This window comes from Cavia porcellus, unplaced genomic scaffold, assembly GCF_034190915.1.
Source record: "Cavia porcellus strain 051 isolate PalLab524CR breed Dunkin Hartley unplaced genomic scaffold, mCavPor4.1 scaffold_2, whole genome shotgun sequence".
NCBI lineage: Eukaryota > Metazoa > Chordata > Mammalia > Rodentia > Caviidae > Cavia > Cavia porcellus.
In genome coordinates, this window is record NW_026947485.1 from 104,696,705 (window position 1) to 104,763,799 (window position 67,095).

Consider the following 67,095-nt stretch of genomic DNA (forward strand, 5'->3'; position numbering starts at 1 on the left):
GAAGATGGAAGAGGGAAGGTGAGCTTTGGTAAGAGGCCTCTAGACTCGGACTTGGATCTCAAACTTACCAAGCCTCTTTCCTATACTGTATAATCTATCCCAGGCCGCCTCGAGCTACCATAAGTTACCCACACTATCCCCAGGTCATCCCAAGTTCTCTCCAAATACCCCAAGCCATCCTATTATTTCATGCTTTCTAAGTTATCTGAGGTTATCTCAAGTTATAACACCATCATTCCGATTTACCCCAAGTTATGCTAAGCTAACACAGTATTTGAGATTACCCCAAGTCAAAAGCTATCCCAATCAATCCAAACACATTCTGAGTTACCTCAGTTGATCCCAACGTATCCCAAATTATTTCAAGTTATCCTAAGCTTTCCCAAGCCATACCAAGTGATCCCTATCCACGACATCTCATTTCATTCCAATTTACTCCAAGTTATCCCAAAATAGCCCCAGTTATCCTGAGCTATCCCTGCCATCTTAAGTTGTCTAAGATCCTAATTTGGCAAATGAAAAATATAAAGACCTAGAAACAGGTGGGGCAGAGGTATAGCTCAGTTGTACAGCACCTGTCTGGCAAGTGCAAGGTCCTGAGTTCAATTCCTGGTATAAATAAATAAAAAAACTAACAAAAGAAGAAAAAGAGAAGGAGGAGAAGCATTTGGTGCCCAGAGTCACTGACTGGCTGGTTCTGCCAGCACAAAACCCAAGTTCTACAAACCCCCAACACAGCCCTGACCAACCTGGGGCCTATCAGCAGCAAAGATTGGGTGGCAGAGAGAGTCAATATCAGGGGTATTTAATGCCACATGGGCTTTAATACCACTCTCCCCAATACCCCAGTGTCAGCCCACACTCTAGACACTCACATGAGCCACTGTGGCAAGAGATACAGACTATGGCTAGACGCCACATGGAGTGCATGTGAGTTTTTCTTTGCCAAGGGCTTGCAGTGAGGACTTGGAAGGCTCATCCCCCATGGGTAACAGCATTTCAGTGGCTGTGTGAGGTTTTACATGCAAAGACATCTGTGTGGAACTAACCCCCACAGCCAGCCCCTAACAAACCACAGCTATGATAGGAGATACCCGATAAACAGAGGCACTCACCTAAAGCAGAGCTCTTAGGGACCCCCAGTTCTCTTAGTACCACTGGCACCTAAAAGCTCTGCCTTCCTGTTTACCAGGTAATTTTGTGTATGCAAAGCTGTTGGGATTTCCAAAGGCTCTGTTGTTTCAACCCAAGCTGCAGTGGCATGGACACCAGGAAACTGTAATGAAGAGCATGACACATGGAAACACATACAAGGGGTCCCAGAAGCACTGATCCCAGAGTCAAGAGCAAGTGGCACAGTACAGGGTGCCAGAGCGAACTCGGGTAAGTGGGCATGAAACACAGGTACACATGCATGGAGCACTGACATGCCAAAGAGAAGGCCAGAAATGACTTCTGGAAGTTGTAGACTTCCAAAAGTAGACTTTCCAGCTGTCATTAAATAATATACTTACCCTGCCCACGCTGGAGCTCACATTGGTTGGGCAGGGCTGGTTAGTCCAAGGTGGAGGAAATCACGTGTTGCAGAGTCAGTCTACACCCAGGAGGGAGCCTGCTGCACATGTATGGCAACCAGGAGCACGCCCTGTCTAAGACTTGCTGCCAAGACCAGCTTGCCCTGTGTAACACAGGCAGCCTTGGTTTTGCAGGCCTGGTTCATCTCTCTGCATAATCTACTTTGTTTCACAGATAGGCTCAGGGGAGAAATTACCCAGCCTGCTAACACCATAACAGGGGTCTGCCTCCCAGGTGGCCTTCTTCACACATCCAACTATCAGGATGGCAGTACAGGAAGAATGAGGTAAAAGGCCAGGGTGAGCACTCAGCTGTTGAGCCAGGTCAGTACATGATAAGGTGCCTCCAACCTGACGGAGTGAGGTAGGCAGAATGATGGTCGTGAAGGTGTTGTGTCCTCATTTCCAGAACCTCTGACAATGCTACCTGTAGGGATAGGGACTTTTCAGGTGATGTTAAGGATTCTAGATAGGGAAATGGTTCTGGAATACCCAGATTGGTCCTTAACAGAAGAGAAATGGGATCTGAATCCCAGAAGAGATGTGGGAATGGAAGTGGAGGTCACAACAATGTGGGGTCATGATCTAAGCCACACCACAGTGGCTCAAAGCTGGAAATGCAAGGAAGTGGATTACAGTGAGGCCTCCAGAAGGAACCAGGGCTGCTGAGAGCTTGACTTTGCATCTCTGACTGCCAGAACTGTAAGAAAGTGAATCAGTGCCACACAGTAGAAAGCTGTTACAGAGACTGCTTGGATGCAGAGGGACAGGTATACCTGGCCTGGATCTAGATACTTGTTTATTGCTCAAGTATATTCAGGGCAGACTGTGGGAACTATAGAAGAGAGGATCACCACCATGCCTCAATGAGCACCCCATGCATTTCCCTGGGGAATCCCTGCCACTGTCCTGCCAGGAGTTGGGAGCCTCCTCCTTAATGTACAGACAAGTAAATAGAGCAAGGAGGTCCACAAGTTGCCTGACATACCTGCCTGTTCATTTCAAGGCAGAGTTGGGGCCAGAGTCACCCCAGAAGCTATTGCCAGTAACTAGAGAAGACATTCCCAGTGGACCAGCCTCCTCGTGAAACTCTGAAACCTAAAGACTTTTCTAGGTTTTGCTTTGCGATGAACTGGGGATGTTGCTCCACCCCTCCTGACCTCTCCAGCCCTGCTTATGCTTTTCTTGTGTCTGAAACTGATTCCACTGTAGAACTCTCTATCCATAACTGGAAAGTCTGGAGAACACGCACGTGCACATGTGCCTATGTGCATGTGTGTGCATGTGTGACTATAAATGTGAAATGTGAAGTATCATCCTTAGAGGAAGGGAAGGAATTCCCACAGATACCACTCCAGGAGAGGGAGGAAACAGGAGCACCAGAAGGTCAAGACACCCTGCACTTCATTCATAATGTAATATAAATCTTCATAAAATATTACACTCTGACTTTCTTCTTAGTTGGTGCCGGTGGTGGGCATTGTGGGGCTCTATGAGAGTCTGAAATGCCTCAGTGTGGTTAGAACAGGTGTCATTATGCCCCTACCTTGATGGCGTGCCCAGAGGAGACCACTATAGCTCTTTCCACGGAAGGCAATTTGAAGACAGTTGCTCATCTACTCCTATTTAGTTACCTGCTCCCTTGACTTTGGTCTCCTGCACATTAAGATCTCTGCCTTCTAGTGAAGGTTTCTGATGTTAACTAGGACATCATGTCTTGAAAAGTAGTCCTGGTCTAATCCAGGAGCCACACTGCCAAGTATACGGTGAAAGTGGGATCACTGTGTTCTGAAAAAGAAAGTCAAAGGAGTTATCCCAGCCACCTTGGCAGGGCCTTGGCAGTGAGGTGGCAGAGAAGCCAGGCAGCACAGCACCCTGGGTAACTGGGTGGAAAGGGAAGTGAGCACAGACCCTTTCACCACGCTGCCCTAAATGGAGTGAAGCCTAGAGAGTTCAAGGGTTAGGATTCTACTTCTTTCTCCCTGACTTGAGAAAACATCAACAGATGGGTAGAGGCAAGCAATTCACATGCAGAGAGGTCCCACTGATCCCCCACCAACCCTTGCCCCTGCCAGCCTAGGGGCCTGAGCTTCCCTTATTTCCCAAGAGGGTGGGGCTCAAGGAGCCATGGACCAGGCATACGGGGTACCCACTTGACTTCTCTCCACACTAGAGCTGGTGAAGTTTTGTATCCTCTTCCCAAATTCCAGGTCAGCTGTCTGCCTACCTGTGCTCACTCTGATAGCAACCTGCTTTCAATTTCTCTCCAATGTAGGGATACTATCACCCAGCCCCAGGAAGGAAGTAGCCTGGCCACTGGAGCAAAACACCTTAAACAAATGCTTCCACACAACTCATGCTTCCTAGAGCACAGCACGGTTTTTCCTGTGGATTATGTAAATAAACTCTTTATGAAAAGAGAAAAATAAAAATTTAAACACAGCTTCCCAAAGGAAAAGCTGCTCCTAGTGCTACTGTGGCACAAGGAACCCTGCCCAAGTGACAACAGCATTCCATCTGTCACCCGACAGAATGCTGGTTCACACCCACCTGGGACATCTCCCTGAAAAATGCAGAATGCCTCCAAAAGCCTAATATGGTGTTTTTGTTGTTGTTGTTTTGTTGTTTGTTCGGTACCAGGGATCAAATTCGCAACCTTGTGCTTGTCAGGCAGGTTCTTATGCCACTGAGCTAAATCCTTGGCCCCCACCTAATATGTTTTTAAATCCATTCTCAATTCTAACCATTTTTCTTAACTTTGAAGCACCAGTTACCTGCCCTGGGAGGCAGCCCAGGGAAGCCCAGGAGCCAGAACCCTGTGTGCTGTCAGGGGTCTCCATTCTTGGAGACCACCTACCACCTGGAGTGAGCTGCTTACACAGGAGCCATTTTCACTTCCTCAAGTCAAAGGGCTCCCACCAGCCATAGAGTGGGACATGAAGCCTGAATCTCTCAATTCATGTATCAACCTTTCCCAAAGCCTTAGCATTCAGCGTATGGGCCTCAGGCCTCTGCCCATGTACCTGCTGCATCTTGGGAGAAGAATAGTGCTGATTCAGGACTGTGGGAGAAGAGAACAAGAAGTCAACAAGAAGTAAGCCCTCCCTGAGAGCCAGCACCCCATGCACAGGCCACTGTGGGGAGGTCCAGACACTAGCCTTTTCCCATGAGTTGGTGCCATTCACGGATTGTAGGGGAAGAGAATAAGAAGTCACCAAGAAGTAAGCCCTCCCTGCAAGCTGGCACCTGGTGCGGGCTGCTGCGGGTAGATCCAGATGTCAGCCCCTTCTGGTGCTTTTGGCTGCTTTGTCCAAGAGCAATATTGTTGTTCACAAATCCACCTCAGTTCCTGGAAGGAAAATTTTGCCACAGATTTCAAAAAAATAAATGAGCAAAAGTTGCCAGGAGAACAATGAAAAGAAGGCACTACCTCATGGGAGACAGCACTTGCCACCTGTGTTTATGAGGGCAGCATTGAGGGCCCCCCCCCCTTCTTAGAAGGAGGGCCTGGACCCACCTGGCACACAACATAGTCCTCACTAAGTCCACGCTTGTGTGTGACAGGAGGACTACCCAGGGAATCACAAAAACGAGGAAACTGGCAACTGCTCCAGAAGTCACTTTGAGTATCTCAGAAATGAGGCCACTGTCTCTGCTCTGTAGGAGACTGTGGGAGCCAATCAGCCTTCGGGTCTAGTCTTCAATGCTTAGTAACTTCTGAGACAATGAATGCAAACAGTACAGATATATACTGAGAGCTCACACCATCGTTGGAACCCATTTTAGAGATGCCCCAGGAGACAGACCTCACAGAGCTGTGAGAATGAAACAGAGCCAGAGCCCAACCATCTAGTTCCTAAGTACGTGTGTGGTCACGGTGCTGTGTCTAAGATAGAATTCCTGCTGGACAGGAATGTGCAGATCAACAAGATTCCTTTTCCTAGTGCTTAGAAGCAGGGTGTTCTGGAGTCACTTGTGGATGGGGCCCTGCTCTTCCCACCTTCAGTGGCATCCATTCGGTAACCTGAATTTGGCTGTGGTATAAACTTCTACACTACAGGACTTGACAAACACTGAAAACCAGGACTTTTTCTTTTTTCCTCTGGAAGATGTTTTCCCTGAACATGCTGCACATAATTACTAATATTAGGGAAGCTGTTCACAAAATTTATCCATTCAATTTTGTTGTCTTCATTCAAAAATATATCATTATGTACGCACACACTCATAGCAGTTGAAGTAGTTTTAATCATAACTCTCTATCTAAATATTTAAGATACACAGCTACTATTTTGCAGAAAGGAATATTAAGAAGCTATGATGTTATATTGGGTCCCTGTATCCCTTGGAGGTCTTGTTAAAAGTTGGTCTCGACTCTGATTCTACAAACCGTCTTGGAACTCTCCTTCCAAATTTTAGAACCCTCTCCTCATATCTCCTTGGCCACCATGCCCCAGCACCTTGTGAAACTTATCCTCAGAGGGTTTGTATAAGGTGTTCATTAACTTACCTGCACTCTGAAGAACTACTTGGCACATTTCCCACTGCCACACTGCCATTTTCCTCTTCCTCTCCCATTCTTTTCTAGAAGTTTTTATATTCCCAGACCCTGCAATTCATCTTCGCCTTTCTGGCACTTGTTGAGGGAACTCAACACACAATTTCCTTCCAAGAAGCAAATGAGTTGGCTGATAATGGAATGCACTATCCTACCTCATTACAACCACATTGTTCTCCCTGTTGGTTCTCTCAATTTATAGTTCAGAAAATAGTAATTCATAAGGTGGAAGACCTCTTGGATGAATGTACTATACCATGAAATCTAACAGGCTCTGAAATTTTCCTAACCTTGTTAGGGAGATTTGAAACCTTCCCACAGAGAGTTCTCAAAGGATCTTAGCCATGGCCTGAGAACCATGATGCTCTTCAGGCCCTGAGGCAGGGGAGCTCATGGTTTCAGCTCTAACACAAAAAACACCCAGCTGCCTGCACTGAGCTGAGAGCCATGAGCTAAAATTAAACATTCCTGACGCACAAGCAAGTTGCAGGAAAGCATTGACTCCACAATTCTGACTGGAGAAGGGAGGCACAGCTGAGAATTAGGAGGGGCAGCAAGGATCCTGAGGAGGGAGAAAAAAGAATTAAAAATCTGTGACGTCACTGCCAAAACACATGTAGCAGGAACACTAAAAGCAAAGAGAGGACAGTTGTGGGAACTTCCAGTCACTCCTGTCACTGGGAAAGTTGATGAAAGGGAAATATTAAAATTTCAAAATTCTTCCATCATAGATAAGCCTATAATATTGAAATGCATTGAAATGCATTTTTTGGACACAAAATCTCACCATGCAGTTTGAGCTGGCCTTGAACTCACTTTATAGTCCAGCCCAGGTCTCAAACTCAAAACAATTCTGCTGCCCCAGTCTCCCAAGTGCTGGGGTGTGTACCACCACATTTGGTTTCAGTTTTTTTCTTTTAAAAGTCATTTTAATAGTGTAACCGACAATACAACTTTAAAATGTATGAGAATTGAGAAGGTTGTGTGATGAGTTATAAAAACTGTCCGTATAGCTAGGACTAAAAATGCTCCCTATGGTTACTGCAGAGACCACTGCATGTACTCACGAAGTTGCTGAGAAATGAGGGTGGTACCCCAGCAGTCAGGCAGTTCATCTGAAAGCCCTCTGCCCAACAAGAGACTGCCGCATGTTTGCATGCTTGATTGGGTCTGTAGGATACACACACTTCATTCTCTCAGCCTAGAACATTCATGGTTTACTGTGTATGTGACATTAGCAAAACATTGTTGGGACACAGACTATAACGAACTGGAAGTCCCTGTTTGTCTGGAACACTATTCTGTGCTTTTTGATCTACGATTTTAATATTTATTTGATAAAACACAGGGTAGAGGTCTAATGTCCAACCTCCTAGGCTTGGTGGGATATCCACAGAAAGGTACCTATCGATGCAGCAGCTGGTGGTGCAATATTTGAGGAAGACTATTGCAGACAATGCAGCTGGGCTGTATGGTTGGACATATGGCCTCAGTGGGCAAAGCATGTCTATGCAGAAATGGGAAGACCCGGGACTGTCTATGCTAAATGCATGGGAATTATGACCAGGAATATGTTGGCAAAGTGAAAGGGGTGTATTGTCATGAACAGGTGGGAGCTGAGCATATGGTAAGAACAGTCTTGGGTGGTAGACAGGAAGGAGGTTTGCTCTAGCCTTAGCACTCAGGCAGTATTTGACTTCCTTCTCCATTTGTAAATGGAGACAAATAAAATGAGTTAAACCCATCCTGGCATACAATTATGTGGGGATCCTCATTGGACCAAGCCCAGCAGTCTACCAAGTCTTTTCCTACCTGCCTAGAAACTTATGGAAAGAATGTCTAATGGCAGCTGGAATTGGGTGTGAACACACACAGTCATTATGTCTTGTTATACAAAATGAAGCTCACACAAATCTTGATAGATAAAAAGCATTAGGACAAGGATAACAGCAACCCTAGACTTCCCTTCCTAAAAATCACATAAGCAAGTTGAGACTGGAGTGAAATACTTACAGTACTGATGGGGGAAACAACCCTATCAACACAAAGCTCTGTAACCAATACAATTATGCTTTTAAAATTTTTTATTAGTACACATTGTAGTATATAATGATTATATTCATCACAGGGACCTGGTACATCTACATAACACATCCTAATTCTTTTTACATACCCTTTCCCTTCCCCTCCTCCTCTCCAAGATGAAGCAGAAATAGTCTTTTTCAGACAAAAACTGAGGGAATTTGTCACTGGCAGACCTGGTTTGTAAGAAATGTTAAAGAGAAGGAAAATGATATAGATCAAATCTACATAAAGAAAAAAATGTTAGAGAAGAAACAAAGGTAAAATTAAATCTTTTATATTTTTCATTCCTAAATGATTTAATAGATTTATTCATTTAAAGTACAACAACCAAGTAATCAGATTATAGCTTTTGGATAAGTGAAATGAATGACTGTCAGGAATGTCATAAGAAATGGGAGAGGCCTGGTGTGGTGGTATACCCCTTAAGACCAGCACTTGGGAGGCTGAGGCAAAAGGACTGTCTCGAGTTCAAGGCCAGCCTGGGCTACACAGAAAGTTCAGGATCAGCCTGAACTATATAGCAAGACACTGTCTCCCCCCCTCCCCACCAAAAAAAGGGAAATGGAAGAGAAAATTGGAGTTACTCTATGACACAGGCACTGCTTAGAAAGTACTATAGGGATTAATTCTCCTAGGTCCTCCAATTGTGCAGTGGTTTGAGTTTTCTCTCACGCACTGCATCTATTCCACCTGCAAATCCTGGAGGCCCTGCCTTCGAAGTAGTAGAGGAGCACAGTGGCCCAGTTAAAATTCCAGTGTATCATGACTCAGCCTTGCTCATGGTCCACAGCCAGTTATCTCACCTGGAGTACAAGTTGTGGAAATGGCATACCTCCTACGAGTTCCGGTTTTTACCTCTCTGCCTCTCCTCCTATCCCTAGTTTCCTCTCTCTTCCTTGCATTCTCCCCCCTTCCCCCCACCCCATCACCTTTGCAGCCTCTCAAACACATCAGATGCAGTCCTGTGTCCTGCTTTTGCACTGGCTGTCTTTATTTCCTGGCACAACCTTTCCCAGATGTCTGTGTGTACAGCTTGGGCCCTTGTCTTCCTGAGGTCTTCTCTAGTCAACCCATTTAAAACCTCAGCTGTCTTGCTACACATCTTCTTCTTTCTCCTTTGCTTTATATTTTTCAACGTTCCACGTGACCTATTTTTTCCTTATTGCCGCTCCTCTGCTGAAAGTTTCACCAGGGCAGAGGATTTGTTGGCTGTCCAAAACTGCATCCCAATTCACATGAACAGTGTGTGGCGCAGGCCAGGACCTGATCAATAAATATGTGAGTGGATAAATTTCCTGCTTTGAAGTAACTGTCTTCTAGTGATGCAACACACTCACTGCTAATTTCACATTCCTGGAAGAAGCTGTGATTTCGGATACATCAAATCTGTAAGGGAATGGTCTCTCGGTATGCCAGAGAAATATACTCGCAAATGAAGAAAAGGTCGACCTCGTTTACCTAGTACTATACTAGAGGTTCAAAGAGCTATTAAAGTAGCAATTTGGCAGGCAACGGTGCGCTCTGGGAAGGGGGCTCCAATCAAAGGTGGGACTTCGGGCTCCTGGCGCCAACGGGGAAAAGAGTCGAACAGCGGGCGGAACAACGCGCTCAGGTGATCGAAGCTCAGGTGAGATCCAAACCTGATTCCCCCTCCAACCTACCCCCGATTTCCTCCCATTGGCTGATCTGCGAAGGACCCGCTCTTCCATTGGCTGAAAAGAGAAGAGGTAGAGTTGGCTCGGAGAGGAGGAGACATTAGGGGCGGCCTGTGCGGATCGTCTCTCAGGTTCGGGTTACTCGTTTGGTCGATCCTGAGGGAAGTGTCCGGCGCACGCCAGAAGCCCCATAAACCGAGGGTGAAGAGGCAGCCTGCACTCTGTCACACTGCCCCAGCGCCCTAGGGGCGTTGCCGTACCGAGGTCAAGGCAGCTGGCGCAGACTCAGTCTGCGCGCGGCGCGCCCCCGACATCCCCCGCGGCATGGGCTGTCCGAGGAGGCGGAGAGGGATGACGTCATCCAGCGGGGCGACGAGCATTGGGCGCCATTTTGAAAAGGGAAAAAAAAAAAAAATCCCTCCTCGGCGGCGGCGGCGGCGGCGGTGGCGGCAGCAGCAGCGGCTGCGGCCGGAGCTGAGCGCTCGGCGGGGCGCCTCCGGTCGGGCGCGCTCGGCTGGGCAAGCCCCGTCCCGCGCTGCTGCCATGGCAGGTGAGGGCTTTGGGCACGCGGGCGGGATGGCAGGCTGGATGGCGGGGCGGGCGCGGCCGGCCTGACCGCTCGTTGTGTTGCAGGAGCCGGAGGCGGCGGCTGCCCCGCGGGCGGCAACGACTTCCAGTGGTGCTTCTCGCAGGTGAAGGGCGCCGTCGACGAAGACGTGGCGGAAGGTGAGGCGGCCCGGACATCGGGTGCAAGGTCATGTGGTGCCGGCGCCGGGACGTGGATACCTCCGCTTGCGCTTCCCCTCGCGGCGCCCAGCGGCCCCGCGGGCGGGGACCCGGGCTACGATCCGCCGGGGAGATGGGGGTGGCCTCGGGGCGACCGAGGAGTTTGGGCCGGATGCCGGTCTCGAGATGCCATGAAGAATGTTCTCGGGGCCCATGCAGAGGTCTCCGGCTGCCCATGCAGAGTGGTGCAGGGTACCAGGGAAAGGTGATCTTGGTTGGGGCTCGTGCTGGGTAGCCGGGGCTCTGGGTCCTGGTCGTCAGTGGTGCCCTGGCTGGCCTCCGCCTCAGCGTGCTGCCTTCAACAGGAGGCAGGGTCTGATTGATGCCAAAGTCTCTTGAGGCTCCGGAGTCCTTGCTTTACGCTGTGGGTGCTTTCTTCTTCATTATTCTTTTTAAAGTCTCTTTCTTTAGTCTTGACCCTTCCTGTCCTGTCACAGGAACTTGACCTTTGTCTGTTCCCCTGAGTCCCATTTTTTGAGTAGACCAGGTGCGAAGTTGTAAGGTGTTTTACAGCGAAACAGGAGAGCCTTGAAGTTTTGCGTAATGGAACGTGGAACTAAACTCAGTCTTAGAGACATTACTGTCATGATGACTTTTTGTTGGTGATGTACAAGCGTCTTACTGTTTCACTTTGTTATAAAAAAAGATGTCTGCACTAAACACATCTTTTCAGCCCCAGGTTGCTGAAGTCTCGTCAGATGTCTGGTCCTGGCTCTTTCACCTCGGTCCCTCATGACCTTTTGCCCACACCTCCTTCACCCTATCCCTCTCCCAACAGTGTCTGGCCTGGTATGTGACCCTTGAGGATATCTGGAGATCTGTGGCCCCATTGGTCAAACCGTTCCCAGGTTATTAAGTAGAGGAAAATAATTTGAGATCGAAACTAGGTGATTTTTAATATAACCTAAATACTTTATCGATTTTCTTCTATAACGACCTAAAATATATTACTCTTTTGTTTCATTTGGTTTGTGTGCCAACTGGGTGACAGTTCAGCCTCCCTCAAGTGTGATTTCTATGATAGTAAAAGCAAAGCTTGTTTAGGAGTAGGCATGTGGGAATGCTTAATATCTGTCTTAATTTCTGGTTTCTTTACTTTTTTTCAGTATTTCTTGATATACTGAGTGAGTTAAAATTTAAATGTAAAGTGTATTTTAAGTGTGATTTATAACAATTGCATCGTTTTGCTTAAAAATCTTGGCAAGTAATATATTGTCTGAATCCAGTCAGTTTTGATTGGAACTTTTTGCAATTTTAAGCCTTTAAGTAAAATTCTGAATACATCTATAGGTTTGGTGTTGGAGTTGTAATTTTTTAGTAACATTACTTTGTGTGCTTGTGTATGTGTGTGTGTTTAATCGTGATTATATGTGTTCAGAGCTTTCTGTTTTAATTCACCTATGCCTGGGATGTAGTAATCCGTCCACATTAACATATTATAACTTCACCATTTGTCCAGTAGTTGTGATAGTGTTTGTTTGAATTGTGTCATTACCACAGGGCAGATGGTAAAAAAGGAAACTATAACGAGGGACTGTTAAAAGAACAAGAATCAAGAGACTAGCCCTTGTAATTTCATCTACTCAGGAGGCCAAAACTGGAGGATTGCAACCCCCAGGCCAAGCTGGACAGCTTGGTTAGACCTTCTTTCAAATGAGTTTTCAAAAGGACTAGAGATGCAGAGCAGTGATATGCTGCCCCCTCTAAAGCCACTCCTACCCAAACTCAACACTGAAGGAAAAGGGATGCTGAAAGTTAATTATAAGATAGGTATTGATGCTTAAATTGTAGAACTTAATATGTTGTAAAATTATGTTTAAACTCGTGAGCCTTTTTGTTAAGGCTTTCTTATGTTCTAAACCCAGCTCTGCATGTAACACTATAGAGTAGTTTGATCTATTTTCCTGCTTTCCTTGTGATGAGTAGACAGAAATACCTAGAGAGTGAGGCTGGGATTTCTGCCTGACTTCAGTGGGGACAATGCCATAGAGCATGCATGGATGGTACAGAAGTGGAAGTAGGCAGGCCTGTGTTGAAAGCCATGGAGTAGAATGGAATAATATGCTTGTTTGTTTGTTTTTTAAGGAAGTTCAGGGTTGGGAGCTCAGTCATAACTCCTGAAACAAATTACTGAACAATATACAATTTGATTTTTTTTACTTTAAGAATTGGGTCTTGCTGTGCCTCAGGGTAGCTGCAGTGCTAAGAGTCATTCTTCCATTGTGCTGTGAGCTATTCCCATGCAAGTGGGAGTGAACTGGACACAAGGAAATTAGCAACTACCCTGTTGGTGGCCAGATGCAAAAACAGCCAGAGTGATGGCTGGCCTCTCCTGTTCCTGTAGTAGTTGGACTAAGTAAGAGTCAAAATAGTGAAGCTGGGTGGCTTCCACAGGGAAATGAGGAGAAAAGCTTTTGTCTCCAAATACTTGATCTTGAATGTTAACTGCTTTGGGGGCGAGGGAGGATGAGTGTTGTAAGTGTAGATTTTTCCTTTGTGCTGTTTTATCACCTTCTCCTAGTCCCTGCTACCTCTGTTCAACAATGCAGGCTACAGATTATGTTATATTACAGATATTATATTATATTACAGATATCATATTATGTTACCATCCTTTGCTTGCCAGTCTCTAGTAAACCATGAACACCTAAATCAAGCTTGTAGGCTGACAGTTACCTCTGCCACAGCACCTTATAGAGGACCCTGCCTGGTGGTAATGATATTTAACAGGTGTTTGGTTGGTTGGTTGCTTAGGTTTTTGAGGAAGTCTCACTCTAGTTCAGTCTGGCCTTGAACTCACTTTGTAGTCAGCCTTTTGAGTGCTAGGATTATGGGTGTGTGCCACCAAGCCCATCATTAAACATTTGTTGAATGCTTATTATGTGCCAGAGAGGTTGCTTTAAGGGCTTTACTTGTGCTCTAAATTGATTGATATAATCTTCACACCACTAGAGAAGTAGACACTATTGTTTGTCCCACTCTGAAAGACACAGAGAGCATTTACTTCGTCGTACAAGCCACTATGTGGCAGAGTCAGGGTTTGAAGACAAGCTGCTGACTGACCTGGAGCCTGCCTGTGCTACACTGCTCCATTGACCGTTTGCAGCCAATTCTAATGGAAACTATTATGGCATGTAGCTCTGCTGTAAAGAGCATGCAACTAGGAATAGTACTAAAATGCCTGACAATGAGATAACTTTTAAAAGAAGTACTTACCAAAATAATACAGGATTAGGAACCAAGGCTTCATCGAAGTGGTGTCATTTTCTGAAGAGTAGGTATCACAGAGACAGGGAGTAACTGAGATCTTGCATGTCAAATACCTAGTGTGCTTTTAGACATGATTGTAGTCTTCGTACTTATAGGAAAGCTGTGGGTCTTGGTGCTTTTATACATGTGTTGCTCTTCCAGAAAAAGGGGAGGACATCATGTTAACCCTAGTTTTCTGGAGTTTGGTGTGACTTGATAACATCTAGTTCCTTTTATGTCACAATTTGTAGTTTTAAATGTCTTGACTTTTTGTTGGATGATTTTGTTTTACTCATTTTTTTAATCCATGAGACAATCTGTTGCTTTAAATTAAGACTTTAACCTTTTTCTAAAAAAAAAATAAGCTGGGCGTGGTAGCGCACGACTATAATCCCAGCACTCTGGAGGCTGAATTAGGAGGATTGTTTTGAGTTTGAGACCAGGCTAGACTACAAAGTGAGCTCTAGGCCAACCTGAACTGCATAGAGAGGAAAAAAAAGAAATAATGCCACACAAAACTAAAGGTTTGTTTGTTTACTTCAAGGATGATTCTGGGAAGTGATATAATAATCTTGGTTTCTGGGTCATCAGGTAGGATGCCCCTTCCTAGGGTGTTACAGTGTTTCAAAGAAACATTTAAAGTAGGAGAAGGTGACAAAAATTAGAATTTGGGCATTGATCGGAAAGTTTCTGTTTCATTGAATATAAGATACATCTAATTTCAAAGATACATGAGAAAAAATACTTAGAATCAGTGAAATATGGTATTGGTATAGTGTTACTTTAGAATATTACACCGGATGTCGTGGTGCATGCCTATAATGTAATTCCAGCACTTGGGAAACTGAACCAGGAGGATCCATGAAGTTCGAGGCCAGCCTACGTTACATAGCGAGTTAGTTCAAGGCCAGCCTGAACGGGCATATTGAGACACTGATCTCAAAAAATATAATAATAGCAGGATCTTATGATTGACTCCTCTGCATACAGAAAATGAGCACTTAATATTTATCATTGGTCTTTGAGGAACATGGTGTAAAGGAAAGTAGATATGAGCCTTTTGGGAGATCAGTACATTCACTGAAGTTATTAAGCAATGTTTAACATGCTTAAGGTCAGGTTGGTGAACAGGAAATACACAGAAGGTCATAGTAAGTTGGCAGGATTGACGATGTATTAAGTCATACCCCTGGTGTTTTCATTCCTTGATTCTTAAAGTCTGTTGTGTGATAGGAGGTCCTAGCTTCAGTGTGTCTCTGCCAATTTCCAGTTCTAAAGATTCCTGCTGATTCTTCACTTGCTTACCTAGAAATTACTCCAGCAGATTTTTGAGTTCAAACAATGTGTGGTGTTTTGTAACCTGGAAAGTGCCATTTCAATTGTTAATTTATTTGAAAGTATTTGGACTTAGTTTTCAGTATATTTAAACATAAAACTGATTTCTGGATTTTTCCTGACCCTCTTCATTCTCTCTACTCATCCCACATGCCATCTTCTTGGTCTATTCTCTGGATTTTTCCATGATTCTGACTCTTCTTAATCCTTTCTAGCTTTATTCTGTTTCTCAACCTAGAAATTTTTTTCCTCCTCTCTAGTTTCTGCCTCCCGCTGATCCTTCTAATTCCATCTGAAATTCCACATTGTTTGTGGGTGGGCTTCAGCTACTCAACGCAATGGGTATTCTGTCTTGGACCCTGGACTTCCCCTTCATTTAGCACCAGTTGCTTGGCAGTGGCTATGTCCTCTTCATGGATTAGGTTTGTCTCTTCAGGTTGGTATCACTCAGGCTGTGAAAAGTTGCAATAGGTGAACTAGCATTGTGCAAAGGGACGTGGATAAACCCATTTCTACCCTTTTACCAGCCTTATGCCTACTTGGCAAGGTGCTTACCTTTTGTATCCCTGTCTGGATACAGGGCATTATTACCTGTGACCATTAAAGAGTAGTTAATATTCCAGGAAATGTATGGAAATATTCGGTAGGAAAAACAGGGACTGGTAACTATTTGAATACTGCGTGAACTGACTGGCATAAAAGAGCTGATACTGTGCTGCTCCAGGGAACTAAACCAAGAAAAAGGAAGGGTGTTGCGGGGCTAAAGAAGTCACAGCAGTACACTGAGGGTTGCCAGTGCTGGGTATTTGAAGTCGAAAAATGCAGTTTAGACAGAGACATAGTATTATTGTACAACAACTGGAATCAGGGCCTATTGAGGGAAAATGATTGAAGTGCCCAGGACACAGACCTGGGTAGGGATGAAAGAGAAGGGGGTCATGGTATAAGAAGAAAGTGAGGAAGGGAAGAAAGACAAATGTTGGAAGTGGAGAGAGCTTGCAGAAACAGTGCGTTCTGGAAAGTGAGAGTGCTTGAGCCTTGTCCTCTGGCAGACAGGGGAGATCCTAATGGGGCAAATAAAAGCCGGCCTGGCTGAAAGCGGTATGTTAAGGCTTTGAATACCATGCTGAGGTGCTGTGTTGTGTCTCTGAGTGATTGTGAACCTGGAAGATCCTAAGCAGAGGAATGATGTCAACATTGTGGTTTTAGAAAGCGCACTATGACCTCCGGAGAATGAATGGTGACAGTAAGAGTGTAGACAGGTACTTAACTTTCTAGTTACTGTAATAACAGAAGCTGGAAAATGAGCTCACTGTATATCAAAGGTCAGCAAACTTTTGGAAAAGGCCAGGTAAATAAATATTTTAGACTTTGCAGACCAGATTGCCCTGGTAGAACTGCTGGACTCAACTCTGCCTTCGTAGCAGAAAAGCAGCTGCAGACCTGGCAGATTGGTTGGGCCTGGCCACAGGCCATCATGCCTCTTTTCAGAAGCAGGCAGCTGACCAAGGTTTGCCACTCAGGTTATAGCTTGCCGACCCCTGTTCTAAATTACTGATTCTCAGAGCCTCTTGGTTTCAAGATTGTTTCATACTGTTACTAATTATTGAAGACTCAGAGATTTTTGTCAGTGTCAGTTATATTTATATTACTATTATTAAAATTAGAACAGCTTAAAATATTATTTCACTGAAAAATAATAAATCTGCATATTAAGATTATTAGTGAAAAACAACTATTCTAAAAGATTTAGTGAAAAGAGTGCCATTGTATTAAAATCTTGCAAACCTGAAGAAATAGCTTTTACCAGAGGACAGCTGGATTCTCAGATCTACTGCCACATTCAATCTATTGCAATTCCCTTGTTGAAATATATAAAGAAAATTGGGCCTCACACATATCTTTACCTAGAGAAGGGAAAGTGATTAACAATTTTTTCAATATTGTGGATACTTGTGGTTCATTCAAGTGCAGTTGTACTGTGGAATCAGAAATCCTACCAGTGAAATCCAGTGGTTACATTACAATCCATAGTTCTGTCATTTACTTTAAATGGTTCTTTTGCTCATGTACATGATTTAGTAATGCCTTGCCTTAGTCATTTGGAAATACTGGTACACTGACTTATTTTGAGCTTCTGAATGTTAGCACATTGCATTATATTACAGCAAAGAAAATCACTTTTATTACTATCACCACTGATCTCATCAGAGATGTCTTAAAAGTAGGAAGCTGTTAAATTAGTATTAGTACATACAAGTTTCCCAAAATTCTAATTTGTTCTTGGAAGCCTGATTTTTATTATTGACAATACTATTAGTTATTTTCTGTGAAGTAAGTTAACGTTGTTCATTTTCAAGAAAATTTCTGCCACGTACCAATGTTGGCCCAAAGTTGATCAACTGTTCTTTGGAATAAAAACAACTTCCTAGCCCAGTGTGGTGGTACACACCTGTAATCCCAGCACTCAGGAGGAGACTGAGGTAGGAGGACCGATGTAAGATCCATGCAAGTTCAAGGGCAGCCAGGGGTACATAGTGAGTTCAAGACCAGCCTGAACAGTGTGATGAGACCCTGTCTCAAAAAAACAAAAACAAAACAAAACAAAAAACGGCTTTCTACAAAAAAAATGACTCAGATTAGTGCTTGCACATGCTTTTCCTGGAGACACTTGTACTTGTGGATGCCACAAAAGTGCTTTATGAATACCACAAAGAACACTGAAAATGATTCACACTGAGGAATTGAGATTGAATAAAATTACTTATTCGTGAAGGACATTCTGAAGTGAACAGGCCATTTTCTTTTCCTGCGTGTGAATGGCACAGAGGCTGGCAACGTCACTTTGGTGCTGCTGCCGTGATTGTGCTGAGGCACCCGCAGTTCCGCTTACCATTGCTTTTACTCACCCACGCAGATGACACACAGTGAAAGTGGCACATCAGGTATTATGAAAATGGTTCAGGTCTCTTGGATCCTCTGTGATGTTCTGGGATGTCACAGGACTCACTTAAGCTGTTAGTAGTACCAGTGACATGATCAGCAGCACAAATTTCAAGATTGACCCTACTTCTCTCATTGTTAATAGATTTTGCTTTGTGTTGTTCAAAATAGGAAAAGTACTATTTATCAGAAATAAAATGATACAGGTATATTAAGAATACAGAATCAAAACTATTCTGCCAGAATCCCTCTCAGAAGGCCATCATTGTTTATGCATTTGTCTGTTTGTTTCTATTTATTATTTAGTTTGTGTATAAGCCACAGGTTTTCTTAACTCCTTAGAATCATGAAATCAGTTCTGACTATAATCTTGTGGTGAGCTTTTTCATTAATAGCGTGTGATTTGAAATCTAATAGTGAACTAGGCTGTAGGTTTATTAGCAACTTGGAACCTGGACATAGTCCCTGATTTTGTAAGTACTGTGATATTGTTGTCATCTTACAAGTGAGAGAATTAAGTCCCCAGAAGACTAAGTGACTTGCTATGGTCACATTGCCAATGGGTGCCCAGTCATAAGTTCAGTTGAGCTGGGTCCATGTGGATCCATTTTAGACATGTTCAACTCAGCCTCCTTTGTAGTGGCTTGTGTGTCTCCTTTCTGACAGCTGCATGGTATTCCGTGTACAGCTGACCTCATTCATCAAACTGACCATGTTTGCTATTGCTAATGATGCTGTAGTAGAGTATAGTCTGTCCACTTGCCCATATACAGGTGTCCAGCCAGGACTAACTAAGCACATAGTATCAGACATGTGTGCCACCAAATTGTCCTCCAAGTGATGTTGCCAAATGATACCTTCTACTCCTGCCGAGAATAACAGCCTTTCATCTGAGTAATTTTAATGGCATATCTGAAGTTGTAATATGCATTTCCTTACCACTTTTGTAGTTGAGAGTCTTTCGTTGATAATTTTTATTGTGACTTGTTTTAGTATATTTTTTGCCTGTTTTTTCTACTAAACTTAAAACACTGATTTGTAAAAGCTCTTTATACATCATAGATGCTAGCATATCTTTTTAGAGGATTGAGACAGGTTCTCAGTGTATGCTAGTTGTGACTCTTTGAACTCACTGTAGTCCAGGCTGGCCTGAACTCAGCAATCCTCCTGCCTCAGCCTGTCAAACACTAGAATTACAGGCATGTGGAACCATGCCTGGCTGACTATTGCTCAACTGACTATATTTCTTTTTCTTTCCTTTTTTTTTTTCCTATTTCTTATAGTAGCCTGAATTTTAATTTCTCTGCCCCCATCCCGTGAGTTCCTTGCCAAAATTCAGTTACGTCTAGTCTATCTGGGTCTGGAGACTTTATTGTTCCTGTTGCTTGTTTTGAAAATTAAGATGAGCACTGAGATCCACAGTAGTTAGCAATGGTATAGAAGAGAAAGGATGCACAGGATAAAAAGTAGTGCATCAGTTCATGAACTCAGAAGACAGGGTATGATGAAAACAGTCCTGAAGAATTTATACAAATCTTGAATTTATACTGCCTCGCAAGCAGGAGGTCCAGAGTTCAATTCCTGGCACCAAAAAAAAAGTCATGATTTTTTTTTTGGTCTTTGAGCAGGGTCTCACTATGCAGTTCAAACTGGCCTTGAGCTCACTTTATAACTCAAGCTGGTCTCAAATTTGCAAGTATCCTTCTGCCTCAGCCTCCCAAGTGCTGAGATTACAGGCAAGTGCTGGAATTACAGGTGTTATCATTGCCCAGTTTTGAATTTACATTTTCACATAAAATAGATTTGAATTTATTTTATCTAGATCTCCAGAGATGATAAACTTCACAGTTGAAATAGGAATGCCGTTGTATAAAAGCCCAAGCTATGTTTATCTTTTGTCAGTATCATGCATTTCATCTAATACATGCTCCCACATGGAAGATATTCCATTAACTAATGATTCTTTGACAGCTCAGTATACATGTCCCAAAAGTAGCAGGTTCCTTTTTAACTAGGAGCGTTTGCTTAACAAAACACAGTTGATAGCTCTGCTTCTTTAACCACAAAGTTTATTTTTAAAAGGGGGAGTGGGTAATGAACGAAAGAGTTAATATAAATTGTCGAAGAAATGGTGTTAATAAACACAACCAGTCAAAAGCAATGGTAAGTTTCCTTTTTTTCTTTTTTTTTTTTTCCAAAAAAAAAACCTATGGACAGTGTCTTTTATACTTGGATTTTAGGTGGCAGTTAAGCATTTATCAAACATTAAGCAATGGTGGAGACCTGGTGGTTCCACTCTAGAAATCCTACTGGAATGTGCCAGCATTTCACAGAGATGTTTACAGTGTTGTGCATCTCAGAAATAAAACATAAAAAACTCTAAATGCCTAAAAGTAGCAAAACAATGACATGTTATAATACACACATTTTGCCTGACATGGTGGTGGTCACCTGTAATTCCAGCACTCGAGAGGCTGAGGCAGGAGAATCACCATGAGTTCAAGGCCAGACTGTACTACATAGGCAGACCCTGTCTCAAAAAAACCAAAATAATAATAGTAATACACACATTTTGTGGGTGGAAGTGGTTCTGTACCTGTTGGAAACCAGTTACAGCCCGGGTGACTGTCGGCACTTGCTGAACGGTGAGCCTGTGTGAAACCCCAAGAGCTTACACATGCCCACGTTGGGAAGGCAGCACCCCAAGAGCTTACACATGCCCACGTTGGGAAGGGAGTTAGAATCAGGGTGCTAGTGGGAGTGAAGTGATTGGGCTGGCACTGAAAAGGGCCTTTTCCTTTGGTTTTACACATTTCTATGTTGGCTCTCTGTCACACATGGATGATGCAATGCTTTTGTAGTAATAAAGAGGAAGAAGAAGGTTAAGAGAAGGCTAAGACTGGCTTGATAACAACTGGTAAGAGGAAACTTTCTCCCGTGCTTGAGGATACATACCTGTAATCCCAACACTTAGAGGCTGAGGCAGGAGGATTGCCTTGAGTTCAAGGCCAGCCTGGACTACATAGTGAGTTTCAGATCAACCTGAACTACTGTTAAAAAAAAGAAGAGACGACAAACTAAAAAAAAAAAAAGAATTTCTTTTGTTCTTGCTGTGAATACATAATAGAACTCAGTACAGATCATGTGACTCTTTGCTGTGGTCTGGCTTTCTTAAACTGTTTTAGATTGCCATGTTTCTCATATTAAAATATCCTTTTTTTTTTCAGTTGTAATTATTCTGCTGTAGGTATCTAGAATGACAAAACAGCTATCCTTAACAGTATATTCATTAAAATACTGTAGCACTATAGCTAGATTTGGGGCTGAGGGTTGAGATAGGTTATCACTGTGCAATTCAAGCTAGTCTTAAATTAACTGTGTAACATAGACTGGATTTGAATTCACAGTGATCCTCCTGAATGCTGAAATTACAGGTATGTAGCACCATGCCCAGCTCCATACCTAGATTTAAAATAAAGCCCTAGCTAAATGCTATTACTGAAGTATAGGGATTAGAATGTTATGCTTCTTAGTACAATTATAAATGTGCCTAATTTTATCAAACAATGATGGCTACTGATTAGCTTTTTTCTGTTTTTTTTTTGTTTGTTTGTTTGTTTGTTTTCCTCATTAGCTTTGTTTCTGCCGTTTAAAATCCTGTGGGCCAAAGTTTCAGTTATTTGCCAACTCACATCTTGATAAACCTGTATCATGCGTTGCTTTAACAATAAGTAAAAATGTATACGTTATTAGTTCCTATAACCATGTAAATAATAACAGACACGCATGTTCTCAATACCTAACAACCATTCACATTTGTTCTTGTTTAGATTTCTTTAGGAAGTAGAAAGTAGCTAAGTCTTCCATTTTTACCTCTCTGGTTCCACTGTGTGTTTCTTCCCTTACCCATGGCAGCAGCTTCTATGGTGTTGGTACATAGTCTGTCCCTGCTTTTGAGTTTTTATCCAAATCAGTGTTCAGGTTGCTTCTCATCGAGCAGATTGGCATTGGTCCCCTTCATTTCACCTGCTGCATCCTCCTCCCTCACTTCCTTGGATTGTACATATTCTGTTTAACATAAGAGCTTACTACATTTGCCCCTTTATATATGATACATAGATCAGTAGTTAAAAGTGTCTTGTTTTGGTTAATTTTCTGTCTTTGCTGAGATGAAATACCTGACACCCAAAGTTAGAGGGAAAGGTTTATTTAGCTGACAGTTTGTGGAAGTTGCAGTCCATACTCCACTGGCTCCTAGGCAAGGTGGCATGGCAGAGAGGCAACAGGTCATAATGACCGGAAGACAGCAAAATCAACAACGAAGAAGAGCGGTGCAAGAGCAAGCCTCTTTCCTTCCCTTATATTATATGTAGGCCACCCACCTAGGGTGGGTGTGGCACTCACACCTATTAGCCCAGCATTGGACGTGAATCAGTCACAAATTCTAGAAGCCCACCCACATGACTGCATGAGGCTTTGGGAGGACATCTAAATACAAACCATAACACCTCTGAAATATCAGACATAATCCTTGGAGTAGTACTGACTACCCAAAATTACTTCATTTCCTCTGCTACAGAAACTTGTTTAAGTCCAGATGTGAAATAGCAATCTTAATTTTAAACTGAGAATGAAAAAAAATTTACCTTAACCACTTTTAGTTTACTTATTGCTCATTAAAGAATACAAAATAAAAGGTGGGCCTGGTAGTGGAGGCTTATAATCCGCGCACTCAGAGGCTAAGACAAGAGAATCAAATTTGAGTCCGGCGTGAGTGATTTAGCAAGACCTGTCTCCAAATAAAGACCTGTCATGTAGCTCAGTGCCAAGACTCTGGGTTCAATCCTATTAATGGGGAAAAGGTTATAATTCAGTAGTAAAGGGAATAATTAATTTGTATTGCAGGGTTATCTATATGAGACTGTTTGTTCTCTGTGAAATACTGTGCAGGGTTAAATGTGTCAGTAAAAGGGTAGTCATATAAATTGTCACTTTCAAAAGCCATTAAAAGTTACTGGTGGAGTTTCAAAAAAAGTAGACCCTTTTTCTGGGTCCCTAATCTTGTCACCACAGACAGCAGTTCAGGAGTGGGAGAGCAAGAGCCCCCACACTGCAGGACACTACAGGACTTAGCCCTCAGGTTTGTATCTGTGCCTCAGTGACACAATTGTCTGGGTTTTTTTTAACCTATAGAGAAAAGTGTATGATACTTGGGCTGGCATGGATTTGGGTTTATTTTTAGATCTAGAAATATTTTTAAGATTGGGATTAAAATATGCATAGTATTTTTTTTAGCATCATAACTGTTTGTAAGTATAAAGTTCAGTGGTATTAAATGCATTCACAATATCATGTAACCATCCTCATTATTACACCCAGAACTTTCATCCTCTGCAGCAGGAAATCTTGTATCCATTGAACAGTAACTCTTCTTCTTCCTCTTCTATCTTTAGCCCTTGCCAGCCTCCACTCTACTTTCTGCCTGCATGAATCTCTTTCCCTTAAAAGGGACCTCATACAAGTAAACCCATATGTTATTCATCTATCTGTGTTTGCTGCTGCTTAATTCACTGCAGTGTTTTCAGAGTCCACCATGTTTTGGGATGTGTGTGTGTATGTATTTTGTATATTTTAGTACAAGGGATTGAACCCAGGGCCTTATATATACTAGCAAGTGCTCTGCCTCTGAACTGTATCACCAGTTCTTCTAAAATTTAAGAAAGGTGCTCACAAAATTGTCCAGGCTGGCCATAAACTTCTGATCCTCCCTGCTCAGGCTGTCATGTAGCTGACATAATAAGCATGTGTTGCCATACCGAGCTAATGATGTAAATTTTTCTAAGTAGGAGGTATAATTTTAACTTCGTTTGTATTTATGTTGCTTTTAGTCATTGGCTGTACTACTTAATTTTTATTCTTCAACAATATAACTTCCTAAGAAACTGTATGGAAATTGAATTTGTTTATATGCTTGCGGTGAACTTACCTAGTCAAAAATAGCTTGTTACAGTTTTTCTAAAGTAAATAATAAACTGAGGGTGGTAATTGTCTGCAGTAAGTTTGCTAAAACTTGTTTATCATTTTCTTGAAAAATTTATCACTTACCTGAAAACTTACCTCTTGTTCAATAGTCCTGTTCTTTGAGTAAGAACTTGGAGTTCTTACCTGGATGTTTAAATATACAGTGCTTGTTATTTATAGAAGAAAGAATCTCAGTGTATTCATCAGTTTTCAGTACGGTGTAGTTGGAAATATGTTTTGTATAAATGAGATTTTCCTTGACAGTAATGGTTAAATCTCTTGTGAATTTTAATGGCAGATAAATGTGATTTCCTAAAATTTGAAATCTGCTGTCATTGGTCAGACAGAACTTATGAAATGAGGGAAAACTAATTTTCTTAGTAAAGCAACAAGAGGAGATTCTTCATCTTTCCTGCTGCCATCATCTCCTCAGGAACGTGCTTGCACAAAGTTACCAAGGTGAAGATGAAGATTCTTTTTTTTTTTTTTTTTTTGTCTTTTTCGTTTTTATCGGTACCAGGGATCGAACTCACAACTGCCTGCTTGCAAGGCAGGCACTTATGCCGCTGAATTAAATCCCCAGCCCCCAAAGATTCTTTAAAGACAAAAATAAATTCAAAGTAGCATTTAGTTGAAAACAAATTTGTAGATTTTTCACAAGCTGAGCACAGTGGTACATATTTGTAATCCCAGCACTTGGGAGGCTGAGGAGGGAGAATCACTGCGAGTTTGAGGCCACCTTGGGCTACATAGCCCAGCTTGTACTACATAGCAAGACCCTGTCTCCAAAAAAAAAAAAAAAAAAGTAGATTTTTGTGTAGGAAAAATTTGACTCAGCCAATTTTCAGAATACTGTATGATTGAGAAAGTTTACAAGTTGTGAGACCCTTTTAATGACTAGACTCATTTTTATAGTATATTTTTGCTTATTACAGCTTTCAGTACTTAATCTGCTGGAAGATAAAATAGAAACAACTATTGAAAAGTAGACATAACCAAGGACTTTGTGAACAGAACTCCAGTGACACAAGAAATAAATTAAATCTTCTGCACAGCAAAATAAACAAATACAAAGACAACCTACAGTATCAGAAAAAAATTTTGCCAGTTACTCTTCAGACAAAAGATTAGTATCAAAAATATATTAACTCATTAAAAAATAGACTTCTCAAAATCCAATTAAAAATGTGCAACTGAACTGAATGAATGCTTCTCAAAGAAGTACAGATGGCCAGTAGATACATGAAAAATGTTCCATATCTCTGGCCATTGGAGAAATGGAAATTAAAACAATACTGAGATTCCATCTTATTCCACAAAGAATGACTGTCATCAAAAAATTTAATAATAGCAAATGCTAGTGAGCATGTGGAGAAAAAGGAAGTTTTTACATTTTTTATAGGAATGTAAATCCAGTGTATGAAGATTCCTCCAAAAAATAGAAATTCCATTTGACCCAGCTATCCCTCTTCCAGGTATTTTCACAAAAGTTAATTAAAATCGTCATGTTACACTTACACTAGATCTTAGAAACAGCATACTACATATGTCAGTCAACAGAAGAATGAATGAGAACAATGTATTTAGATACAGTAGAGTACTGTTGTGCCATAAAGAAAGGTAAACTTGAGTGAGACATTTGGAGATTAAATGAATGTAATATGAGAACGCAGTATTAAGTGGAATAAATCAGACACACGGGCTTAAATATCACATGATTTCTTTTTATGAGAAACTCAAAATACACAGTTATGGGGAAGCAAGATAGAAGATAGATAAATAGGATTTGGTAGAAGTTTAAATAACTCCCCAAATTACCTATTCTGTTGCTTAAAAATTATTTTATATGTAAGCTAATTTGTTTCATTTGTACTACTGGTTTCTCTTAGTTCATTGAAAGTAAAGTTTTGTGCTGTTGTCTGTTTCTTCTTTGTAAGTCTTTTGTCAGTGTCCTGTACTCTGAGTAAGTACTTTTAAGGTTATGATACACAATGTATTAACTATTGTTATTCTCGTTATTTTGTTATGAAACTTTTTTTCACAAATAAAAGTATACTGTTGAGACAGGTGTGGTGGAACACACCTGCAGTCTAGCCCTCTAGGAAGCAGAGGCAGGAGCACAGCAAGTTTGAACCCACCCTGTGAAAACCCTCAATATAAAAACATCAAAAAAGAGTTGGGGATGTGGCTCAGTGTGAAATCCTAGCACGAATCCCCAGTATTCCCCTCCCCCTAAAAAAGAATATACAGTAGAATGGCTTTTTAAGTATGTTCACAGAGTTGTGCAGCCATGAAAACTAATTTTAGAACATTTTCATCATCCTCCCTCAAAACTCCATCGGGGAGGGCTCTTACTCCCAGCAGCCTCCTCCCTCCGTTCCCAGCAGCCACTAATCTACTTCTTGTTTCTGTAGATATGCCTATTTTGGTCTTTTCAAGTAAATGGAATTATATAAGATGCGGCCTTAATGTCTGGCTTCTTCCACTTAATATAATGTTTTCAGGTTTCTTCGGTGTTTGAGTGTGTATTAGTGCTTTAATTTTTTTGGGTAAATGCTGTGTCATCATGTGGATATATACCACATTTTATGTACTCATTCATCAGTAGATGGATTGATTTTATTACTTAGCTATTATACATAATGCTAAAGTGAACATTGTTCTGTATGTTTCTGTGTAGCCCTGTGTTTTCAGTTCTGTGATGTATACCTAGGCGTGGAATTGCTTGGTCTTATGGTCACTAGATGCTTAACTATTTTTTCTTTTTTGGTACTGAGGATTGTAAGACTTTTGCAGTTAACACATTCCCAGGCCCTTGTTTGTTTGTTTGTTTTTTATCTGAGACCATGTCTTGCTAAGTCACCCAGGCAGAGCTTGAACTTGGAATCCTTCCTACCTCAGTCTCAGTGCTGGAGTAAGTTACAAGGTGCACCACCATCCCTGGCTTATGATCTGTGCTGTTAAGTTTTTTTGTATTTGTTTGTTGCCCCTTCCCCCAAGGCAGGAACTCACACTGTAGCCCAGGCTAGCATCAAACTCATGGTGATCCACTTGCCTCAGCCTCCCAAGTGCTGGGATTACAGGCAGACTGATTTTAAGATGATGTCATCTATGAACAGAGATTTTCTTTCTTTTCCTTACCTGCTTGCTTTGGCTAGACTCTGTAATAGAATGTTTACTACAAGTACCAGTGGAAACATTCCTGTCTTGTTTCTGATTGTGGAGGAAAAAGCATTCAGACTTTTACTATTTAGTGTGATGTTAGCTGTGGTTTTGTAGGTCCCTTGTATCAAGTTGAAGAAAATTCTGTGTTCTTAGTGTATTGTTTTTATCATAAACAGTGTTGAATCTGTCAAATATTTTATCTGTTATTGAGATGACCATATGGTTTGTGTCCTTTAATTCTATTAATGTGGTGTATCATGTTGATTTATTTTGTGTGCTGACCTAACTTTGCATTCCTACTATATAATACAGCTTTTTAAAAAATATTGTTCGTTCCTTAGTAGACAAATTGAAATTTAGTTATCTCTTCTGATTTTCCCATTTTAGAACAATTTCTCACAAATCTTTTTTTTTTTTTTCTCCCAGTGATTAGCTGATAAGAAAATAAGTCAAAAGCTGATCCCACCCTTACAAAAAGTAGTATTCAGGGCCTGAGATAAAACTCAGTGGCACAGCACCTGCCTGGCAAGTGTGAGGCCCTGAATTTTACTCCCATGGCCATAAATAAATAAACAATAGACTTTTCTGTTTAGTCACGTGTTTTATCTCATCTAGTCACAATTTGGAGAAAGTCAGTCTTGGGAGATCTTGAGATCAGAATACGTGTGTAAAGCTTTACAGTAGCTCATACATAGGTGGCTTGCCATTTTTATATTTGGTGAAGGATTGCAGTTGGGTTTTGTCAGTTTGTTTGGCTTATGAACAGAGGTGACTTTTACCTTTGGATGATCTACTTTAAAGACCTACTTCAAAATTTTTTATGAGGGCCCATGTGCACAGGCTGGCAGAACCTTTTCCAATTTTTCTTTTTTATATGTATATGGACTATTCCAGAGTACTCTATGATTGTAGTCATGAGTTTATATGGAAGTTCTTTTACTCACCTGACACTTTCAGTAAACCTCATGTCACAGGAAAACAGGCAGTAGTTCTTATTCTGAACAAGTTTCTGTTGCAGAATTTTTGTAAGGAGTAATCTTAAACTTCCTTTCAGTGGATTTTTTAGAGTTGTGTTACCATTTCAGTTCCTTCAATATGCATATACAGTGATATGGGCCACAGAGCGTGAAGTGAATGCCCTTGCCCTTAGTCCTGCTGTTACAGATTCATAGCAGAGGGAGTTACCAGAGTTTTGTGGGCTGAAGGTGAGCTTGCTGGGTGGTATATAAAGGACACTCATTAAAATGGATTCAGGATACCCTGGGAGGAAAGAATGGTAAGAATGTGAGCCCAGAGCAGTGCCCAGCCTTGTCTATAGGAGAGAACAGAATGGGGCAGTGTCCAGGAAGGGATGTGGTGGTCTAGACTACTTGTTTATGTATCTTACAGTGAGAGATCATAGCATTTTCATTCTGAGGTAGGAAAGCCCTTGTGAGGTGAGAAGGCCTAGTGCCTCTGAGGGGTGCTGTTGGGACCAGAGTCCTTGTTGCTGCAGGAGGTATGTTATTGATGGTGGAGGATATGACAGTTTTTTTCCACATCCTTGTACTTTTTCAATTAAATAGGCAGAACCATTAACTTCAGAAAGTGAAGTGGGGCTGGGGATTTAGCTCAGCAGCCCAAGCACCTGCCTGGCAAGCCCAAAGTCGTAAGTTTGATCCTCAGTGCCCCCCACACACAAAGTGAAGTGAATAGCTGGGGTGCAAGAAGCTGATAGCAGAAATGGTGTGAAATTGTTACGAGGAGATAGGAAGGAATAACGGTGTTAGGAAGCATCCAAGGAAACAAGGAGAAGGTCTCATAGGTGAGCAGTGTTGGGGAAAGCCGCTCACAGGGGTTGCCGGTTTTTACAACAAAATGATTGGGGAGAGTTGACAAGAGAACCTGCAAAAGAGGGGCTCGGAGGATAGGAGACAGAAATGTGATGACTGACATCAGCATGGCTGTAGGGAAGATGTAACTCCCTTTGGAAGTTTTATAAACATGCAGATGAACGTGGACCCCAAGCATGCAGCAGTGGTCATCATAAAACAAAAATATCCATGAACTCTTAATTTTATGTTATTTTAAAGAGAGTAAAACAACAGTAAAATGAAAACAAACAAAACAGTAACAGAACGGTAGGAAATCACAATTGTTTCTATATTGTATATTGTTGTCTTCTTAAATAGTTAGCCAAGATCACTGGCCCCAGGCCTGAAAAGACAAGCAATATAAATGTCAGGTTGCTTCTTGTCTTGGTTACTTGAGACAAAATACCTGACACCCAAAATTAGGAAAGGAAAGGTTTATTTAGCTTACAGCTTTTGGAGGCTTCAGTTCATACTAAGCTGGCTTTAAGGCAAGGTGGCGTGGCTGAGGGGTATCCATTCATGTCTGCTGCAAGCAATAAAAGCAAAAAGGCCCCTCCAAAAAAACAAAAGCATGCCTCCTTCTCTCTTTTATGTAGTATGCCAGCTTCCTACCCTGGGCAGGTGCAGCACTCACACTACCAATCAGTGCTAGACAGAGAACCAATCACAAATGCTAGACTCAGCTGCCTCCATGACTGCATGAGGCTTGAGGGGCCATCCAAACACAAACCATAACACTTCTTTACTTCAGTTATTATCATCTCAGCCAGTATCACATCCAGTTGCTTTTGGGTGGGGGGGTAGGGGCAAGAGTCAGCTTCCTTCCCGTTTCTCCCCAGCCAACAGGACCTCCACCGGCACATAGGGAGGCTAGTGTGGTCACTCGTGTGGGGTAGGAATGCAGCCTTAGTCTTCCAAGGAAATTGTCACCCCAGTTCTGACCTTATGGATTTCCTGTGTTCTTCCACTCCTAGAGCTTATACCCAGGGTCTACCTCAGTGCTGTGAATTTAAAGCATCTCCTAGAAATCCAGTAGGGGAAACTAAATTGCTAGTGTAGTAGTGTTAGGAGATGGTTGGGTCAGCGAGCACCTTTCCTATGACTGAATTGCTTCCATTGTACGAGGATTGGATGGTGAGTTTTGTCTTTTTGCACTTGCACCTTCCCCATGTGAGAATGCAGCAAGACATCCCCTCACCAGACACTTAAATACTTGGTCTTGGGCTTTCTGGCCTCTAGAACTATGAGAAATAATTTTCCATTCTCCACAAATTACTAGTCTTAGGTGTTCCATAATAACAGACAGACTAGGATAGGGCAGTCATCCCTGCCACACCCCAGACTAATTTAACCAGCCAGCACCCTCCTCCAAACCACTGAACTACTGAATGTCATGTTTTATGCTTGTAATTCATTTAGTCAAGGGTAAATCCTATGAAGGCAGGTGGTGTGCCCAGAGCAAAGTTTGTTGGATTAAGGGATAAACCATACCTCAGGTCCCAGGTGGGCATGATTGTGGGAGATGAGTGTGTATTTTTGGTTTTTGTTTTTTTGTTTTTATTTTGGTATCAGAAATCAAACTCAGGACCTTGTGGTTGCCAGGCAGGTGTTTGTGCCACTGAGCTATTATTCTCAGCCCTTGCTTTTGGTTTTTTGAGACAGGATTTCACTGTGAAATTCAAGCTGGCCCTGAGCTGACTATGTAGCCCAGACTAGCCTCGCACTCACAGTGGTCCTCCTGCCTCAGCCTGGGTACTGGGATGACAGGTGTGCATTACCACACCTGGCCCTACATGGCCTGAATATCTGTGAAGTAGTCAGTTTCTCTCCAATGAAAATACTTCCTGAATATGTCCCCCAATCATCTTTCATTCCTCACCCCTTCCTTTCATTCCTCACAGATCATCTTTCTCATGAAAAATCCACTCTGCTGAGCTGGGCTGGGTATACATCTGCCAGGAAGATTCATTGTCTGTCCTCATCCAGCTCATCTGCTCGTGCCTGCTCTGTCACTTCCTGTGCTTGGTCCCAGATAGGACTTAATTTTGTCTTTTTTTTTTTTTTTTTTTTTTTTTTTTTTTTGAGATGGGGTCTTGCCATACTGTCTAGTTTGACCTCCAGTTTGGAATTTCTCCTGCCTCAACCTCCTGAGGAATATCTCAGATTATAGCAGTGTCCCACCACATCTGGGTTCCATCTTTTATTTTTTGTTTCTTTTTTTTAATCAGATTTTATTGGTACAGTTTAGATATATATAATGATCACATTCACCATAGAGAATTTGTATCTGTACATGATAGAACTTGATTCTTCTTTCCCCATTCCCCTGGTTCCTTTACCCCGTGGCCTCCCCATTTTCAAAAGCTTTGTTTCCATTCTTTTCTTCCCCCCCCCCTTCTTTCCTATCCCCTTTCCCACTCCCTTGGCCTCTCCCTATTTGAACATTTTCTTTCTGTTTCATACAACCTGATACACATTTTGGTCCTTCTTAACTTTGGTTTCTCAGTTTTATCTTTTAATAATCCAGGGATTTTGCTTCCCTCTTCACTTCGTGGTTGAGTCTCACTCTGTCTCCATCCACATGACCTTATTTCTATTTCCTTAACCACCTACCCTTCCTTGCCTGCTCCCTCTGGCTTTGAAGAATCCTCAACAGCCCATACTTCTAAGCAGTAGGATTAGCTCTAACTCAGTGGTGTTGAACTAATGGCATGCATGTGGCAGCAGGCTCACGAAGCCCTCTTGTCGGCATGCAAGTCAAGTGTAAGAGTTGTCTTTCCTAAACTCAAACCTTAGTATTCAGTTTCAATTGCAGTGTTAGCACCTCTTGATAAATAAGTGGGTTTTGGGTTGTAGTTTGTGAAAGAGTTTTTGGTACAGTTAGAAAACAGAATATAAAGTAAAGTGGTCTTTATTTTAAAGATGCGAAGAGAAGCTCCATGATCTCCGGGGTCTGGCTTTCTCTGCGTGTTACGCGGTGTGGGGACATACATATAGCTTTGGTCTGGGGTGGTGCCTAAAGGGGCATTACTGATGCCCCAGCAGCTGATTGAAAGTCATTTCACACCACAGGTAAATTGCCTAGGTGCGGGAAAGAGGACCTCAAGATAAAGCCCCTTGGTTTGACCTCCCACTGCTGTAGTATCCTATCTAGGGCAAAATCCTTTCAGTTTGGGCATGTAGTTTCTAAAAGGTAGACTCTCACTGCTCTAACTGATCTGATTTTGAACAATGTTAGCTTCCTATTATGGTAACTGATGACGTACCTTTTTTTTTTTTTTTTAACTAATAACACCTTTGGCCTACATGTACCATCCCAAAGTAGAGAGTTCTGTTACAAGACTTTATCACATCAGTATTGTGTTATTGTGTGAATATTGTTACAGAACCACTGTGTATATTTTCCTTTTCGTACAAGTTTTTGTTTTTCCTGGAGCTAATGATTCCTGATAAAGTCAGGTAGTCTTGCAGCTCTTTGTCCTCAGAGATGAATCCTTGTAGCCAGAGTATTCTCCAGCATAGGCTGCTAGCCTTGGGGCCTGTTGGCTACAAGGCTCTTATCTTGTGACTTTTTTCATCATTTTTTAGAAGTCAATTCCCTGTGTTTGTTTTGTTTTTCCTCTTTTTGCTAAAGAAGGAGGTTTTTTTGTTTGTTTGTTTGTTTTTTGTTGGATTTTTTTTTTTTTTTTTTTTTTTTTTTTTTTTGTCTTTTTTGTTTTTATGGGTACCAGGGATCGAACTCACAACTGTCTGCTTGCAAGGCAGGCACTTATGCCGCTGAGCTAAATCCCCAGCCCCTAAAGAAGGAGTTTTGTGGCTTTTTGTCTGTTTGAAAACATTACTCCTCTCTCAATTTTGATTGAAAATGTGCCTATGTATAGAGTCCTAGGTTGAAATTATTGTTTCTTGTATTGTTAAGAGTGGTTGATACTTTTATCTACCATTTTTCTGTAAATTGTGTGACCTGGCTGGTTCCTTTTCTTCTATGAATGAGCTGTGTTTGCTCTGGGAATCCTTAGACTCTTCTGTCATTGTTGTGTAGATGTCCTTGGCTGCTTCTATTCAGCACTTGTGTTGGTGCTCTTTTATCCTAGGACTTTTTTAGAATTTATCAATCAGATGACAGGGACCACCCAACCCCATCCTGTTTTATTCTTCCTGTTGTCTATCTCCTTTTCACTTTCTCCTTTTGAAAAAGTTTTGAGGCTTTCATTATCATTGCTCAGATTGGATTTCAGGTAGCACTTCTTCGTCCTGTTTCCTTTCTCAGCCTGGAGGACCTAGTTGGGTGTTATGGCTGAGAGGCCTAAAGCAGTTGGTGCTGTTCTGGCATCCACCTTCTCTACCAGGCAAGGGTGATGGAGTTTTGCTGCAGGGAGGCACTCAGCCAGATGCTGGGGGGGGGGGGGCTCCCTGGACACTGATGCTCAGTTTTGACATATTTAACACACAGTATCTCTTTCCTTTGTTTTGGTAACTTCTCTCACTTGTACCCAAATCTGAGCTATAGATTTATGTTTAAGAATGAAGCAGTTGAGAAGCCAGTAGGCTGTTCTGTGAACAGGTGGACTTTGAGGACTCTAAATGTTTGCATATTGAGGCTTTTTCTTCCAGGCTTTGGCATTTCAGAGAGGAACCCGGGAGAGATGGGTTGTTGAGCTCCCGGGAGCTAATATCCTAGGAGCATGACATGGAAATAGTGATCCTAACAAGATGGGATGGAGTCTTGTGCACCTAGCAGTTCTATAAACAAACATTCTGCATCTCTGTGCCAGCACCTGGCTTGAGCTCTACACCATGAGGCTTGGAACTTGTGTGCACTTGGTTTCAAAGCATCTGCACCCACTTCTGTGCAATCCTCCACAGTATATGTTTGACAGGCACTGTACACAGGTTCTGTGAATACGTGTGGTTCACCACTTTCAGCAAGAAGTCTGAGATGTACCTCCAAGCTGCTGGTGACGGCTAGGTTTTGAGGTAATCTGAACATCCAGCAAGATGCTATGAAACTGTAAGACAGCCAGCCACCTTATAGCTAACTGCCTCAGAACAGTTTGTGGAACCACTGTGACTGAGTAGAGTCCCAATACTGCTATAGGACTGCCAGGGGGTATCAAGCTGTGCCATGGGCAGACACACTAGTAGGAAAGTGGAGGCAGAACCAAGTCACCTCAAAGTACATGGAGGTGTTGAAATACCCAGTGCTCTATGTCAACACCGTATTTATGCTTTTAGCATCAGTTTCACTTTGTGAAACAGTGTCTATCAAATAAATTGATGCTAATAATTTAAATTTCACTGCTTTTGTAATTTTGTAGACATGTAGTTCATAAGAGTCATTTCAAGCTGGGCAAGACAACTGCACATCTATAATTGCAGCATTATGGGAGACTAAGACAGGTAGATTTAAACCCAAGCCAGGAAACTTAGCAAGATCCTGACTCAAAATAAAAATAAACAAACAGGCAAATGTGTATGTACATACATACATATGTACACAAAGGGCAGGGAATTTAGCTTAGTACAAGGGTCCCGGGTTGGTTCGATTACCAGTACAAAAAAGTAGACAAACCAAAAAAAAACCTCAGTCCATTTTAATTAAATGTGAAAATCATTGACAGAATACCATTAATTATATAGTCTTGTGTATCCTTTGGTATAAATGATATAAGTTTAGTTGCTTTTACTCCAATACAGAAAATTTTGTTTTCATTTTAAGCACAGTAGGTTGTTTTGAGTAATTTAAGAATTGATGGACGGAATGTACAGTTTAGTAGTAGAGCACTTGGCTAGCATGCACCAAGCCCTGGGTTCAGTATGCTGCACTACAGAAACAGATTGAGAGAGAAGCTTTGATAAGGAGTAGCTTCATCCTTTCCCCAAGTGTCACAGAAGTTTTGTTTTGTTTTTGCTTTAAAGAAAGTAATTGCAGCCATGAAATTCAGTTGCGGAAGCAGTGAACAGTGCCAAGTATCATCAAGTTCACTCCGCAGATGTTGGCAGGAAACTACATGTTAATGACTATTTGATTAAAGTGTTTGTGTGGACCTTTAAGAATTGCATTCTTCTCTTGCCATTTGGGGTAGGGGGTAGTTAGTTTCAAGTATTCTTGACCTTTAGGTCCATTTCTTATTAGTAGATACGTTGCTTCCAATAACTATGTAGTTTTGTCTTCAAAAACCTCCATTAGTGATGCTGCAGACCTTGGTGCACAGAATGGCCATCCTGCATGGCTGTGTCTGATGGATCAAGCCCTTCTTGCAACTGCAGCACTTCAGACTAAGGTGTGCTGTCCAATTGTGGTCCCAGGACACACCCACCCAATCAGCCCTCAGTGTGCAACCTACTTCTTGTTTAGGCAGCATATGACCAGGTTCCTCCAGAGTCCATTGCAGAGCCTTTTCTTGAAAATACAAGATTTTTTTTCATGACACAGACTTGGTATAGTTTTCTTGATTTAATAGTATATATTACCCAAGTGTGATAATAGATACCTGTAAATATCAGGATCCTGAGAGGTTAAGACATGAAAGTTTCAGCTTTGAACTCAACTTGGACAACTTGGTGAGAACCTAGTTCAGAATATAAAAACAGAGAGGATGAGAGATGTAATTCAGTGTGAAGGCCCTAGGTTTAGTCTTCAGTATGGGAGAAAGGAAAAACAGTCATCAGTTGCAGATCTGTTCCCTCTAATCCAAAGGATTTACTTCAGAGAAGCAAAGAACTTTTCCAGTGATTATTTTTGTTCTTTGACCCCATAATCTTTATTTCCAGTAAGCCATGAGATATTTGTCTTGTGAGGCCAGAAATCACAAATCTCACTTTGTAATGATGTCATTATCAAAGGAACGTTGATTTTATCCAGACACAGATATAGAATGCATACTGTCTAATATTTTATATGGAAGCCAACAAAAGTTATTGTGTATAACATTAAACATTTAGTAGACAGTTTAGTCTAGATAAATGCTTATATGCCAGGACCAGGTGTTCGATCAGTGGAATCACATTCAGAAATTTGTATGTGCTGATTTGCTCTCTATCCTAGAGACAGTCACTTGGTAGTTATAAGTTTGTCATGGAAGTTTCACTTTGTTCAGGGAGAAAATTGGTGTGTTCGTGTGTTTTCATCTTTTGGTTTTTGATATTCCTTGTGACTCCTCCCAAAAACAGTCTATAATTGCCTTTCTATTTTATTGACAGCTGACATCATTTCAACTGTTGAATTTAATTACTCTGGAGATCTTCTTGCAACAGGAGACAAGGGTGGCAGAGTTGTTATTTTTCAACGGGAACAAGAGGTGAGTAATTTACAATCCACAAATCAAATGAAATAATTCAACCCTTTCCATGTCACTTATGAGAAAGGAAGCAAAACTGTTTCCTGGTCTTTTGCTTCACATTCATGCCTTTAGACCTTGCTTCAGGGGTAAGCAAGAAGATCTGTGTCTCACTGCCAAGCCTCCTTGAGCCTGGTGCTGTCATGTAAAGTAGGGGAGGAGCCTTATTTTGCCAAAATGCTGAGGAGGAATGGAAGTGAAGGTGTTTGGAATGTGTGTGCTTACCTAGTGATTAACTGAATAGCTTCCTGGAAGTCACTTTGCTGTCCTGCTGTCCACAGAGTACTAAGCACTCATTGCAGAGAAATGATATAGGGCATAGGGCCTCACTTCTTCACCTCCTGAAAGCTTTTCTGTCCTTACGAAAAGGAACTTGCAGGTGAATTCATTCATAAGAGATACCTTTGCCACCACCTTCCCACCACCATTTCCCATAAGTTTCATCAGAGCTCTTAGTGATGATTAAGGGACAAGATTAGTATCTGTGTCAGGTATAGTGGCCCTTGCCTATAATTCCAGCTACTTTGGAGGCTGAGGCAGGAAGATTGTGTGAGCAGCCTGAGTAACTTAGTGTGAGATTTTTTTTGTCTTCAAAAAACAGACATGATGGCTTATGCCTGTAATCCCAGCACTTGGGAGGCTGAGGCAGGAGGATGGCTGCAAGTTGGAGGCCAGCCTGAACTGCATAGTGAGACCTAGTATCAAAAAACCAAAAACAAAACAAAACAAAATGTTTTTTAAGTGCTGGAGGTATGTAGCTCAGTGTAGAGCAGTTGCCTGTCTTGAATAAGCCCTTAAAAAAGAAGGCCAAAGTCTGAGGGAGTATCTGTGGTAGAATATTTTTCTAGCATGTGTGAGGCCAAGTCCCAAATCTCACATACACAGGATTATTTGTTATGAAAGAATGATGATGAGGGAACCAAGAAACACCAAGCCTGGGGCCTCTGCAAAACACTGTCTGGTTTTTTCTCTAACAGAGGCTAAGGCCTTTTATCATTGTAAATTCTAATCTCTATGTGATCAGTATGGTTCAGAGGTCAGTGGGCCCTTTTCCCTTCCCTGTGGATCATCTGTGCTTAAGGCACAAGTGGTTCTGCACTGTTCCCTGCTGTTGGCAAGGGGAGCTTTTAGAAATGGGTAGGACATCCCCTAGGACAGGGGGAATGGGAAAGATGGGTAAAGCTAACAAGTCTCACCAAAATACAGTAAACCTAGTCAGATTGTCAGCACACACTTACAATCCCAGAAATCAGGAGCCTGAGGTAGGAAGATTACCACAAGTTCAAGGCCAGCTTGAACTGCACTGCAAGACCCTGTCTTAAAAAAAAAACCCAACCAAACAAAAAGAGCTAGTCGTGGCTATCATTTTTATTATGTCCATGAAAGATTTTTATGTTTTGGGTTTTGTAGGTCTTTTTAACTTTATATTTTTATTAGTACATATTAATCACATATATTGAGCACATTCTCTTTTTTAAACTTTTATTAACGTGTTTGTGTTAACATACTTGTTGATCACATTGGTACATACGTATTGGTCACATTTTCTTTTTTTGTTTTGTTTTTAATGAAAGATTTTTGAAAGTTTTTTGTGATTTGGGCTGATGAGAAATCCTTTGATGAATAATATGTATATTATCTTTAGTCTTTCTAAGTCTGTATAGGCAATTTAATCAATTTGTAGTTTTATATCCTTATCCCAAAGACAGATTATTAGACAACACTACTTAAGAACCATGTATCTTAGCTTTTCATAGCAAGATTTTTGAACAAACTGTTAAATTCAAAATTTACTTTAAAAAGATTTGCTGTTGATACCTTTACAAAAGATACAATAGCTTTTACCCTTCACAGATCCTAGGATAGAAATTGAAAATTTTCTTGTTTCTTGAAAATTGCTTTGTTTTCTTGTTGCTTAAACTTTAAAAATACTGGCTTCCCCACTTTATATGCTCCACTTTAGTATCTTGAATAACTATTTGTAAGAAGACAATCTGTAATCATCAACTAGTGATTTCTTACTGTTTATTTTTTTCTTTGAAATTATGTACTATTTCTACCCATTTTCTGTTTTGTTTAGTCCTTCTTTAAATTAAATTAAAAAAAAAAAAGACACTACAGTACCCAGTGCTGATCATGGAGTGTCATGATGTGAAATCTAGCAATACTATTATTCTTTATTCAGAATGATTTTAACCTGCTTTAGTTTGTTTAATCTCAACATAAATGAAGATAAGGATAACTGCATGTATATTTAAGTGTATAGGATTGACAGCCATCTTACTAAGTTTTTGTTGGACAGTTGAACAGAACTGTTTGCAGTCTCACTATTTGAATTCCCACTTTATATATTCCTCTTTTATATCTTGAGAAACTATTTGTAAAACAACAATATGTAAACATAAACTAGTGATTTCTTACTGTTTTATTTTTTTCTCTGAACGTATATATTATTTCTACCTATTTTCTGTTTGGTTTAGTCTTTAAATAAAATTTTAAAAAATAATAAAAATAAAAATACTGGCTTCAAGCCGGGAGTGGTGCTACACACCTGTCATCCTAATAGTTGGGAGGCTGAAGCAGAGTATCACTGAGAATTTGAGGCCAACCTGGGCTATATAGTAAGTTCAAGCCAGCCTGAACTGCACAGCAAGCCCTTGTCTCAAGCTGACCCCCTTACTAGCTTCAAATGTAAAAGAAACTATGATAAAAAGTCAAGAATATTGTTCTAAATATATATTTGGATATTGCAGAGTTTTAGTATTTAGTTAAGGGATGTTAAGTCAGGGTGTGAAAGGACAGGCTTGTGCAGGAGCAGATTCCTAAGGTGTCTGTGTAAACCTGATTGACTGCAACTTGATGAACTGTAAGCAGTTTGGTTTTATCTTTATCTTCATATTTTGTTTTTAACATAAGGGCTTTTTGTTCCGTCACCTTTTGGATTCTGACTGCCATGCAGGAGGTACTCTTTGTGCCTGAGTTTTTCCAGTGTTGTTGGGGAGTGTAGACTTCTGTTTTCACCCACAGTCACAGCCACTCTGCTCTCCTGCTGTTAGAGCACAGAGAGCACCCACTGTACAGTTAGGCACCACAGATGTCACATGTGCATCTTAGAATTGTGGGAGCCTGGAAGATTGCTGGAGGTATGGAAGGGGAAGCAGTGGAGTGGTAGCATAGCGGAGCTAGGTTGCTAGGAACCTGTGGGTGAGTTCTGGCTGGGCAGAAGACAGCAGGTAAGTAGAAAGTGTGGCAACTAGTGTTACTGGAGCTTTGTTTTGTTTTGTTTTGTTTTTTAACTAAGGATTAATTCAAGGCCTTTGCATTCAGCTACATCCTTAGCCCTTTTTATTTTGTAGAGATCTCCCCTGCTTTTTTTTTTTTTTTTTTTTTAACTTTTTGTTTTAGGACAGTGTACCTTACTGAGTTGTTCAGTTGCCCAAACTGGGCTCAAACTTGTACTCTTTCTGGCTCAGCCTCCTATGGTGTTGGGATTATAAGTATGTGTCACCACACCTAGCTTGAGCTGTTTTGTTTTTTTTTTTTTTTCATTAATATCAGAACCCTTATCTGTGTTAAATCTTACAGTGAATTTTGTGTGTAAAATGGAAGGATACAGGCATGGCCACCCTCTGAAACTCAGCTCTAGTCTGCCCAGCATTAGTCTCCCCCAGGTATACAGCTTTACCCTGACAGAGTCAGATGGTCCATTAAAGCCAGGAATCAGCATGCACAAAAACAAAATTAGCTTTCTGTCAGTTCCCTTTCCTATTTGTTGTCCTGCCCCAGCACATCTGGCTCACAGACCTCCTTCCACCCTAGTCCCTAAGGCTTCCTTCGGAACTCCTCTCCTCATTTAGAGTGGGAGAGTCTCCCCATGTTCAGAACTTCTCTCCTTGTATAGGGTAGGAGAGTCTCCCCATGTTCAGAACTCCTCCTCACTTATAGTGGGAGAGTCTCCCCATGTGCACTGGGTACTGATGAGTCCCTTTCGATCAGCAACAGTTCAAGGTAACCTGGGCTTTGGGAATTTGGGTGAAAGTTGATGGTGGTTGGAGTGGAGGGTCATGTTTCTTTGATTTGTGGCAGAGTGGCCAGAGCAGCAGGCAGCTCTGATTTTCTTACATTCTGCTACTTTCTTTAGTGTGTGTTTTAAGCATGGAACTAAATTCCACAAATCTTTCTTCTAAAACAGTTCAATTTTGTTTTTCTCCTTTGCAAGTTAGAACTGTACTTGTGGATTATGTTTCTTTGTAGAAGGGAGAGGGGCATGCTCAGGGGAATAAGCAGCTTAATAGCATTAACCCCTTAATGTATCATACCCAAGAAAATCACATAGTGAAGGGCTTTCTACTTCTGCCTGGTGAGTGCTGAATTCAAGAAACATGCAGTGCTTAGAAATCAGTGCAGTGGAGGGGGTCACATAGTGTTTTGCAATGTCTTCTCATATTTTATCTTAATTCAGAAATATAAAGCACTCATCTTGACAAGATTTATTTGTGGTTTCCTTGGCATACATATTGAAGAGCTGAAAATGCAAACTTTTAGGTATAGATTACATGACAAAATTGAAACAATATAAAAGGAAAGAAATACTCAGAATACAGATGATATTCCCACTATGCCCCCACTTCATTCTCCTACTTTCTTACCAACTCACTTGATTACACCACTCCCCCCTAGAGTTGCTCATTATTTGGAAGATGGCATATATTTTCCCAAGCATGTTTTTCTACTTTACTGTTAAATTTAGAATTACTTATGTGTATTAAATTTATGTAAGCAGCACCTTACTGGGGATATTTTTATGCAGCTTCTTCTCCTACATGAATTGTAGGACCTGTCTCTGCAGGTCCATGAAGTTACTAGCTGTGTGGTTTGCATATGTGGCTCTGCCACTGATTGTCTGTGCTGCTTGGCATGTGCACTGTCTGGGTATATCACAGAGACTGGTTTGACCCTATATTTGGGTCCTCTTGAACTGGCTCTAAAGGTGCTCTGTCCCTAGGCTTAGGTTGTAAGTGTTAGTACCTTTATAGGCCCCAAATCTCCTTCAGTCACTCAGCTCCCTGAGTAGGGCAGAAACTACCAGAGACAACACATCCATCCAGTTATGTTCCTATGAAATTACCTATATAGAGCTGAGTGTAGTGGTGCATGCCTCTAATCCCAGCACTCAGAAGGCTGAGGCAAGAGATTGCCATAAGTTCAAGGCCAACGTGAACTATGCAGCAAGACCCTGTCTCAAAAAGAAAAGCTGTTTACATATAGCAAGGTGCAATTGGCAGACCCTGCCTAGAGAAATACCTAGACATGAAATAAAATTGTTAGGAAATTCTCTTCATTTTTTCTGAATACATTAATTCTGAGTTTTATCCTCTTGAGTTTTTTTAACCTTCAAAAATGTGCTAGATCATTTAATGTTCAGATTGGTAGTACTAAAATTTTATCTTAGTATGCTTATTATTGAAACATTTGTTATGATTCCTTACAGAATAAAAGCCGTCCTCATTCTCGGGGAGAGTATAATGTTTACAGTACCTTTCAAAGTCACGAACCAGAGTTTGACTATTTGAAAAGTCTAGAAATTGAAGAAAAAATTAATAAAATTAGGTGGTTGCCACAACAGAATGCTGCTCATTTTCTACTCTCTACAAATGGTAAGATTTTTTCCTTTAAGTGACTATTGGAGTTAGTACTATTTTAAACTTTCTGTATGGGTAGATTCCATTTTAAGTCATTGGTTGGGGGTAAATTATCAGCTAAAATGACAAGTGATAGGTTGAAAATTTAAAGTGTACCCAAAATATTCCAGTACTACATTCTTTACTTTGTGTGTTTAGATCTTTATATTGTGTGAAACAAGATATATATAATCAAAAGTTTAAACACCAGTGTAGAGTCACAAAGCTTTCTAATACCATACTCAAACAGTGATGCGTGGTATGATACTGTCTTTTAATATAAAGATTGCTGTTTTTCATTTCAGATAAGACTATTAAATTATGGAAGATAAGTGAACGAGATAAAAGAGCAGAAGGTTATAACTTGAAAGACGAAGATGGAAGACTTCGCGACCCATTTAGAATTACAGCACTACGGGTACACACTGCATCTTCTTTAAACTTCCCAGGCCTTTCCAGATATTAATGAAGAACAGTGTAACATCAGCTATTTAAGAAAGCTACTAAGGAAAATATCATAAACCCATTCCTTATAATAGTAATCATTTTGTGTATGCATGTTTTAAAGTGGGAGTCTTCAGGTTTTCACTGAAGCAAAAAGTCACATATTATCGTCAGAAAATACAGCTAAAGTTATTAAGGGAAAAGTTCACCTTTAATCCCACATCAGACCTCTTTCTAAGCAGCACCAGGAATTCAGAGCCCTTCCTTGGTGAAGTAGCTCAGGTTGCAGATTGGAAGATGAACTGTGGACTAGCAAGGTAGCATTAGTAACAGGGTAGTGACAGGGTAGTAGCGTTTCTTCTTCAGGTAGCCAGGGCGCATTCTGATGTTTCACAGTTCGTCTCTCTGTGAGCATTGTTATTTTAATTATTTAATTGCCTGTCTTTTGGGATTCCAGGGTATAATATGGAGTGATCATATTTCATCATTTTTAATAATGGGTTTTTTTTTTCCTTTTTGCATCTGTGTTGAATAAAATATAAAATCTCAGTGTCTTATAGTTGGTGCACCCATCACCAATTAGTGGTTTTTTAGATGAAATAGATAAAGAGTTTTTTTTTTTTTTTTTTTAAATTGACTCCTACCCAGATAAGTCTGGTGAATCACAGGACAGAGTCCAGCAGAAAGACCAACACCCACTTAGAGGCACTGTGGAGAAAGCCACTTGGTCCAAGAGGGTGTAGGTGGTATTTGGAAATGGTTGTCTGATTGCTCAGTGAGGTTTGAGTACCAGCACACTATTGTATTTTTAAGTAAAGACTCCTCATCTAGCATGCTTAAGGTCCATGGGAGAGGTTGCTGCCAGGAAGGATGCTGTACAGTCTTTTTCCCTGGCACACGCCAGTAGCAGTGTGGCAGGCCTGCCTGCATAGTAGATGATCTATTCTGATGCCATTCCTTGAGCCATATTGGGAGGGTGGTAACAGCTTATTGAGGACCATTTCTGTCCCAGCTTTTCTCTGACCTCGGACATTATTACCAAGTATGCTGTTGCTTAAAGACTGAGAAGGGCGGAGGTGTTTAATCAAATCTGTGGGTCCCAAGATGATTTTTATTTTAAAACACCAGTGATTTCTGATACACTGGTGCTGTATTTGCATCCATGAATCGGTATAAATCATGTTTAGTGATAGTCACACTAATTTTGAAGTTTCAACAGATAAACTTTCAGTACTAAACTGTCAGCCTCATGAAATGGAAAGCACCTTGGTGGTGAGGGCTGCACCGAGACCTGTTCAGTGCTGTCTTTCTCTTCCATGCCACCCACATGTTCATATATGGCTCTCTTTCAGGGGCCTCAACCTCCCATCAGACCCCTGTACAGCTCTATGGGTTGATGTGTTTAATTTGGAAAAGCTGAAGTGTTTCTGAATTGGCTACACTATGAGGGAACAGTGTTATGGGCTGGGTAACTGTATGTGGACTTAGGTCTGCCTTTGAGTTCCTGCCTCTCAAAATTCGAACTGAACTGTTCAGTTTGTCTGTCCTTATCTAGTTTAAATTTTTTTTTCTCTGAAGTTATTTTAGTAGTAGAGAAGGAAATATTATACTTGTCATATATTTTAATCAAAGACTTGTTGGAAAGTCATGGCAGGTGTGTATGTGTGTGTATTTTAAGGAGGAGTTTAATTCACCTTACAGGCAAGTGTGTGTTTCTGTCGTGTAATGGTAGAACTGATCCTTTGTGTTCTAGGGACTCTTAAGGGTGTGGTCTGCACTGATTGGGTTAAAATGAGACCTGTATGTACACTCTATGTATCTTCTCCAGGTAATTTTTACAGGATTTAGCCAGAGAAGACTGAGTGAAGATATTTTTTACTAGCTTTCAAGACTCTTTTCTGATGTCTGATTATAACTAAGACAAGCAATACTATCTTTGTCTTTATTTTGAACCTTTAGCTGCCCTTGCAGCCAGATGTTAGTGAGGTCCAGGCCTTTTCCACTGTTCCTCATGACCATTTGCTTGCTTTTGTTTGGCACACGTGTTCTCCATCTCTGCCCTTTCAGCACAGCAGTGTGTCCCCTTACCACATGCTCGTCACATAGATGGAAAGAGTGGGTGTCCTTTCATAAGCATACAGCCTTGTCCCTGAGTCCTGTGTCACTGGCACAGAGAGGCAGTACCAACGCTAGTGTAGTAAGATAGGAGATTTGTGCATCCAGCTGCAGGGAGAAAGGATGGAGACACAGTGGGGCTCTCCACTGCACCTTTCAGGATAGTGCTGTCCAGTCTCCTGGTGTGGCCCCCAGGAGACAGAGCAGAGTAAAGCCTCAGATCTCTGGAAGCAGCTAGGGTTAGTTTGTCTTCCTTTCTTCAACAGGAATGTGTTAGCCTCAGTATTGGAGATAGGGACAAAAAACTTTGAATAGATAACCATTCCATTCTGTACCTGTTATAGCTCTGCTAAATGGTTATTTGGGTATGTTGCCTGTACAGAAATTACGTTAGTCTCTTTTTGTTATCTGTTCTATGTGTTATGACCTTTGTTTTGAATACCTGTTTCCTTCCATTTTTAGGTTCCTATATTGAAGCCCATGGACCTTATGGTAGAAGCAAGTCCACGGCGAATTTTTGCAAATGCTCACACATATCATATAAATTCCATTTCAGTAAATAGTGATCATGAAACATATCTTTCTGCAGATGACCTGAGAATAAACCTATGGCATTTAGAAATCACAGATAGAAGCTTTAGTATCCTTCACCAGGTGGTTATCTCTACATTTTTCTTAGAATTATTATCCAATTATATCTCATGTGCTTTTGTAGTCTTACATCTCAGAGTCTAATCTTAAATATAGTTTGCTACTTAGTAGCAAGTAATGTAAGTACTCTGTGATGAAATTGACCTGAAGCTTATGGCCCACGTGATTCTGACTGTCTTAAGCACAGTATATCTGAAAAATCAGCATTGAACATTTTTTCTTCTAAATTTGCAAATAGGTAATAGACTGGAAAATATGGCTTAGATTACAATAGTATTTGATTACACATGAGAACTCATTTTATTGTGGCTTGGCCACTGTCCTGCCTTGGGCTCCTTTTTTGCTTGCACCTCTTACACTCCAGATGCTGCTCAGCTGTGCCATCTGGGACTCCTGTGGGAGCTCCAGGCACCCAGTCACAGTGGGCATCTCCCTCAGTGCCCATGATGCTCAGTCCTTGCCCAGGTCCTCCTGGGTGGTAACCAGGATTATGACTCCTGGGAGCTATTCTGATACTCCATTCTGTGAGCTCCAGGAGCCACAACTCTCCCAGATTCCAGCTCGCTCTCTCTCTCTCTCTCTCTTTCTCTCTCTCTCTCTCTCTCTCTCTCTCTCTCTCTCTCTCTCTCTCTTTTTAATTTGCAAATAGGATCTTGTTCTGCAGTTCAAGCTTACCTTGTCCTCACTGGAGTTCTGCCTCAGTCTTTCAAGTGCTGGGATTACAGCCATGCAACACCTTGCCCAGCTCTAATTTGTCTTCTTAACTTAAAACTCATCAGTTTCTCTCAGTACCCCCTCTCCTGCTAGAACCTGCAAACACCAGCCTGGCCCTGGGCAGCCATAAGGCTCTAGAGTCTCTCTAGGTTTCTCTCCTGTGCTCTGGTGTCTAGTGATTTGAGCTGCAGATTTAGAATGTTGGTTTTCTCCATCAGAGAGTGTATTTCCCTGTTGCAAATTTGCCTGGAGCTGAATTGTTCCTTTTCTCATTATTTCCATTGACTGATTTCTGTGTTTGACGATTAATATTGGCATTGTTCTGATGACTCAGACAGAGCAAGCTCTTCCCTAATGTCAGGTAATTAAAAGAACAGTATCTTTTGAAACTTTTTTTTTTTTTTGCAGTATTCTTGTGTTTGTAAATATTTGTGTATAAATGTGAGATTTTGCATAGGTAGCACTCAATTGCCTTTCTTGCATGTACTGTCTTGCTATTAGAGATTTCATGAGACCGTCACAGCAGCATGGTGAAAGCAGGGCTCATGTCTGGATTGACTCTCTGTCCGGCACATCCTGTGGTCTGATTGTTGCATCCCTCAATATGTTGCCAGTGATGTGCTCCCTTAGAATACAGTATGTTTGGTCAGCCTCCTTAATGTCTGGTCTCTTGAATACACTCCATGGTTTCTCTGTGTCTCACTCACTTGGTTGGGTGTAGCTAACCTAATCGGCCAAGCACTGCGCCTTAACACTGTACTCCAGACATTGTGGATATCAAGCCTGCTAACATGGAAGAGCTGACGGAAGTCATCACCGCTGCTGAATTTCACCCACACCAGTGCAATGTATTTGTCTACAGCAGCAGCAAAGGGACCATCCGGTTGTGTGACATGCGTTCCTCTGCCCTGTGTGACAGACACTCTAAGTGTAAGTACCTGGTGCTTACTAATGGGATCATTTAAGTTCTGTTTTCTAGACACTGACCCATCTGCACAAATAGAGGTGTCTCTTACCCTTCCCACACCCTGAAAAGTGTATGGGGCTTTGCCTATGCCTGCTATTGGCCATTGCTAATAGGGAGTGGGACTTAAGGTCTCATTCCCAGCAGGTGACCATCCTAAACTGACTGTTGTGAGATGAGAGTTTTTGGTGTGAGTAGTTTACTTCTGTCCCCGGTTCCAGTGCCTCATCTGACTACCTTCCAATCTGATAAAGATATTTATGGTCTCTATCTTTGTGCCTTGGGACCCAGACTGAGACTGCCACTGTGCATGCAACCTGTGTTCAAGTGAGCTTTGCTAGATTCACAGTTAGTTCTGTAGGGGGGGAGTCTACATTTAATTTGCTGGGCCTTGACATTCTCTCAAGGTGATGAAAGTTTAGGTTTGGTTCTGGTAGGCTTGATAAGCAAATTCAGTAGCAACTGGATACAAAGTCAGCACCCAAAAATCAATAGACTTGGGCAACCTACTCAGGACCCCTTGTCTCTCTTGGGCAGAAGCTTTTTTTTCCTCTCAGTAAATATATTCTCCTTAAAACTAAAAAAAAAAAAATCGGCCTTCCTGTATGTGAATAATAAAGTTACTGAGAGAGCAATCAGGAAAAACCACACCTTTCACCTTTGAGTAGCTTCTCAGAAAAATGAAATACCTAGAAATCAATGTAACAAAGGATGTAGAAGAGATTGAAAGCTACAGTACTCTGAAAAAAGATTGAAGATGATATTAGAAAATGGGGCGATACCTCATCCTCTTGGAAGAACCAATATAGTCAAAATAGCCATACTTCCAAAACTTTTACAGATTCAGTGCAGTCGCAATCAAAATTCCAATAGCGTATCTCACAGAATTAAAATTCTCCTAAAATTCACCTGGAACCAGAAAGAGAACTAGAATAGAATAGCAAACGCAATCCTGGGCAATAAAGACAAGACAGGAGGCATCATAATCCTTGACTTGAAATTATACTATAAAGGTACTGTGATAAAAACAGTGTGGTACTGGCCAAAGAAGAGACCCAAAGATCAATGGGACAGATTAAAAGATGCAGGAACAACTCCAGACACTTAAGTCACCTTATCTTTGACAAAAGTACCAAACACATTCACTGGAACAAAGATAGGCTTGTTAATAAATAGTGCTGGTAAAACTGGCTCTGCACATGCCAAAGATTAAAGTTGTGCCTTTATCTTTCATCATGTACTTAACTAAGTTCAGAATGGGTCAAAGATCTAAATATTAAAACAGAAACATTAAATCTGCTTGAAGATAGAAAAAGTAAAACTCTTGAAGACATTGATGTAGGCAGAGAATTTATGAATAAAACCCTGCTTGCACAGGAACTATGACAGAGAATCAACAGCTGGGATCTCATCTTACTGAAGAGCCTTTTGCACAGCAAGATAAGCCACCAACAGAGTGGAGACAACCCACAATGTGGGAGAAAATGTTTTCCAGCTGTTCCTCAAAGGATTACTATCAAGAACATACAAACAACTCAAAAAATCAGTTCTCCCAGATTTAAAGACCTAATCTAAAAATGAGCATCTGAGATGAATACACACCTCTCAAGTGGGGCATGGTGGTGCACTCCTGTAATCCCAGCACTCAGTAGGCTAAGGCAGGAGGATCACTGCAAGTTTGAGACTAGCCTGGGCTACAAAATGAACCCAAGGCCATCTTGAACTGCATAGCGTGATCTTGCCTCAAAAAGACAATAAAGAAAAAGAAAAAAAAAAAAACTTATCAGATGAAGAAATAAAAATAAATAATATTTGAAAAAATGTTCAACATCATTGGTCATTCAAGAGATACAAATTAAAACAACACTGAGATTCCACCTCACTTTGGAGAGAATGGCTGTTTTCAAGAAATCAACCAATAACAAATACTTAAGGAGCTCTGGGGAAAAAAGAACCTTTCTGCACTGTTGGTAAGTGTGTATACTGATGCAGTCACTGTGGAAATAAGTGGAGATTCCTCAGAAACTAGGATTGGAGGTCCCAGAAGAATTAAAAAAATATACCACAGCAGTATAGGTGCACCCATGTTTATAGCAGAACAATTTGTAATAGCCAGATCTTAGAACCCTAAATGCTCATCATCTGAGGAATGGATTTTTAAAATTATATTTATGCAATTGAGTACTACTTAGCCATAAAGAAGGATAAACTTGAGGCTTTTATAGGTAAATGGATGCAACTTGAGACCATAGTCATAAGTGAAATCAATCAGATACCCATGTGTAAATATCATTGTCTCACTAGTGTGAGACAATAGTGATTTCCAGTGTGAGAAACTGAAAGAAACAATATGTTTGTATATGTGTGTGTGTATAATATACAATGTATATACCATTATTACCTCCTAATTATTTGTGTTCTGATTCTGAATTTTTTTTGTTTAAAATAGATTTTTAAAAAAAGTTTAGGTTTTATTTATAGCCATAAATAATAGGTATGCCAGGCACATGCCTGTAGTCCCAGCCACTTGATACTAAGGTAGGAGGGTCTTTGACTGAGGAGTTCCAGGCCTAACTGAAAAGAGTAGGCTCAGCTGTGGGGAAAACCATAGCCCATGTTTTGTGTTACGCAGTGTGGCTTTAAGAATAGTTTTTATTTGTCAGCAAACTGATTTAGTTGGATAAATGTAAAACATGACAGTAGCCAGCTTCAAGTTAACTTCCTATGTAGAACCTATACATAGTATAGGTCCATTTAGGGCCCAATAGAACATGACTATTCAGCATGCAAAACAGGACTTTTATTGCTAACTGGCTTTGGCCAGTAGGTCCATTGGGCTGTTAGTGGTGAACTTCCACATTGCCAGGTTAATAAACTGCCGGTCAGTCCAGCAGACCTATAAGGTGGCCCTCTGAGAGGTGCTGTTTATCAGGTATCATCTTCCTGTGGTGGGCATGGGTGGGGCAGGACATCATGTGCTCAGGCCTGGTGCCACAGGGACACAGACATCCATGCAGTAATGGTTTTAGTCTTATGCCATAGTCCTCAACCTTGTACATACCAGGATGTACCAAGCCATCTGATTTTGGTCCCAAATCTGTGTGGGATTTGGGTGTCTGCGTTTTGAGTGTTCATCCCTTGACACCCCTGGTGGTTGAGAATCTGCAGTTCTTATCTAAAGAATCAGAAAAAGAAAATCAGAAAACTCAGAGAAGCCCAAATGGTTAGGAGATTTACTAGTGTCAAGGCTAAGTTCACCAGAGTCTCAGTGAGGGTCCAATATCTGCTTGAGCTTGAAGCTGATCTGTCCTCTGATTTAAAACAGAAGCTGAAAATACTTTATTTTGTTTTTCAGTTTTTGAAGAACCTGAAGATCCCAGTAGTAGATCCTTTTTCTCAGAAATCATTTCATCCATCTCTGATGTGAAATTCAGCCATAGTGGTCGATACATGATGACCAGGGACTACCTTTCGGTAAAGGTATGGGACCTCAACATGGAGAACAGGCCTGTGGAGACCCATCAGGTGCACGAGTACCTGCGGAGCAAGCTCTGTTCCCTGTATGAGAATGATTGCATCTTCGACAAGTTTGAGTGCTGCTGGAATGGGTCAGACAGGTGAGCCTGCGTTATGTCAGGAGTCATTCTGAATGACTGCTGATCCACCAGGGTTTCCATTGGGACTCACCTGTTACCGTAGCAAGGTGGGGACTTGCCACCTTCCAAAGGAGCAGAAGAGGGATTGTATACTCTAGGCCTTTTGTTTGCTTGCTGATAATACCAGTTAGAGAAAAAGGACATCTGAATAGATTTCTCATTTAGACAGAAACATAGAAAATGATGCATGGCAGCTGAATCCAACTGAAAAAGAATGAGTAAGGAAGCACCTTGCCTCACTGGCATGGCCCCAGTTCCTCTTTGCATGTGGAGAGATTGCAGGGAAGAGCACTGGCAGAGCTCACTGCCTGTGCTGTTCGGAGACAGTGGTTTTTAGTGTGGGGGTTACAGGGCTCATAACATGCTTTTTGCACACTCTTTTAAGTACTGTTTCTACTGCTACTGAGTGTTGTCTTTTTTTTTTTAATCCATTTTATTTCAAAGATAATAAGAAAAGAAAAAAACCACTAAAATAATTTTAAAACACATCAATCATACATTGTGCATTGTCATTCCGAAACCATTCACCCAGAGCACATCTGTGTTCAATTGTCTGAATGAAGTCTTTACTATTACATCAAAACAAAAACCACACATTTCACATAATGGAAGGAGAGTATCTTTCTGTATAATATTTCTTTAGAATTTAAGCGAATAGGAGTTCCGGTACTGGTCACAAGTAGCTGGGCAGTCAAAACCCTTGAGCATAGAAATGCTGGCTGTGACACAACAGTACCTCTTCAGATGCAAAGTTGAACTCATGAATAACCAAGAGGAATTTCACAAGGTCCAAAAATAAAGAGGGGCTTGAACTTTGAACAGAAAATGACTCCAAAGCCCTGCAGTGGCCTCAGGGACGCCAAGGGATGCCAGGAGACTATGTCAGTCTCTACAGCTGAGTGGTGTTTCTTGGACTCACATGATAGCAAATTGAGATTGGGACCCTCAAGGTTTTAAGAGGAAAACACCCATGTAGTCATAATTTATCTAAGACCTGGATTTGGGTAGCTAGAAATCACCTGAGATGTGTCCCCACGGCTTGTACTGGCTAGCCCCTCAGTGTGGAAAACCTTATACTCATGAATATAATGCCAACTGTGAGTGGTGGTATACACCTATAACCCAACACTCAGGAGGCTGAGGCAGGAGGATCACCACAAGTTCAAGGCCATCCTGAATTATAGAGCAAGACTCTGTCTCAACCAACCAAAAAAATATATATATATTTTTTAAGTACCATCTCCATACCTTGTTTAGATGAATCTGAAGTCACCATTCAGCTGTGGAGATTTGAAGCAGGACATAGGGCCCCTGTGGCCAGCCCAGGGCTTTTGGGTCTTGTTCAATTCTGGTTTCATCTCCCTTTGTTTTCTTTAGCCTCATACTGAATAATTAAATACTTCCATGTGGCCAGTGTCCTGGGTATCCTGGGACAGGATCTGTTTATAGAATCACTACCCTAGAATGTTTCAGAAAGGCCCAGGACGTTTTTCTCAGGTCACAGCAAGCAGCCTGAGCTTTGTGTTAGCATAAGTTTCCACAAGGCAGAAGCTGTGTAGACAGTAGGGTTGTGTAGCAGCTCCTGAAATATCCACTGCTTTTATGGTAGGTAGAAAGCAAACCTGCACTTTGACCTCTCACTTCAAGGGTAGGGACACTCAGGAATCACGACAGACCCAGTGAGAACAAATTGGCTCTTATACCTGGGATGGGTCATCCCAGCCAGCACCTTCAGGGCTTCTAGGAGTCCCTCAGATTAGAATTACCAAAGTGCCACGCAGGAAACAATTACAAGCACATGTAGAACAAAGCCAACCATGTGCAATAGAGGCAACAGAATTTCTCAGTATTCAATTGTTAAAATTATTACAGAATATAAAATTGCTTGAAATAGACTAAAAGAAGAAGCTAAAAATCTGAACAAGGAACCAGGTTATTAAAAAATGACCTAGGAGATTTGGAAATGAGTCAAACAAAACTTCTAGAAATAAAAAATACAGCAGATGAAAATTTATATGTGGGTTTAGCAGCAGACTTAGTTTAGTTAAAGAGATTTTGAATTGGTGAACCAAAAGGAAGATGGTAAGTTACCTAAAATATAGCCCAGAGAGGCTGGGGACTTGGCGCAGCCGTATAGGCACCTACCTAACAAGCACGAGATCATGAGTTCAATCCCTGGTACCAAAATATAGCCCAGAGAGACAGAAAGCATGAAAGGTTAAAAGCATGAAGGAAAGGATGAGATCTAGTACACATACAAGTAAAGCATCCAAAGTACAGTATGTGGAGAAGTAATGTTTAAAGTGATGATAGCCAGGAATTGTCTTCCATTGAAAGTTGGAATATACAGATTCAGGAAACACAAAATGAATATAAGGGCATCTAGATTCATAACATAATGAAAAGCAGCCTGAAAAAAGTAGTGTAAAGAGTAGAGGTTGAGGCTGGAAATAGATTTCTCCACAACCACAGCAGAAGCCTTTTATCCATTTTAGTTACTATCCCAAAATACTTATGGCTGGGTGACTTTATAAAGAAGACCTTGCAGTTTAGCTCACAGTTTGGGAGAGAAGTATAAGATTGGGTGGCCCCCTCATTGAACTGGTGAAGCCCTCATGGCTGATTTGTATCACATGTGTGAGAGAGAGGTCACATGGCAGGAGGAGACACAGGCGGTCCAGCCAGACTCACCTTAGTAACTCACCCCTCTTGTAGTAACTAATCTAGTCCCTTAAAATCTAACCCAGTTTCAGGTGACCTCAGTCTCAAGAAAAACATGAATCTGCTTCTGAAGGTGGATCCCTCATGACACCAAACACCTGTGAAAATCCTCTACCACTTCGGTCCTGTTGTGTTGGGGAGTTAAGCCTCAGTGTGACTTTCTGGGGACAGCCACACTCCAGCCATAGCAGAGCCAGAAGCTAGTGTGATAACAATATATTGTAAGCTTCTTACTGTCTCCAGTGTGCTGAAAAAAAACTACTGTCAGCTTATAAGTGTGCATCGAAATGATCATAAGAAAAGCATAGAAGGTAAAGGTATTTTCAGACAGGAAATGGTGAGATCCGAAGGAACTCATTTCACTATATAACATGCTTCCAGCCTGAGAGAGGCTCTAGAAAGAGGGTGTGTGAGTTAGAGGCAGGCCAGCCAGCAAAGATGCAAGCAAGTTAATGCCTGTACAGATCTGTGTTGACCTGTCCCGACTGGTCGTCTCTGCTGGGGACACCACTGTGCACTGTACACTGTACAGTGGATAAGCTCTGGGTGTTTAAGACTTCAAGAAATGTCAGGGGAGTATCTTTAAGAGATCTGGAGACTGTAGGACTTAAGGGCCTAAAAACCTAGGAAAGGAAAAAAGGTACTACAGAATTTATCTACATTAAGATTTAAACTTCTATAGATGGGGATATAGCTCAGTGGCACAGGCACCTGCCTGGCAACTCGTAGTACCAAAAAAAAAAAAAAGATTTAAACCCCATGCCTGTAAACCCAGCACTCTGAAAGGCTGAGGCAAGAGGATCAAGATTTGAGCCCAGCCCAAGTAACTTAGCAAGACTTTGTCTCAAAAATTTTTTAAAAAGACCTAGGGAATGTAGCTCAGGGCAAAGGCCCTGCGTTCACTCCCTAGTACTACCCCCATAAAGGAACACAGGACCCACTTTTATGAGTGACTGCTTTGGCAGTAGGGTAGAGAATCACCTTTTTAGAGGGTGCACCGTGAGATTTAACTGTCTCAGTGAAGGAATTGGGAACATGGATATTCACTATACTGCGCCTCATTCCTCTCAGTATATCTGAAACACTACACAGTGTTTCAGTTACAGATTCTCAACAACATCTGAAAGATTTCCTGGTATTATTTGCTTAATCTATTCACACTTGCAGATACTTTCTGACCTTCTTGGCTGCATGTTTCTGTGGAGGGGAAGGATGAAATGGAGCGGTTCTTCTGTGCTGTATGTGTCACTCTGCCTAGTCCATGCTGGGGTGTTGGCACTGCCTTATGGTACCATAGCTTATCCAGCAGAAAGACAAAGCTGCTTGCTCATGAGTGTGCTACACCTGTATGGCCCTCTTTTGTTCTTTGCGGAGACAAGATTGATGGACACAGGGCCAGGTGCTCATGCAGGTGGTTGTCAGGTGAGCCAGTGCAGTGCCCACCTCCATTGCAGGCATTGTTCCTTAATTTAAAAAGTATGTAGCCATACAGTTGTTTACAAGTTGCTCAGCTTTTTATTGTTATTGGACATGGAACTTCGTCCTGAAAAATATCTTACTAGTCTGTGTTCTAAATAATCATTGCAGTTGCTGTTGAGTTTTGATAACATAAACGTAAGCTTCAGATTAGTATATTATTTTCTTTCCTAAGCATTGTTTTGCCCTGGAGTATAAACATCAAGCATATTCTTTTTCAAACCTAAGTTTACTGCTGTTCCTGGAATGCGCTTAGCATAGTTCATATCTCCAGCCCCTCTGTTACTATGTACCCTTGTGTTTAATAATGCATTTGAAATAACTAAGGAGCTTGTGGGTTCAAGTGTCTCTGTGTGTGTGTAGTTTTAGATGAGATTAATCAGACACAAAAATATTTGCAGATACCCGGGAAAAGCTTTGAACCATCTAAATCAGAGTTACCTTGATGTAGTGGCTTGAAGATCTTGGCATCTAGACTGTAAAGACCACTTACCACGCAGTGAGAAAATGAGTGGGGGGCCATGGGTATGATATAGGAAAAACCACAAGTTTGGAGACCTACCAGGGCTGTGACAGAAGTCATTGGTCTTACGTTGTCAAGGAAGTCAATAGACATCACAGAACCACAGATCTTTCTTATTAAGAACCAAACTTATTCTATTCTGAAACCATAGGTAAGATTATGGCAGCATTTGCTATTGTTGAGCCATTTTCATAGTAAAAGATTGTAAAAATTTTTATCATTGTAAACCAGATACGGGAGTACAGCTCAATTCCAAGACACAGGGGTCAATCCCCAGAACCACAGGAAGGGGGGTGGGCTGGGGCAGGGGTGCATACCAGTTTAATAAAACTGTCATGAGCATATGCATTTTAATGGAATTTTTCAGCTGCAGAGTTGATCCTGAAGAAATAAAAACATGGACAGTGTTATATCAAGCTTATTGGGAAATGGAGTTCTAAATTGCTCCCACACTTATCCCCTATGTAAGACATATGTGAGAGAAACTCGGTACCAGGGATTGAGCTCATGACCGCACACTTGCAAGGCAGGCGCTTATGCCACTGAGCTAAATCCCCAGCCCCTGTAAAGCATTTTTTGATCAACCACTGTATAAGTAACACTGACAGATGTGATTAATATGTACATGATTGTATATAAAACTGAGTAGGAAATCATTGCTGTGGTTTTTTTCTGAGCATTATTACCTCATTTTTGTTTCTGAAATTACTTGGTGTTGTAGAGGGCAGGGTCTATGCTGTCAGTGGGAAGAAGTGGGCCAGTGGCTTCCTGCCTGTGGTGCTGGGCACTGAGTACAGTGACACTCTCCTCTTGTTTTGAACAGTGCTATTATGACGGGGTCCTACAACAACTTCTTCAGAATGTTCGATAGAAACACTCGGCGGGATGTTACACTGGAAGCTTCGAGAGAGAACAGCAAACCCCGAGCCAGCTTAAAACCCCGGAAAGTATGTACAGGTGGTAAAAGGAAGAAAGATGAGATCAGCGTGGACAGTCTGGACTTCAATAAGAAGATCCTGCACACAGCCTGGCACCCCATGGAGAACATTATTGCTGTGGCTGCCACCAATAACTTGTATATATTCCAGGACAAAATCAACTAAAGAAGCTAACTGGAGGACCAAGTCTTGTCTTGCATAGTTCAGCCGGTTGTTTTTCTGTCAAAGAAAAGGCGTTGTCCTCTCCATTAAGAACAGAGATGCACTTCCTCCTTCCCTTCATAACTGAGGAAAGAAGCGAGCTCGGCAGGAATCCTGGCGTAGCTTTGCATTTAGCCCAGGGAGAGATGCTTGCTGCTGCTCAAGGGGAAAACCCACTTGAAGCAGGATTGGTGGACACTGCTCAATAAAGGCCATTACTCAAAATAAATGTATTTATTTAAGTCTGAGCCTTCCTTTCCAGTTTATAGACCAAAAAACTAACCTCCAAGAGAAAAAGTGTTGTCAAATATGTTTCTGTCTCCACTTCTGTCCTCTTTCTCTGCCATCTTAGGGCCTAACCTGTACATGGTGTAGCCATTGTCCATTCCTTACTGGCCCTTCTTACGAGCCAGGTGGGCATGCCTACCCCTTGGTATGTGGCTTCTGCCTGAGCAGGAGCAGGCAGGTTTACTCGCCAACTGCATCGACCATCACACCTTCTGGTGTAACCACTCAATAAACAGCACACTGCAAAGTGTTCTTAAATCCAAACATAAGTACCGTCTTTTTATTTGTCTCAATTGCATATCGTGAAATTATGCAAAATTCAAAAACAGAAACTTTTGTGCTTTGGCAGAAGGGTGGGCTATGTGTAGTACTTCAGATTCAACGTGTAACTGTCCCCAAGCTGCCGTAACTTTGTTTTGTTGCTGCTGAAATAGTCCAGGTAAGGTCTGGGGAAGGTCATAACTGAGTCCACCTGAGAAGAAAACTACACCATTACAAGGGTAATAAAATGCTGCTATAAAATTAACACCTGGCTTAAAGTAGGCCTCAAATTCACAGCTATTGAAAACATACATGCTTTCTTTTTAAATCTTTTTAAAAAGTACTTTGGGAGGGAAATATACTTAAATATTGCTACAGCTATTTGCATGCTAAATTTCATACTGCATTTCAAGCCAACAATTAAATAATTTATGTGATGCCTCCAGTACCTTGGTTTATTTCAGAAGACTTCCCAACACAGAACATAGGTAACCAGCACTAAGGAACTGGAGCTGCCTTCCAGGGGGTTTAATCCATGAGCTCAGTGTCCTCAAGGGGGATGTCGAGCCAGAGCTCATTCACCGTTGCTAAAATCTAGGTATATTTTGATTATTAATGATACACAAGGACAACATCCTCACCCTAGCACACTAGCAGAATGTCACTTTAGTTCACATTAGGAAATTGACAACCTAAAGTATCTTTATTTAAAAGTAATTACCATACTGTAACTTGGTTGTGACACAGTTCATGTCTGAGGTGTGGAACAGAATTCTTGAAGCATTCAATCCTGGTCCATAAAAACAGTTCTAGTAAAATGAGATTGTATATATTTGTTCCAACTATTTTGACCAAAAGTTTAATAAATTTTAAATGTTTAACTGGATTTGCACTGTGTATTTGGACACCTTTTTTGATCTTTAGATTTTTTTCACTGAAAAAAAGCCTGCCTGTGACACTGGAGAGGACAGAAGAGAGGTTAGTGTGCAGTCCCACCAGTATGCTCAGGTGGCTGCTGGGGGCTCACGTGGTCTGGGTGTGCTCATCTCTGGGTCCCATGCAGTATTGTGTTGACATTTTCAGAGCTGTTCTTCATGTCAGTTACATATGTTGGCAAAAAGGATTGCTTTCTGGCAATTACTTGGTTAAAGCTTCTACCTTTTCCTTTTATATATTTGACTAAGGTAAAATCCTATGTGTCAGACTAACATTGTCTTGTTTATATTTAAGCTTAAACTGCACCTGTCATTTTTTTTCCAAAACTTTAAAGCCTGTTACTGAACGTTAACTACATGAATTGTCTTGTTTAGAACTGTTGCTCCTGAAATGTGTGATTTCATGTTCTCTGGGCTGATGACCTGGGTTAGATGAACAAGCTTTATTCACACAAGCATTTTATAGTTTTCCAGTCCTACTCCCAGCCCATGCTAGGTCTTACTACATTCTGATCCGCTTTAACCATTGTGGTTATGAGTGACTGTCCCACAGGTAGTTTGTACCACCCAGTGGAACTGTGCTCTGCCATCTGGTACCAGCTATTCATGTTCCACCGGTGGTTCATACCAACCCAGTAGCAAGACACGATTGACAGCCCCATTGTGAATGTTAGACACAGGGCCTTGCACAGGCGAGGTAAGCATTCTACCACTGAGCTACACGCAACATTGGGCTGTGCGTGGATTTTTTTTTTTTTTTAAGCTTCTATAAACTGGTAGCTCCACTACAAGGCAAGACTGGAAGTCTGGTCATTGGTGTTGATGAGCTAAACAGAACAGCAGATGCCAAGTAGAGACTCTTACATGTAGAGCTAAGTGACAGCTTTCACGTCACTGCCATCCCCAGAGCTGAGTGTCTACCAGGGGAGTCGATTCCAGCATGGCTTTTGCTGTGTTGCTTAAGAGGGAGTCTTGCTGTTGTTGTGGGGTCTTTTTACTTGGTTGGTTGGTTTTGTTTTGTTTTTGGGAGAAGATTTTGGTATGTAGTTTAGACTGGTCTTGAGTTCACTTTGTAGTCTAGACTGGCCTCAAACTGGTGGCAACCCTTCTGCCTCAGCCTCCTAGCTGCTGGGATTACAGGCATGACCACTATGCCTAGCTAGGAGAAACTTAAAGGGAATGAGACAGATAGCACGATTGGCACTTGTTTCTTTTAAACATGTCTCAGTGGACCATGAGCTTTGGCATCAGCAGGAGAGAAGAGAATGAGGTCAGGGCCAGTGATAGTCCAGATTGTATAAGACCCTGGTAGCTGCCTCTTCACAGACAATGCAAGTGAAGGCAGAGTAAGAGCCTGTTGTGTGCGCAGTGTTAACTCTGTGCTCAGCCAAGGTCTGAGGCAAGGCTTTGCCCTGACACTGGACTATAGGTTTCCTTTATGACCTGTCCTAGAAGAGCCATGCCCAGAAAGATGCATCACAGAAAGTGCTTTAAGCTGGTGTGACAACTAAGCAGCATTGTAGACTGTGGCATTGTAGACTGAGGAAGCCCCGCAGAATGGCCCTTCCACACACACCAGCCTTGAGTGTCTCCAACCACAGGGCCTCACTTGGGCCTGCCTGGCCAGGCCCCCAAACCTTTTTTGGGCTCTACCTTCACCACACTAGGGCACACTTGTGCTTCAGTTGGGCAGCCTGCTGAGAACAAATGAGGCACACCACAGCAGACTTCCCCATGCAAACTGGATGGGGTGGTGACCACATCTGGAAAAGGGCAGCACCTCCTACCTCCACAGGGTGACCACAGGTCAGGTGTAGAGGTGTTTGCCTGGTGTGGGTGATGGCCCCTGCAGGTGCTCACTGCACAGAGGCCCCAAGCTGGCCTTGGTTATAGTGAACACATCATACCCCACATTTGGTTACCAGTACTGGGCTCAGATTCAAGCCAAGTGCATCAGCCCCACAGTGCACTTTCCTGTGGAATGCTAAAGGTGCTTGCTTGGGGCTGTAGATGGGATGTAGAGAACTCTTGCAGGCCAGAGAGCTTGGCCTTGAACTTTTAAGAACTATGCACCCATGAAATGAGAGAAAAGTAGCTGGACGGTGTACAGACTGTCATTCAAGGCCTGTGTCTTGGTTTTGTGTATCTCTGGCCACTTAGGCCTTCACCATTTGTGATCCCAGTGTGACAGTACTGTCACTGGGCAGTATACACAGGATAGGAACTTGCACTTGGATGGCCTTTTTGGGTTTTTAAAGTTAACTAAAGGGCCAGGGATTTAGCTCAGCAGCATAAGTGCCTGTCCTGCAAGCACAAGGTCGTGAGTTCAGTCCCTAGTACCTAAATAAAGACTGGCAGACTTGCCCAATCTGTTCCCACTTTATAATTTCATGGACTGCACTTCTAATCCCCCACACACATGTGCACCCAGAGCATAGATAGGAGGATCTTTAGAAGAGACAGAAGTGGCAGGGAAATGGCCACAAGTCTGGTTCCATTATCCAAGGAGAGAGTGGGTGTCTGCTAAAGTTATCCTCACATTGATTTTGTGTAAATCCCTTCAATTAGAACTTACTTCTTTATGACAATCCTGGAGACTGAACCCAGGGTTTCATGCAAACACTTGACCTGTGAGCTACTCCAATCAATTTAATTGTTTTATATTTAGGAACAGGGGGGCTAGGGATTTAGCTCAGCAGCATAAGCGCCTGCCTTGCAAGCAGGCAGTCGTGGGTTCGATCCCTGGTACCGATAAAAAGGAAAAAGACCAAAAAAAAAAAAATTATATTTAGGAACAAGATCTAAGTTGCCTGGACTACTGCCAAACTTGGGATCCTCCTGCCTCAGCCTCCTGAGTAGCAGGATCATAGTCATATATCACTGTGGTAGCCAACTAGGAAGATTTAATGTTGGATGTATATTTATATATGAGACCAGTACCTTATATGGAAACTGGTCCCTTAAAATGCTGCAAAAATCTAGCTGTCAAATGGCACATCCTAAGTCACAGAAAGTGACTCGTAACAGAGCCCTTAGGAACACAGAATGATGAAGTGAGACTTCCTGGGAACTTAGTATTACAGTGGAGAAGGTAAGCCCTTTGGACACAAGTGCATTCTAGAAAAGCTTTTAACTTTTCAACTCCATGCTGTTTCAAATAGTGTAAATAAAATCTGTGATTTGTTTCACACATCTATAAATTTTCATTTTCTATTTGGTGGTTTGAAAATACAATAAAAACAGGTTATTGCTTATTTCAAATCTCGCAGTCTTAGGCTTCATAGCCCTCCTTGAGATACGTCACTGATAACTCTAACAGAGGACCCTACTTCTCTTGCACATTGCAGGGGCCCATGGTGCAGCCAGGAGAGACTGGTGACTGCATCACTGATGTCATGGTGAGAGCAGTGTGGCTCTGGCTGAGGGCACAGGGCAGGTGGCTGGGCTCAGGCCCAGGAAGCTGCCAGCCAGGGTCAGTCACAGGTATAGCCATGGCAGGAGCATAGCCAAGGCCAAGAGGTGGCAGTGTCTCTGCAGACCAAGGGTTCAGCAGGATGCCATTACTTGGAGTGGCCAATTATGTGGCATCAATGTCATCCTCAAACTGGCACATATTTTTAATCACAGTTTTTGTGGGGGGTTTTGGTACCGGAAATCAAACTTATGACCTCACACTTTCCAGGCAGACACTGTGCTGCTGAGCTACATCCCTAGTCCCAGTCACAGCTTTTAAGAAGACTCAGGGACTTTACCCAATTCACCTGCTAGCTTTGGAGATAACTGTTAGAAATTATCTTGGAAAAATTTGGCACACCTTTTAAAATGCATCTTATTTGACACAGATGAGAAACAATCTATTTACTCCAAGAACTTCTTTCTCTGCACAAACTTAACTGCTTCTGGCAGCGTACACAAAGCTTGCACCGCAGGTGCTGTGCAGACCATCAGCTAGCACAGGGGACACAGCTCCTGCCCCAGTGCATCTGGCAACCTGCCCTTCCAACAGAGCCAGGGGTACTGATGCTGCTAGGCCAGGGACGACTCTGAGGGAGAGGCACCACCTAATTTTACTTAACTTTTTATTTTGGAATAATTTTAAACAGGTGTCAAAGCTCATACAGGGTTCCCCTATAACCTTCATCCAACATCCCCAATGTTAACATCTTGCATAACCTGGAAAACCGGGACATTAACAGTGATACAGTACTGTCAACTAATCTCCTGCCAGCTTTGGATTTTCCTGGCTGTCTTCTATGTCTTTTTTCCTATCCAGGATCTGGTGTGTACTAGTTATTGCCGTCTTCTAGTCTCATCATCTTTCAAACCTTAACCTTTGTGAAGATTATTTTGTACAATCACTAATTTAGATTTGCCTGATGTCTTACTTTCATCACTGGAACAAAATACTTGATATTTGCAGCTTAAGGATTATTTTGGCTCAGATTTTAGCCCTTAAATGGTCAGCACAGGGTCTGAGCAAGAGCTGCTCACATTATGTAACCCAGGGAGGAGCCAGGAGGGGAGGTGATCCCAGCCTCAGTGATCTGCCTCTGCTAACTGGACCCCTCCCCAGCAGCTAGTCAGCTATACAGCCCCAGGAATGCAGTCACCTTTCGGAAGCCCCACCTGTGAATGCAAGGCTGGGGGAGGCGCGCACCTAGATAGAAACATAGCACCCAACATAACCTCGTGGTTAAACCACAAAAATTATACAGAAGAGATTTTGTCACCTTCTCAGTGCTTCAGTGCAACATTACTACTGGCCATCTTCTAATTGGCCTCTTGGAGACAAATCGCCCTTTTCCATCATGCTTTCACACTAATTGTTTCCACTGATGAGTCAAAACTTTTTGTGGTTTACCTGATACAGATTCTCTATTTTCACTATTTAAAATAAAAATAAAATTTTTTAAAGATATTTAAAAAAAGATTTTCTATCATTCCTCCCTCCATATTTGTTAAATTGTTAGGAAGATACTCCCAACTTGGATTATTTACTGTGGGGGATTAGCTAATGGCCAACTTAAGTGGGGATGCCCGCTGCACTGTTCTGTGACTGAAGGCCCACTTGAGGCTTATCGCCAAGGCACAGAAGAATGCAAGGAGAAAGGCTGCATGCTGGCTGCTCTGGTTTTCCTTCAGAGGAGCTCGGGTCCTTGCTGTGGCCAGGGATGGCTGCTGTTCTCCTCCAGGGAGGTGTGGTCTTCACCGAGCCCCTCTTCCTGGCTTTAGTGCAGATCCCTCAGCCTGCTGGCAGGCCCTGCACCTTACCAGCACAGATCCGGAAGCTTCCACCACTGCTCATTGGGCCTTCCCAATGCAGACCTTAGCTATATTTTTTATTTTTTTTTAAACGGGGTCTCACTATGTAGTCCAGGCTGGTCTTAAACTCACTATGTCTCCTAAGAATCCACCACACTGGGACTTGGGGGACCTACCAAGAAAGCAACCGCCCAGCCTTCCTGGTAAGCAGCACAGGACTACCAGTGCGTGGGCTGAGACCACCACCGCCATGATAACAACTGGATAGTTCCAAGGACAGCCCGAGTTGATAGCAACTAAAGTACAGAAAGCCACAAAGGCTTGTATTGTTGGGTTGATTATGCAGGCCTGGGGCCAGCAGTCTGAGCATCTCTTGTGAGGATGACAGTATGCAATACAGCAAATATAGGGTATTTCCTTCTGTCCTGTCTTTGAAGGCCAATATTGTTTTTACTGTTTTGCTTTGTTCTGATTGTTTTTGCTTTATTCAATATTCTGTTTTGACTGGTTTGTGTTTTGTTTTTGGTTTGATTTTGCTATACCTGGTGGAATGGACAACTACTGTGAAGATAACAAGATATACTATGGTAGTTATTGTTGTTTTCCTGGTGTCCTGCTCTTAAGTTCGGTACCAATTTTGTTGCATTCTTTTTTTTTTTTTTTTTTTTTTTTGGTCTTTTTTCATTTTTATCGGTACCAGGGATCGAACTCACAACCCCCTGCTTGCAAGGCAGGTGCTTATGCCGCTGAGCTAAACCCCCAGCCCCTGCTGCATTGTCTTGATTGGCTTTGTTCTGTCTTGCTTTGTTGTATTTTACTATCTTTGAAATTAAAAAAAAAGAAACTATGTAGCTTAGGCTGGCTTCAGACTCCTGGCAAGTTTCCTGCCTCGGCCTTCTGAGTACTAGGGAGTACAGGCATGTGACACCATGCCCAGCCCAGCAGATCTTGATATGAGCTCATATGAGACTTTGCCCTGAGCTGTAGACCTTTACCTGGGCTGTGTAGGACACTGCCATGGGATCCAGGGCGGTGACTGGATTTTCAGGTCTCTAGCACATGAACAAATGTCTTGCTGTCTTCTGCATTTGGCTTTTTGGGTAAGTACTATAAAATCATCCTGTAAATTATGTATGCTTAAAAATAACTACAAACCTATCAAGAAAGATCAGTTTGGGTATAGACTAAGTAAGTCAGTATTAGCTCAAAATAAACACTACTAATGCTAAATAAGTGTTCTGTAGTAAATCTGTTCCCTGCTCAAGTTTAGTATAAACTAGCTTTACCCAGTCCAAACACTTTCCAGTCATCCAGGTGAGTAACTCCATTGAGTGTGGTTTTATTATTGGTAACTGTTAGCTTCCCAGTATGCTAAGTGAATCACTCAAGTACTTATTTTAACTGGGCAGTATGTGAGGCACTGCTACAGTTCTGAGAGTTGGTTGTGCAAAAACTACACCCACTCCTGCTCCCTTCCTGTTTGCTTTCCTATCTGTATTCATTTATGTTTGTACCCAATAAATCTCATTTTTGGTTTATCTATCTATCCCATTTTTTTACCCAAATTACTGTATTTTCCTTAGCTCTTGTCACATAAAAAAATGAACGCTATGTGTCTGTTTCTTTGATATAGGCTCTTGCTATATACATATACAGTTCAGGCTGGCCTTGAACTAGCAGCAATCCTGCCTCAGCCTCCCCAGTACTGGGATTACAGGCATGCACTGCCATGCCCAGATAACTTTCAGTTTTAAACCCCCAATTTTTTTTTTATCATCTTAATGAAGGACCATTGTTTTGTCCATCAGTCTGTAGTTTTAGCAGAGATGACCAAGTTCTGCTTATTTTTACTCCAGATAGTTTCATCTAGGGCAGCCAGAAGAGCTATGAAGGATAGATAACCCAGGAGGGTGGCCCGAAGGCTCACTGGCTGGCTGTTAGGCCATTCCAGGTAGCCTCTCCACTGGGCAGGCTAGCTTCCTTCCTTCATGGAGCGTTGGACCCAGGGCAAGTTCTTCCAAGTTCAGAAGTAACAGCTGCCAGCTTCTTAAGGCTACATGTGCCTGGAACTAGCCATGTATTTCTCCCTTATTCTATTGGCCAGACAGTTCAGAGCCCAAGGGGAGGGCAGACCTCTCTCTTTTTAGACTGTTTAAAAACCTGCCATGGGTTTCAAGCATCTGTCAGAAGACTTCTTTTGGTAATGATACATATAGTTCTGCCTCTTGCTTTTTTGACTTAATATCCTGGAAATCATTACCAGTTCACCGACTTGTCCCCTTTGAACAGTATTTAGCTGTATACTACCCTGGTGTGACTGAACCATGGCTTACTCTCTCCTAGACAGGCACTTCAAATACCTTAACTGTGCTTTTTAATATGCACGCATCACTTAAGGTTTATCTTCAAGGTACATTCCTAAAAGTGGTTTGTAAATCAAAAGTAAACTGTCCAGTGTCTTTGCAACTGGATCTTTTGGTTGCTCAGGCTGGTCTCCAGTTCCTGACCTCAAGTGACCCTCCAGGGACTCACAGCATGCACCACACCACCAGCACCACTGTTAGTGAAGGCACTGCCTAGTTCCTCTCCCAAGCAACCTGTGCTCATCCTAGCAGCATATCACATTCCATTGTCCGAGCTAACACCAGGGGCTGATGCATGTTTGCACCAGGAAACTTGCTTTTCTAAGTAGTACTGAAAGGCTCATTTTCTTGTCAGAATTATATGATTCTTAAAGATTTTAGCCAGATGTGGTGGCATATGCCTATAATCCCAGCACTCTAGAAGCTAAGGCAGGAAGACTGGGATTGCCCCAGGTTTGCGGTTAGCCTGCATGATGAACCTGTCTCAAAAAAAAAAAAAAAAAAAAAAAAAAAAAAATGGTTTGTAGGTTTGCTACTCAATAAAACAATAAAACAATGGTGTGTACAATTTTCTGATTAACAGTAGAAAAAAGTTATTTCCTAAAGCTATTCACAAATGCCATGTCCGCACTGCCATCATTTTACCTGAAACTGAAAGCTTAAGGAAGCTGACCTGCAACTGAGGATCCTATATATGCAGAAGAAAAATTCCAGCCAGACACTGTGGTTTGGGCCTTTAGTCTCAGCACTCAGAAGGCTGAGGCCAGAACAACTGAGTCAGAAGAGGGGAGATCAGCCTGGGACAATATAAAAAAAATCTGTTTGCAGGGGCCGAGGATTTAACTCAGTGGCATAATTGCCTGCCTGGCAAGTGTGAGGTCATGAGTTTGATCCCTGTTACCAAAAATATAAAAAATTAAAAAATTGAAAACAAGAAAAAAAAATCCGTGCTAACCATGTACACTTTTTTGTCATCCTTTAAACTATATAACTACATGTACAGCATGCATATCGTATTAGGCATTGCAAGTAGTTTAAGTATATGGAAGGATATACACAGGTTATATGCGAATACCATGCCATTTTAGGACACTTGATTACAGATTTTTGTAACCTTGCATTGTGTGTAAAAATGTGTGTTTGTAAACTTTTTTTGTTTTGTCTTGAGACAGTTTCACTATGGAGCACAAGCTGGCTTCAAACTCACAGCAATCATCCTGGCCTCAGCCTCCCCAAGTGTTGGGATTACAGGCATGAGCCGCCATGCCCAGCCTCACCATATTTCATTTAAATAAGTTGCCTACTGATAAAAAAAGATCTGGCAAATTCCAAAGTCTT

General features: G+C 41.8%; 1 protein-coding gene across 1 annotated transcript; it reads left to right on the forward strand.

Moving 5' to 3' along the window:
- The first annotated feature begins 9,225 nt into the window (after positions 1-9,225).
- On the forward strand, positions 9,226-58,083 carry Ppp2r2d (protein phosphatase 2 regulatory subunit Bdelta). The gene is made up of 9 exons (XM_063244958.1): positions 9,226-10,422; positions 10,506-10,598; positions 36,428-36,525; positions 42,056-42,221; positions 42,551-42,663; positions 45,267-45,444; positions 46,935-47,099; positions 50,489-50,750; positions 56,333-58,083. The coding sequence occupies exons 1-9, from the start codon at positions 10,197-10,199 to the stop codon at positions 56,610-56,612; spliced, it is 1,581 nt and encodes a 526-aa protein (XP_063101028.1). The 5' UTR covers positions 9,226-10,196; the 3' UTR covers positions 56,613-58,083.
- Positions 58,084-67,095: the final 9,012 nt, after the last annotated feature.

What these genes read in the sequence shown, in the direction of transcription:
- Ppp2r2d (XM_063244958.1), top strand. Translation starts at nt 10,197, where the DNA reads ATGGGCTGTCCGAGGAGGCGGAGAGGGATGACGTCATCCAGCGGGGCG. An exon ending in CGACGAAGACGTGGCGGAAG is followed by an intron (nt 10,599 to 36,427) that starts GTGAGGCGGCCC and finishes TTTTATTGACAG; the next exon opens with CTGACATCATTTCAACTGTT. An exon ending in AATCACAGATAGAAGCTTTA is followed by an intron (nt 45,445 to 46,934) that starts GTATCCTTCACC and finishes ACTGTACTCCAG; the next exon opens with ACATTGTGGATATCAAGCCT.